The following is a 70,895-nucleotide window of genomic DNA, read 5'->3' as shown; positions in this document are numbered from 1 at the left end:
GCACATGCTGTAATGTCACAGCAGAAGCCTCATTGTAACATTTACTCAGATTAAATGCTTTACTCTAAATTTAAATTTTTCTGAGAATTCTTGAAGATATAGTATAAATCTGTTTCTGTCCCACAGCTGAGTTCAGTGCATTAATTTAAACAAAAAACTCTGCTTAAGAAAAGCGATGGAAACAAAGAGGGTACAGACGTCTGTGTTCATGCAAAACAAGAATAGTGTGAAACCCCCTTACCATCAGACAGCTGAGGAGACCATTGTTCTCTTGGACTGGTAAAGCAATTATTCCTTCTCTCCTGCATAACTAGTCTAAGTATACCCACTTTCTTGTGTCTAAATGCCAAGTATACTGTCCCACAGCAACATTCTCAGCAACAGCAGAGAAACACAGGTCAGATTCTGACTTAGTGTCATAAACAAATTTGCCAAACAGCTCCTTGGGTGCTCATGTTTGCCCTATCTATTATAAATCACAGTCACTCACAGTCGCTCAAAGGCTGTCTGATAAGAATATAATTTTACTTGGAACATTTTCTCTAAAGACAAAACAAAAATGCAATATAACACAGGATTTTTATTTTCAGATATTATTTCTAATATTTTAATTGACAACTGTTTGATCTGAGAACACACAGCTTCGGTAATTTACCAGTGTTCCGTGAATGAGTGAAAACTGTGAAATTAAATTTGTACGTTCTTAAAATTATTTATGAATACCAAATGTAAAGGGAAGGGGTATGGTGGTGCAATGGGTTGGACCGGGTCTTGCTCTCCAGTGGGTCTGGGGTTCGAGTCCTGCTTGGGGTGCCTTGTGACAGACTGGCGTTCCGTCCTGGGTGTGTCCCCTTTGCCCTGTGTTGCTGGGTTAGGCTCGAGTTCCCCATGACCCTGTATAGGATGAGTGGTTTCAGATGGTGTGTGTGACAGTAAAGGCACAATGCTCAGAGGTTCCAGTACTGCTCTGAGATGAAATTACAAGGTTATAGCCTTTATAACATTGCTTAAATCAAGGGTAGATGCTAATTAGAGTGTATATAAACTCTTAATTACCTGACTTAGAATTCTCAACAGTAAACTTCCAGAAGCAGACATTAATTATCGTCCGTAAGATGTAAATAAATTGTGCAAGTCATACAATTTATGAAAAACTAATAATGCAATTTACCTGTCCAACTGAATAGAATTAGTTTGGTTTATCCATCTTTTATGTCAAGCAGCAGTGTGACGTCTCACTTATGTCTTTTGGGCTCATTCAAGAAAACAAAAGGAATTATATGAGAAGCCAGACCACCACTAATATTTAAAAGACAAACAGGCAACTATGAATTTTAACTTTTGGATTATCACCTTTTAATGAATATGTACCTAATGTTTCGTATTAAAGTACTGCCTCCCTTTTCACTGGATCAGGTGTTGAGCATAGCAGTGTTCAAGTAATTAACATCATAGTTGATAATCACATGAACAAGCTCAGTAGTTCAAAAAGGTACCTATTCCTGTAAATGCATTCAGTGAGACAGGAAATGAGTACCCCTTGTAAGAGTTTGTGACTGTGGTTTGGATGAGCAGGGTGTGGTGATGGGGGTTGGGGGTTACACTCTTCTTCGTGTCACACATGGAGTTACGCATGCTGTCCCTCTCAGCAGGTGGATGAGTACATCATGACTTTTTTAATGACTGTTGGCAGTTTGACAGAGGGTTTTTTTTTACCATATTTGAATTTATTAATTTAGCTGACATTTTTCTCCTAAGCAACTTGAAATGTTAAGCTACTGACATTACTCACCCATTTACACAATCAGGCAATTTTGAGTAAATACCTTGCATAAGGGTACTACAACTAGAGGTGGGATTTGAACCTATGACCTTGACATGGTGACAGACCGTCTAGACTACTGCAACTTTTTCCTGTCTGGCCTTCCAGCTACTGTCATCAAGCCTCTACAGCTGATACAGAGCGCTGTTGCCCAAGTTGTGTTTGACTTGCCAAAGCGTTCCCATGTGTCTCTCCTCCACGTCTCCCTGCACTGGCTTCCTATAGCTGCCCAGATCAAACTTAAGACCCTTTATGGCCTACAAATGCACCAATAGAACTGCTCCCAGCTATCTGCAAGACTTGATCAACCGCTACACCCCAACCACACCGCTACGCTCTTCCACATCTGTCTGCTTGGTGGTCCCACGCACGAAAGGTAAAGCACAGAGATTCTCGGTGCTGGCTCCGTTGTGGTGGAACGAACACCCTCCCTACTCAGAACTGCTGAAACTCTGTCCACATTTAAAAAGAGTCTGAAAACTCACCTCTTCCAGATTTACTTCGCCCATGATCTCTTAATGTCATGTAAAGTGTAAATGTTCATGCACCATAACTTTATGATCATGCCCGGATAAAGCTTTACACAGCCACTCCTGTAATATATGTAAATGTTTATGCAGTACTGTGCAAAAGTCTTAGACACTTAGATGTTTCACAAAAATATTTGTTTTAGACAGTCATTTAATTTCTTCTGCGTTTGTGTCAATGGGAAAGAGCATATTTTAGATTTCCAAGCATTCCTTTTGCAAAAAGTTACAGTATTACAGTAAGGGGTTTTGTACGTCGTTAAAGGAAGAAAATACACACACAGACACATACTGTCTGAGACTGCTTGTCCTCAGCGGGGTCGCAGCGAACTGGAGTCTAACCCAGCAACACAGGGTGCAAGGCTGGAGAGGGAGGGGACACCCCCAGGATGAAACGCCAGTCCATCGCAAGGCACCCCAAGCAGGACTTAACCCCCAGACCCACCAGAGAGCTGGACCCAGCCAAACCCACCATGACCCCGCTTGGGACAAGCGGTTGTTGACGATGCATGGTTACTAAGCTTTGTAGAAAGTTCATTAATTAAGAGCATTATTTTTGGAAGCATTCTCACTTCACAGCTTTTTTCCTCAATCAAGTGCCTGAAAGTTTTGCACAGTACTGTGTGTATAAAAAAAAAAAGGAAGGTGATCAGAAATTGCTGATACACTGAAAGTTTCATGCAGCTACTCTTGTGATGAACATTGGTACATATGGTAGAAACTAACTGTACTTAAGAATCGCACATCTGCAACTATGTCTCTCTTTTTCCTAATGTAACGCACAAATTGTATTTTCTATGAGATGTATGTTGCTTTGGAGAAAAGCATCTGCTCAATAAAAAAAGTAATGTAAACTTACAATTATTTACCCATTTATACAACTGGGCACTTTTAAGATAAGCACTTTGCTTATGCGTACTACAGCCAGAGGTGGTGATTGAACCTGTGATCTTTGGAGCTAAAGGCAGTAGTGCTAACCACTGCAATACCAACTGTCTCATTTCAGGGAAGTTCTTTAATGTCAAGCTCTCCAAGACAGGAGAGTAGAATCTGGTGGTAGTATCGAATGCTGCAGACAGGTCAAGGAGAATGAGGACCAAAGAGAGGGAGGCTGCTGTATCCGACTGGAGAGCATCTGACACTGCCAGGAGAGCTGTGTTGGTGGAATGTAGAGCTTTGAATCCAGACTGATAGCTGTTGAAGAGATCATTCTGGGTAAGGATAGCAGATAGTTGATCAAAGGTTGCCCATTCCAGAGTTTTTGACAGAAAAAGGAGGAGAGAAACTGGCCTGTAGTTCTAGACTGAGTCAGGATCCAGAGAGGGTTCTTTAACAGAGGTGAAATGAGGGCAGTTTTGATGGCAGATAGGAAGCAACCAGAGGAGAGCAAGGAGTAGATGACCTTGGAGATGAAGGAGGTGAGTTGTGGGGAGATATCCTATAGCAGTGGTGAAGGGATCGGATTGAGGTAGGAGATGGTGGCTCTGTCTGAGAGCAGGATGTTGGAGATTTCAATTTCTGACAGGGGCTTAAATTCAGAGAGCGTGACTTCACAGAGAGGTCCAGCATGATCGGAGTAGGCAGATGCCGAGAACTTGCCCATGATTCAGTTCACTTGTGTTGTGTATGTATAAACATGCTGCAGCGCCTATCCGTCAGCACATGTGCATTGCACTTGTGTGTGCTAAGTGTGTAGAAATAAAGTTGACGCGTTCTGTTCTATTGAACCTCGTGCGGACCCGGTTGCTTGACGGATTGCGGACATAACACTTTGTCTCCGAAAAACAGAGCAAAATCATCAGAAGTGAGAGAGGAGAGAGGAGGAGGAGGGCAGAGTAGGGATGAGAAGGTGGTGAAGAGTCTGTGCGGTTTGTTGATTGCAGACTGCAGTTTGTTGTGGAAGAAAGTGGTTTTAGCTGAAGAGACAGCAGAATGGAAGGTTGCTAGGAGATTCTTGTAAACAACCAGGTCCATGCGAGTCTTTCATTTTCACCATCATCACTCTGCAGCAAGTTTGGTCCTGTTTACAAGTACATTGGACAGCCATGGGGTGGAACTGGGGCGTGCTGGTCTGGATGTTAGAGGACAAAGAGAATCTAGAGAGGAAGATAGGGCAGAGAGAAAAACATTAGTAGCATTGTCTGTGAACAACTCTGAGAATTGTGGAGCACAGGGGAGAGAAGTTAGTGTAGCAGAGGAGAGGGAAGAGGGCGAGAAAGATTTTAAGTTGCTGTGGAAGTTGACGATGGGTGCAGAACCAGGAGAAGGATTAGTAGTGATGTAGAGCTGGAAGGAGATGAAGAAATGATCAGAGTGCAGTGGAGTAACAGAGTGGACAGTACAGACAGTTTAGAGAGAAGACAGTCGATGGGATTGCTGCTTTTTTGAGTAGCAGGGGACTGGGAGATAGAGAGAACGAAGGACTTCAGGAGCGACAGAAGGTTGCTTGCATGAATGTCCTTGACATGCAGATTGAAGTCACCCAGGAGAATCAGATGAATGTTGTACCCTGGGAGAGAGCTCAACAAAATATCAAGGTCATCCAGGAAATGGCTGAGAGGGCCAGGTGGGCGATAGGGAATGACCACAAGGAGTGTGGTTGGGGCAGCGATAGAGACAACGTGGAATCTGAAAGAGGGCAGGTCAGGTGGGTGGAGAGGGTGAACAGAATATTCCCACTGGGGAGAGAAGACCAGGCCTGTGCCTCCACCTCTGCCAGAGGGACAAGGGGTGTGGGAGAATGAGTAGTTTGTGTCAAGGGCTGCAGGTGTGGCTGTTTCTTCCAGGGTAATCCAGGTTTCTTTAAGAGCTAGGAGGTCCAGTGAGAGGTGTGAGGTATAGGCCGGGATGAAGTCAGGCTGTTGCAGGAGACTGGCAGTTCCATCCCATTGAGAGGTTGAAACAGGATGGAGGGCTTGATAGATGAGACTAGTCAAGGTTACTATAACAGCGGGAGAGTCTGGGTCTCTGATGTGGTGATGTCACACAGTTCGATTGCCATAGACAATTTTGATGTCTGACATGTTCCACGGATAATCCTTCACAGAACACCATGCTGATGGCAGAACTTATGTAGTGGCAAAGGCCGCCATTGGTAGACTCCCACAGGAAGACTTCATTTTCTTTGCACCCCAAGTCTTGACACCTTGAGGCTTCTGCTTTGTGTCACCTGCTGTAATTTGAACCTGGCTAAGTCACGTCAGCTGAGAGCCAAAACCGGAACTACTTTGTGATTATAATAAAAAAAGAGGCAGCACGATTAATCTAAACGCCTGAGTGACACCCAGTCTACAGTAAGCGATACAATTTGGATTTCCACACACTGACAAATGGCAATGAATAAATAAATAACCAAAAACCAAACCAAACCAAAAACAATGACATCAGGTCTGCAGTAGCGGAGCACTCACTAGAGACTGGTCACCTAGTAAACTTTGAGAAAACAAGGGTACTGACATCAGTCTCCAACTACAGAAGCAGATTGGTTAGAAAAGCCATAGAGATAGAAAGCGTCCAGGCAACTTCAACAAAGAAGATGGTTTCAAGTTGTCACGAACATGGACTCCACTAATCTCATCCATCTCCACCAGATACACTATGAACCATTCATCAAACCAACCCAAAGCTGAACAGCCAATAGATGAACAGCCCCCGGCTGGTACAGTCCCTCAAGGGAGTCCACACGCTGACAATAGGACCCCTTGCTACCTATGACCCCGCCCTCCGGCAGATACACGGTCCAATCACACCCCCCCGCTGACTACAGCCCCGCCCACAGACTACTATAAATACCCGAACTCCTCAATCAACCTACTAGACTACATCAATGATCTGTGAAGACAACGTCTAACGGTTTACGATGCAGAACCCTGAGGTTGTTTCCAACATAGGAAACTAAACGTTGGGATTAGTTTCTATGACGACACGGTCTACTCCGGAAGACGCTAAATTCCAGTCTAATAAATATATAAATCAACAGCTGCACAAATGCAAAACAACAGATTATTTTTATCTATATGCAGCACTGCACAATGACAATGTAAACCAGAATATTAGCGGTAGCAAACAAACAAACTTACACAAATCATGATGAACTACAGTAGCGATCCTCCAATGTGAATATGATGCACACATTATTTGGCCTCCAGAGATTATTAATACCACTTATCCTTAATCGGTCCATATCTGGCCTGCCACATCTGCTCCGGGTCAGTGACACTCCTTCTGGCACAATAAACTGAGGCCAGATTTGAAAACTACGCCAAGCAGCTGTCTGAGACAGACTGTGAGGTGCACTGCATTGTGGGAAGAGGGGCGCCACACTCTCAGTTGCACTCTCGCACTGTACTGGCTACCTTGAGTACTCTCATATTTGTATCGTCTGTTTTATACCATTCTGCTTTAACTTTGTCATTATTCATTTATCTAAATGTGACATATTATCATCTTATTCAAGTGAGTTCAGACACAATTTGTTTACTTTATGAAACCATTTTTTTGAAGTTATTTCTTTGTTGACAAGATGCAGATTCACGATTTATCCATTTTATAGCTAGGGAAGTTTTACTGCGGTAATTTAGGAAATGTAGGTCCAATTTACTGTAACAGAAGGCAGCATTCCCACTTATAACCTCTTGATTCTAGAGGCGGTAGTTCTTACAACTATGCTATCTACTATCACATTCACAGTCCCAGACTTACAAACATTTGCAAGGCCAGTGTTTATTCAATGCTGCTACTGTTACGGTGTTATGAAAAGCTGTTTGTCCAGCCCAGTGTATCAGAGGTACAACACCTACCACTCCTAACACCTATCACTGTCATTTACTGTCATTCAGACTTATCCCTTCCATAGCACCAAACATCCACAAGCATAAAAACAGAGGGAAGAGCAATATTAGTTAAAAAAAAAAAGGACAGTTTTACAAAATTATTTTTATTTACATTTTAGTTATGTGCAGCGCGGTAAGTACGAGGTAAAAGACATTAAAGTTGCACGTATAAGTAGAGATTTCGTTCACCTTACTTGTTTCTGTGGGAAAATAGGTGGCATGTCCTGTCCATTCATTTTATATAAATATTACCCTTTTTGATCCTTTAGTAATTTTTATTTACCAGGAATCAAGGCTTCCTTTGTTTCTTGTAGGTTTGAAGTACAGAGAGTGTTCCTAAGGGTGAAACAGTTGTTAGATTAAGGTTTGGTGAGATTCCTGTCTGCTCATCCATAGCTTCCATGTGAATCACCCTGGCTGTCTGTGTTGCACGGAAAAACAGAAGCAATTTCTGACATATCCATCAAATTCTTCCATCCTATGTGAAGGAGAAGCTCTTGCTGGTCAGCTGAGTCACTGGCTACCAACGCTAATGTGTTTGTTTGGAAACCCCTTATTTTTTCAAATGTTACCCTACCTTTCTTCAATACCTCCATATTTCTCCTTTGGGGACAGTCAAGGTTAAATGTCTAATCTGGTTCTTATGATTCCTTTACAGAGCCTCGGGGGGTTTTAGTCATTTTAATGTATTTCCTTATGCATTATGCCCTGCAATCTGGTGTCCCTGGTTCAAGAGAATCTTGCTGCTAAACATATCATTTATTGCCTTACTAGGTCCTCACACAATCTGACATGTATTTAAATTGTGGTCTATGTCTCAGAAGATCACACCACAGCTTGGGGGGTTTGTAAGTGGGGCTTCTAACCATGGCTTGTTCTCTGAGATACTCCTTGGAGGACACGATAAACTTTCACAATTGCACAGGAGGCAAAGACAAAGTAAAGCATTCTGTGGCTCACTTTGATGGCAAAACTCCAGTCTGCAAAGTAAAAATTTCAATAGTAATAATAAAGCATCTACAGTTACCTGGGACCTGGTGAGATGGATGTGAGTTCATTTTGGCTCTGAACTCTGATGCAACCCTGAGCCAAGCATACGTCTGCATGCGGTCAGCAGCTAGGTGAGTCAATACAGCCAGTTTTCCTGATTCTCCCATATGCTGCCCTATGACTCACCAGCAATTCCAGAAGATTGTCAAATGTGAATTTTATTAAGAAAAGTAGTCAATATCTGTGCCACTTTTAAATGCAAATAGTAGCAACATTTTATTGTATTTTTTGACTGCTAAGATCAGGTTATACAGACATCTCTTCTTGACATTTCAGAGTCATTTTATGGCTTCAGGCTAATTATTGTCTGAACTGCTTGTCCCACATGGGGTTGCGGGGAGCCGGAGCCTAACCCGGCAACGCAGGCCGTGAGATTTGAGGGGACACACCCGGGGGGATGCCAGTCTGTCGCAAGGCACCCCAAGCGGGACTTGAACCCCAGACCCACCGGAGAGCAGGACTGTGGTCCAACCCGCTGCGCCACCGCACTCCCCCCACTTTTATTCAATGATTTACAATTTATCCATTTATTTAGCTAAGTATTTTAGTGAATCGATTAATCTTATATCACTCTGAGATACAACAGCAGAGTCCCTGTATCCTTAACCATGACACTACCTGCTGGTTTCACATTAACCTTCTATTTTTACAGGGATGGAACTGCGTATATAAGACGAGTGTTATTATTAGTTAAGAACATCAAGGTCTTCTCACTTGCACATCAGTAAATTTTGATGGGCCATTATAAAGGGACATGGATTTGAATCTCTGCTGTATGCAGCACATCTATTTTGAAGGGTGATGGGGTTCTCTTTATTTATTTATTCAAAACAAGACATACAGTTGGTTGAATGCCTGGAGTGCATTTGGTAAACTGGGCAAACAGTACTCTTCTCCAGATTTATAACATCACCTAATGAAGCCTGCAGCCTTTAGAGTTCCAGTGTTATATTTGTTTTCTTATCTGCTACATTGAAACATCACTACATAAGATGAGAAAATGTTAATGTAAATAAATTCATGATGAATTATTTCTACATATTTCAAAGACAATTCACAGTGTCATTAAACCAGCATCTATGACAGCATTGAATGATCAGTATTGGGACTCTAATTTCCAGTAATTTCTCTAAAATGTTATGGCCTTTTACAATTCAGTCTGGTAAACAGAATGACTCGGCGATAGCTTTAATGGCAATGTGAAATGTTGTGCTCAGAGTAAAGATCTAAAACAAAAAGCGGTGGGAATGAAGCAAAAACCTAAGTGCCCTTGCATTTGTGGCTTTGAGAACAGTTTCGTCTTATACTATCCACTGTGATTAGGATAACAGGTGCAGAAGAGTAATTAAAATACCCCACTAATGGTGAGCTGTGCATTCTAGGGACCCCCAGAGAAATCAGGCAATTAGAAGCACTGAAGCAGGACCTTGGTCTCTCACTGCATCAACATACAGAGAGAGAGTGGCTCCTGTTCTCCATTATGGCTTGGCTCTGACATTCATCCACAGGGTCAATCATTGTGAGAGAGCCTTTGGCTTTGAAGCTGTGGTTTTGAGAAGGAGCTTTGGGTTAACACTAAATGTTAATTAGCACACACAAAATCTTCTCACATCTTACATCTCCAACTTTCCCACATGGGTCTGAGTCTCATGACAGTTTCATAGATTCCTAAGTTGAGCAAAAATGAGTAGAAACCCTGACAATATTTTGTTAGTTTAATAACCTTTATACTTTTACTACTGTATTTAATAATCAGTAAGTATTTTCATGGTTCATTGCAGCAAAACGTTGCTAATCACAAAGGTAATTTAAAATCCTGTTAAAACTACTGAAATTAACTGAGTTTGGCATCTCTGTATTGTACTGCCCAAGCTTTTACAGAGCTTCACATGAACTAACAGGTCAATGGTGGTTTTCTGGGAAGTATGTGTCACTCTCACCAGTCCCTATGTTGTGACCCTTCTCCCAGCCACTGTGGATGCTGCTATAGAGGAAGATGTCCATCCATCCATTGCCAACAACTGCTTGTCCTGAGCAGGGTCATAGCAAGCTGGAGCCAAACCCAGCAACACAGGGCATGAGGCCAAGGGGGAAGGGGACACACCCAGGACACTCCATCACAAGGCACCCCAAGCAGGACTCGAACCCCAGACCCACCACACAGGGGGCACCCACTGAACCCACCATGCCCCGTAGAGGAAGATGTGAAATGCCTAATTTTTTCAAAATGTTGATGCTGTTAATTAGTGTTACATATTGTGCATGAGACAAGAGCAAAACTCCATTACTAGTGTTCTCACAGTGGCATCAGACAAGTTATTTGCATTAACCTTTTTGCATTAACATACTTCCTCAGTCCATCCATCCATCTAGTTTCAATAGCCCTGTACCCATTTCATGGCTGTGATGGTCTGGAACCTATTCAGGAATCATAACATCAGGCAAGGTAAACTCTGGATGGGACACTTGTTTATTGCTGGGCAAAAACACACGCACTCATTCACTCACACACGCACACTAAGGGCTGCTTAGATTAACCAATTCATCTAAAAAATACTTCTGGACTGTGGGAGGAATCCGAGCATGTGGACAAAACCGACACAAACACAACGAGAACATGCAAGTTCTACACAGAACTAGATTCAAAACAACATCAGAACTACCCAGGGACTGTAAGAAAACATTTGTTTTTTATGCATTTTTCCAGATTCTGATTAAAGTGCAGTGAAATAAAAAATAATACATATGTATGCCAGATCAGCACAGTAGTGCTGCTGCCTCAAACCACCTGGGCTGTTTGGGCGTTGGTTCGAATCTAGCTCAGTATGTGTGTGTTTGCACGTTTCCTCCTACACTCCATGTGTTTTAGGTGAATTGGGGAATTACAGCATGCATTCGTGACTGACTGCGTGTGGATACCGTGAGACGGACTGTTGTCCTGTCCAGGGTGTACCCGAACCACTCAAGACTGCTATCACCCAGGCTTAGACAAGTGGTTAACAAAAGTGAGAGCATACGTATGCCAATATGTGCATAAATCTCATTTAAATTATTGTAAGGTATACTGTGAATGTGTGCTAGTTATAAAGATTAATTTTGCATGCCTTTCCCCCACAATAATATTAGTTTTTCTGAGGATGAAAAACTTTTCATTTGATTGCATTACTCATTCAATACTAATCTGCTGCATTTTACATAAAAAAAATTGAATTTAAATCATTGCTATAAGTAAGGCTTGCTCTGCAGATGTTAGTGACTGTATCACTTTGGATGGAGGACAGCTCATTTTCAGCAATGACCTACCAGTGAAAACTTTGCATTATTACTCACTCGCTACACTTTCATCTGAAACATTAAAGGGGGGCACATTTGCCATTTTAGCTGGCTTCAGCGGTATAGTATTTCATGATAACAGAAACCTCTCTTATGCATAGCATTAGTTTTAATTGATTTTGCAATAACTGTCACTTAGGTATCCAGGGAGATTTGATATACCGTGCTACTATGAACGTTTGGTTTTAGAGGGCAAACTACTCTGTGTACTTTAGGAATAGAAACTTTGTATTAACCACAGTACAAAACATCAGTCATGGAAAATTACACAGGTTTTGATGCCAAAATGTGTGACATTTGAGTAGGAGCAGAATATGCAGCAGCCTCAATGGCACAATCTTACCAAAGTCAGGTGTTTTGTTAACTCGGTTGAGTTGAGAAATACTCTGTTGTAAATTAGACACCAGAACCAAAAATAACACCCATGATTCTTCTTCACTTTCCCATTCTTAATAATATTAAAAAAAAAAACCTCCAAATTTCAAATACTCAACCTGCAACACACCTTACTCTTTTTCAAGTACATAGCATAATACTCTGGTACATGTTGTGCTATGATATAGGCATTTGTGTGTGTGTGTGCGCTTTTAAAAGGTTTACATCAGTATTAGAATGCTAAATATGATGACTTGAGATATTCAATTATTGTCATTATGACAAAAATGAAAATTACTAATTAATGTATGAAAGTCAGTGTAGTTAGAGATTCATAAACAAATTTGCCTGTACAGCCTTCTGTCTGACAGTTTAAAAAGTACAAATCTTAAAAGATTTAGTCATCGGTAATAGAAAGTCATTTCAGAGCTATAATTTTTTATTTTTGATTTATTTTTAATTTCATAAGGCAGGGTTACTGGCCATAGTAAGTCAGGACCTGTTTCATAAATAATGCTATGAAATAAAATTGAAGTATAAAATAAAACATAATAAAGAAGATATGTGACATTAGGCCTGAGGGATAAAACACATTCCAGTCAAATTTTGCTATCAGATCACCGTTTCATAGGAAATGAACACCGGCACCAACTTCTGGACTATGTCTGTAGCACAAAAAATCACAGTGGAGCACAATCAGTAGCCGTTAAAGTGCTCTCAGGTTGTCATAAAGAAATATGATCTTCTGCGTTGTCCCTCTGTCACTGTATGCCTGCTCCTTGTCTTCTGCCAGCAGGGGCCCTTTGGACTGCAGGTCCCAGGAGGTCCAGTCTCGCCCAGAGCAGCTGTCTCAGGGTCACATGTTATGCTTGAGGCCAAACCAGTCTGTCAAGAAGCAATGTGTTGCCAGCCCTTAACACATCTTTTTACAGTTTTTTTTCAGTCACAGAATGTTTTCACTTTTTACTCTCTTTTGTCCTCTGTATATCATGTGATGAATATATAGGTTGGACTAAAAGGGACACCTTTATCTCACATAACACTCCACACACTGAAATATACCAAAATAGTATCTATCTGCTCATGAAATTCCAAAAAGATTGATTCTGTTGTGTGTTTCTATATGGCACATGCAAGCTATATTATTATTTCTGATTTTGCAGATTTATGCAAGACAGGTATCACAAGCTCTATTCAGCTCTTCTTTCTTCATCAGTTTTTCACTTTCAGTTCTGTCAGAATTCAGCCTTTTCTGATATTTATTCCTATGTTTTTTTCTGTTGTTCCTTTCATTTCCAAAATGCCTATATGCCTATAAAAAGGTATGCGTTTGTATGGACTCAGGAACTTCCTAATTATCGTTTATAGTTTGCCCAAGATTTTGCTGCCAACATTTTCATGTATGTAACACAGTAAATTAAGTGTCAGTGTATCAGAATATTTACAACTACAATATCTCAGAAACAGGATAAGTTATTATTTGTCAAACAGATATAAAATGGAAAATGGCATGGGTCCAAGTGACAAAGTACCACTCCGGCTGCCAACTACTTATTTCGGAGAAGTGCTTCAATACATTAAAATTTAGAAAGAATCCAATCGTTGGCATTGTGCATTAACATGTTTTCAAAATCATAGAGATAAAACCTGTCTGTTTTGTTTGGTTGATTCACTACTAAGATATATTTTCTATCAGATGATAAAGTACAGGAATATTGTTTTTAAAAGCTCTGCAAACAGAAACAGGGCTCCGGCATGTACAATCTAAACTGGATTTCCTGCTGAGGTCCTATAAAGATAAATGGTCACACATTACAGGGCTGAGACCCATAAAGTAGTGGATCTTCCAGTTACAGCCCACACTTTGTCAAACAGACCAGTCTCCAAGCGTCAAAGAGTGCCATTGTCTCTGCTTATCTTTCTATCTGAACATGACGGGGGTGGGTTGACTGGATCATGTTATAATGCCGGGAGCCTCCCGGCTTTTAACTTGTAATTTACATCTACCTCACAGCTTTGTATTGCGCAAAGGATGTCAGAAAAGAATGCTTTTAAAAATTAGCCTGAAGTTTCAGGAGCGCTTTCCATGTTCTGAGGGTGTGTTCTCAGCCATGCACCCTTGCCATCAGCTGTGAAAAATCACATGCCTGTTTGCTCATGTATGCCAACTTGGTTAGATTTTAATTTTCCTTTGTCAGTTCTGGCAAAGTCCATATTGCTGTTTGTTGTCCTTGCTGCCAAGTTCTTAAGGGATACTGATTTACATTAGTATCACCTGCAAAATAAAAGTGAGGCGGGGGGGGACACACAATAGCCAGCATTCACACGGAAATGTGAATAGAGGAGGCCCAGTTCTGCTACTAGAATAAAGCTGATTTGTCCTCGACTTGAGTATTTTCTCAGAACGGTCCTCCCAAAAGCAAAAGAACATTTTTATGTATAAAGAGGAAACAAAGCACCATTATTGGTTATCATTCTGTAAATCTTTCTAAAGGGTGAACCAAAAGAGTGATTAGGTCTGAAAAAGAGAGCCAGTCCTTTAACATGCACCAGGGGAGTTAATTTCATGAAACGATGTTTTCTTCCACTTTGCCAACACTTAGATTGCACATTTTGATGACATCAGTAGTCCAAGATTTTGGTATGAATTGTTCAGCGTAACATTCAAAAAGCCTAATGAGATTGCTGCCAAATGGAGCCCCTGAGTCTGTCAAATAGCAAGGAAAAGGAACACTGTGTATAGTCTAATTACAGTGCAACCACACCCAGGGAGTTACCACGAGTTGATTTTGGAACGACGGTTTCATGGGAATTCAAACTTTTCAGCTGAACAGTTTACTACCAGCTCAAAATCCCTGGGCAATCAAAGTTTTACAACAAAGGACATTGCTGTCTAAAACCTTCGTGCGACACACTTCCGAGACTCAGTAAAAAGAATTTTTCAAACTTCATTTGCAAGTATCACTGCTTTCATCAGATGTCTTCACATTAAAAGGACATATTCAGCTCCTTCAGTGTTTGCCCCCAGTTTGGGAGTCTCTTAATCAAGCAAGGATTCTAGGTGCAGTCAGATTTACACTGGGTATGGCTGGGTGCACAAAAATCTAAACTTACTGTAGAGGGGAAAAAGTTTTGATGTCATCCTATTAACAGGCTGAGCTCCTGCACAAATCAGATGAAGCTGAACCCTATTTCTAATCCAGTTTAAAGTAAGTCAGCAGGTAAACAGAGGGTTGTGGAGAAGGGGATTTGGGCCCGTGGCACTGGGAAATCCCTGTTGAATCTCCCAGCCTCCTATTTTTAGGGCCTGATCCCTAACGAGTGGTCACACGACTCCTGAGGAATTCCCCCCCAGCCCCCTTCCAGACCCGGGTGACCGGTACCGCTGTGTGCCGTGAGAGCCGGTTCATCACAGCAACAGGCTCATACTACCAATCTGACACTCAGATAGCTCACCCCCACTTCACCCCATTCCATGTTCTCTTTCAGGCACTCTTAAGTGAAGCATAATGTTTACTTAAGTGACTGACATTCACTGGGTGCCCATGCAGTGACCACCTCCCTTTAAAGTACCTTCACCTGCACTGTGTGGACACAAAGCTCCCTGGTCCTTTTTACTCTATTTTATGCTCAGACGCTACGCTGGCGAAATTCCAGTAAAGCTGGTCCCCTGTGCATGATAAGTAGGCACTTTTTTTTAATCCAGTGAAATCCAGGCCTGACAGACAGTCCAGAGTGGCTCAAGAACCCAAGATTCCCTTTATAAAACAAACAAAGCATGTTTAGGTCAGCGCCTGAAGTGGAGATAGTCTTGTTTTTAGAGAGACAATGAACTGCTGAACAACTCCACTAAAGTCTGCAGAGTACTCCAGATTGAGTACCTTACTAGCTAATCAGGAGAAATGCTACATATTTGTTTGTGAGTGTCTGGGTGTGTGTAGTATACGTGCGCTGTTTGCGAACACATCTGTTTATTATTCTGCCTCACCCCAGCTGGCTCCCACTGAAGGCTCTTGGTCCCTGGATCTCTCCAAAACTATGCTGATTTACTGTCACGCTTGACCAACTTCCTCTTCCGTAGACACATAAGCAGTTGCAGATTTAGTTTTCCATAACTCGCCTTTTAAAATACACACCAAGGCTGTTACAGACAGGCTTTTAATTGCACTAGAGTCTGTGGGAGAAATTAAGCTTGCAAACACTTGCGACAGAGAACAACAGTGTGGCCTAGGTGGCAGGGTTTGGAATGAAACTGTCCAAAGAGGAAAGGTAGAGGGTGAAATGAAGCGTTCGGGGTCACGGCCAAAACCGTGACCTTTCATTAAGCAGAAATAGCTTCTGAGGCCAGCCAGGGGCTGACTCCAACTGATGGGCATTATGGGGGAGATGACCATCAAGAGCGAAGCAGAGCAGCTCCGTGTAATCAGAGCCAAGCAAACGTCCAACTCTGCCTCGGCCTGGCAATGTCGAGAAATGACCGAGGCAGCCAGGGTGCAGCTGGGCCTGCATTCGTGAGTAGCCCAGCGACCCGGTGCTGTGTGCACCTAGGGCTCAAGGGTAGTAAATCCTAGCTTGATGTCTGGCTATGGGCGTATCTGCTGGCAGAGCCACATAGTCTACCAGGGGTTTGGTGGTGGGGCCATTCTTAGGCCTCCTGTCGTGACCCGACCCAGGGTGAGTTTCCCCCAGACATGGCAGTGGGAGGAGTGGGTGGAGGGAAGTTCAGATGCCTGGAATTGTCAGAAACCTGGCCCTCAGCTGAGTCAGGGCTGCGGAGACAGAACTCTGCTGCAGTTAATTTGCCCACTTCCCACAACTGTACACCATTCATTTACAACCAATAAATCAATCTTTATTTGACAAGAGAATTTTCCCGGAAGGCTGAAGAGCATTCGTGGGATGTTTACGATTTTGAAAAGTTCGGAGCTGAGTATGTCCTTTAGGTCCTCTGAGAAAGAAACAAGATGTTATAAACGAATAATAACTGCGAAAAGGGCAAGACTTAACTGGGGCTTGCATGAAGTATTGTGCTGCCTCATTCAGTTTTTTTTTTTAATATAAAAATGCGAGGCATACAAACGTATAACAAGTTAAACATTTGAAAAAGGTCATGTTTGAAAATGTTTGAGCTGGGGTTTGAGCTGAAGGCTAAATAAAGCTTGTTTCTTTTGCAGAGGCGGAAGAGCATAATTTCAGAAATTGTCATATATAGACAGAGCTGAGACAGACAAGAATACAGGAAGCAAGAGCATAAAGAGAGCTACAAAAGCGTAAAGGAACCAGTAGAAGGAACAAGAGATCTAAATTTACAGAGAGTAAACAAAGTGAAGATGTACACACATAACACAACACGCAAAGCGGAAGCAGAGGTAGAGAACATCTCATTAACCAGTGCGAAGGGGCACTGGGAGTGGCCAGTAACCAAATGAAAGTAATTTCTTGAAACGGCAATTTGAGAACTGCCTTTCTCTGAGGTCTCAATGACACACGGTTGAGGAAAACAGGCCGCGCTAGCTCCAGTCACCACCTCTCGCTGGGCCGCCGTCAACTATAAGAGCATGTGTGTGAAAGACGGAGGCGCACGTGAGCCCAGCTCGCGAGGGACAACCCCTCATTATTGCCTGGCCTGGGAAACATTAAAATTCAACTGAAACACAGAGGCAAGCATATACACAGTTATTACAACATCTTGAATCCTCTTCTCTTGCTGCAGCTCCCAGCAGCTGCGTGACACCGAAGTCGAGCTGGAGCCAACAGCAGGGCTTTCCGTCAATACTTCAGCAGGATCAAGGCCTGTTTTCCCGGCGCCATTTAATCTGTGCCCTCCATTCTACGTCACAGCGAGAGAGCAACTAGTCACAGGACGTCCAAAGGCACCTTATGTTCTGAGCCCAAAGAAATAAGGAGATTTTGTCTTAGCGTAATCTTTCCATATTTCTTCCCTTGTGTTGTTGATTGTGCCCAAGGGATCCATTTCACTGAAGCATTAAAGCTGTGATTATGTGAAAATCATAAGCAAATTTATTGTATGCATAACCACTATCATATGGCCTGCAAACCTTTTGTTAATTTTTTTCTGTTTACAGAACGTACTTGATACATGGATATTTCTCTTCTGTTTTCCTCAACATAATTTTTGGATTTCCAGGTTAATCCATAAGTACGCTTGCATTTTTGAGCTATTTTCCTTTGGAATAATTCTTTATACCAGTTATTTGTGTGTCAGTTTTGCATTATAAATAGTTCAGCTGATTTCCTCTCTCCATGAATGCTGCATAGTGGCTTATTCTCAAAAAATACATACTGATTGTTTCAAAGTCTTCATGTTCTGATCCCAGTTTTAATTGATTGGTCCCCATGAGCCTGCAATTTGGGGGATGCTGTAGCACAGCGGGTTTGGCCAGGTCCTGCACTCTGGTGGGTCTGGGGCTTGAGTCCTGCTTGGGGTGCCTTGCGATGGACTGGCGTCCTGTCCTGGGTGTGTCCCCTCCCTCTCCAGCCTTGTTCCCTGTCTTGTTGGGTTAGGCTCCTGTTTGCTGCGACCCCACTTACGGCAAGTGGTTCCAGATAGTGTGTGTGTGTGTGTGTGTGTGAGAGAGTCTACAATTCAACTATTATCATAAAAACTGCCTTTCTGTACTTAGCACAGAGTCAGCGCGGGGTTCCACAGGCAGCTTCATAGCGAGAATCCGGAAGACCCATGCGGTACTCATTATTTCCCTTTGTTTCTGCTGTCCACATTGCCTCGACATGGGCAGGAATCCACCCCCAGGAACCAAATCTTCTAGCAACCCATTTCTTCTATCCTCGCCACCCTCACCCCTCATTTTGCACGCTTTGAAAAGTGGTGTCATTGTTTTTACCCTCCTATATTACATTCGCAAGTTGTTACACAACATATGGATTGATGAGTGCAGAGGGCATCTTGAGGATTCTTTCAACTGCAATGCTGCTTTGATAAGAGAGTAATGTTGCTCAATGTTTCTCAGTACCCCATGAAACACGGAAAAAAGAAAATGAGGGGAAACAAAACAAGCATTACAACATCATCTTTTGCGGCTGGGGATTCACCCCTTGTCTTTATACTAAACCCAGTGTGACCTCTTCATAATGTGGTATATACTATAAATTCATATCAACTGCATTCTCCAGTGACCTAGTTCCAGACCTACAATTATTATTTTGTTGCCTAGCTGATGCTTTTGTTCAGAATGAAGTTTGAATTAATTAGCTAATTGAACTATTAATCACAGAGGGAAATTTACTTAGGCTGCTGCAGCATACAGTATAATGTACAACATACTGTACATGGATGGATGGAAGTGCCATCAAGTCAAGGCCAACTTATAGCAAAAACTTGCATGGTTTCCATGGCAAGGAAGGAACAAAAGTGGTTTGCCACTACCTTCCCTGCTTGTCTTGAGGGTAGAAGCAAAGGGACAAACATACAAAGTCTACACACCCTAAGCTGGGCTCAGATGCACCCATCAAGCAGATCAAGTTCTGTGAAGCACTGGCTTTACCTGCTGTGACACCATCTCCCACAACGTATATGCATACTGTACATACACACATGACATATACGTACATGCATATACATGTTATGTATCCAAACATAAAGATAAGTAGAAAAATAAGTTGGGAATGAATTTGCAAATATATTTAGAGACAGAAGTGAGATGATGCATGACTTAAAGTGGTGCAGGGTATGATGAAACAGAGCAATTTATGATAGTCAGTCATTAAGAGGTCACCCCCTCACCCTGCCCTACACATTTACACCATATGTAGTATGACAACAATCTATTTTCCCAAAAACATTCAAGTAAAGGTTTGTATTTATGTTGACACTAAAGGCATGCTTTGCAGTGATGCACACTGTAGCTGTATATTTGAGTACATATCTCTGTTCGTAGTTCAAAGCACTTTTCCTTACAACAAATAATTCTGAAGAATGTGCTATTTGAAAGTGAAAATATATAATGCTTGTAATAAAGGCTTTTACTGCTTTTGCAGCCAAATGTTAAATTGCTTTCCTCAGTAGATGGCCTTTTGGGTCCTCCACATTATTGGTTTTTTTCCTTTACATTTGCATTCAGTAGCAATGACCTTTTTCACCATTTTGAAGCACACTAATTTGCATTCATCACATTGACAGTCTGTCATTTCTGTTCAAGGTTCGAGTCTAAGGTTCAAGTCTAAAGGACTGTGTTTATTACTGATATGGATCATCTTGTGCAACTGAAAAGGATGGAATCTATCTGAAACAGCTGACCCATCACACTTTGAATCATACTTGTGTTTTTACTTTACTTTTTTATGTCTTCACCAAAGCATGAAATCTTTATCCATTTAATCATTTCAATAGTATAGTTCTTAAAGAGTTTTTTTTTTTTTTTTATTTTGGAAGCATCACAATACAGAGTTATATAATGCCACTGTTTTGGGATAAATGAAATTGGTATCACCAAAAGATTCTATAACAACTTTAGCACTTATTTAAAAGCAGAAAATCATCAGCAATATCTATTGTTCAGACAGGCCTTTGTTGTAGGATTCTGAAGGAGGAGCAGACAAATTGTGAAAATTCAGCAACGATATCAAATAACGGGGTAAATGATCGAGTTAAAAGAGTGAATATACAGAGATAACTATAAAATGTGTTCAGTCATCCATGATTTAACACTGAAAAATGTTTTGGTGCTAAACCATTTATTTTTCATTGAAGAGTACAAAAGAACAATTAATTTTTAATTTCAGGGGTTTCATACAGTCAGGTTCTGAATTCATAAACAAGAGGGATCATAATGCAGTCAACAACCGACTAGCTCGGTTGGGGCTGAAATTGCAAATTTTTTCTGATTTACTCCTTCAATATTAGAGTTTGTAGAAAACAACCTATAAAGCCTATAAAGGTTATAGTGTTGACTGCGTGTGCAGGAGAACCCAGTGTTATCACTACTGCCCTACTTGATGGACCAAAATGGCCAAATTTCTTTATCAGACAAAGACATAAAGACAGCCACTGTTTCCTGTCATAGTCAAAAACACAACACAGTAAAGGACAAAGTATATCTGTTTGTCAAAGTGAGCAATTCTAGTGTGTGATTAGAGTTACATCCATAAGGAAAGTTCCTTCCTTCCAGCTTCTTGAACTTCGCTGTATTTATACAGGAGACACCGTACACAGAGAGGATATGACATAAGCTCCATACTTTTTGAGTGAGAGTCAGAGTATCTTGTTTGTTCAGTCGTGCGGAGATTGTGGAGTTCAGTGCAACATTTTTGTGCAATGAGTTCAGATGTTTCATTCAAGCTCAGATGTGAGTACCCCTACACAAACGAGTAATTACGTACAGTAGAGAGTTACTGTTGGGAGAATTGTTGCATGTTTTACATTTCTGTGTTTCCCTCTTTATGTGCATGTAGAATGAATTATTCATCAGAGCACTGCTTCATGATTTTGCCCACAATGTTCTCATAGCTGCCAAGAAACGGAGAATAAAACGCGTTGAGAAAAAAACTGCAGACATTTTTATTTGAAGAAGTAAGAGCAATACTGAGCAGTTCTCTAAAATGTCAGCTTGCATTAAAACAACTATTTGACTGTCCAGACAGACAGTGGATTTCAGGGCAAGGAAGGCCTGATCATATGCAAAGGCAAGGAGGAGGTACCACGGACCCCGGGACTGCAGTCGATTAAATCAAAACAGGCCTGTTTTCAGTCTCGTCTGTTTCCCACATTCCAGCGGAGCAGATATGGGTGGTAAAGGAGGGGCATCAACCTAGCCTCGGCCAGAAATCTGTCCTGTGTCTCATGAAGATCTCCATTAACGAGCCATTCATGTGGCTAAACGTTCAGCCAAAATCTGGAGTTCACGGTGCCGTTATCTAAACATCAGGAGGATAGGATTCGCGTTCGAGCTCTGGAATTCCCCTCAGATGCTATCTATCAGTGATGAAACAGGCCATTGGTCATGTGGCTAGAAAATCCCTCATGGCAGAACCAAACCATTCAGACTGCTGATGCAGTGAGACAAGTGTGTTTCGTGTGTCTGGGTGAAGAAAATGGTAAACAGCAGGGACTCCAGAAGTATTCGAAGACATTGCGGAACACTGCTCAGCAGTAACTGTAACGATACGATCGAACGTGTCTTTACCGTTTATGGTTAAGAAATGATCCATTTGAGTAAGGTATGAGCGCTGAGAATATTCGGTACGTCACCATGAGGGGCAACTTACGAATGCAGACTTAGAATTGTCAAAAGCCACGGAGCGTTAAATGGAGTTTGGAGGAAGTGGATAAGGAAAGGGTAGCTGCAGACAAAAAAAGGATAAGAGAAAAAAGGGTTGGTGTCAGGATAAGATGAAAGAGCGGTTTGAAAAGCCGGTTTGTTAACTTGCAGGTCAGGACAGCCTCAGGTGATCTGTGAATACCTGGCACAGAGCAAGGGAACTGCTCACTCCTAGGAGGTGCAAACAGACGATACGTTACTTATTATTGCGGGGAATTTCTCACCGACTTTCGCTTTAAGTGATTCCTAGGCCAGCCACAGCCGTACTTGTAAACAAATGAAAGTTGCGCTCTCAGCACCGCTTGGTTCATAACAAACTGTTCCGTTGCATTTTTAGCTTTAAGAAAAAAAACTGACTAACTTTTGGAAAACTTTTCGAACATCGTGTTTCACGAAGACGTCCCCACAAGAACTGTTTGTTCTGGGTTTACTTTTGTAATGGAGAAATTTTCTTCTAAACACAGACACACAGATGTACAAAGCTTTGGATCCGGTGAACACCAGCTTGGAGGTTTTGACCCTTAAGGTGCCTTGTTTCTGTATTATAAAGCCACTTACATTATGACAGTGTCACAAACCTTAACGTTTCTCCTATCCAGACATCGTGACTCGCACTTGTCCCAGGTTGGTCCATGGTCCTGGCTGTGTTGAACAATCCGGCAGCGCTATTTTCACCAACAAGTTGCAGAAACACACTCGACATGGAACACACACATACAGGTCTTCAGAAACCCCTTTGCAGCTGCCCACTGCACTGGGATTTTTACTTACCAAAATTACAGCTCCCAAACCATTTATCCCATGACGAAAACCCCGATTTACAAAGTTTGCAAAAAAATTAGAACTACAGAAACATGGAATAAAAGTTTTTTATCTAGGCCTTCATGTGCAAGTCAGGAGTTGGTGGAAGAATCTTTCGCAATGTTATTTAACATGTTTGTAGGCCTAGGATTTGATTATACATATACATCTTAAGTTATACAGTTTGTTACAGTGACCATCAGACATTTCTTATCTGAATTTGTTCAGACGTCAATGTTCAAGTTTTGTTTCTCATGTAAATTTTACATATGGTAAGTAGGAAAAAATGAAAATGCTTAGATGTTTTCTCCCAAAATGTAACCAGATCTAACCAGTGAGATGCATGAAGCAGTAAACCAGTTCGCTGTGCTACAATACATGTGCAAGAGATGGTGAATGGTTTTACTATAACAACAAAATGGAAAATAGTGACATTCAGTTTCTTGGCTACTTGAAACTATGAAGGTAATTCATTTTTAATGGCAGAAGTAACCAAAACTGAGACAAACTTGTAGTACGATTCTTTTTCCTACAGAACAAGCAAGGTGAGAATGTCCTAGAATGCCCTTTGGATGGAGCCAATGGATGGCCCATCATGTGAAGATTTAAACCTGCAACGAGGTCAGGGACACACAAAAGCAAGGGTGTTGACTGACACCTGACACCAGCTAACATCTGCTACCCCGTCCTCACAACATGCTCTCCACCCGCATTTCTGCAGGCTGTCAGCCCTTGCACTCACACAAGCACATGAGCATGCACACCATACATTCAGTCACTTCTACTGAAAATTCACACAAGTCTGTTGAGAAGACATGATTCAAATCCTTCACTCAATTACAATTACATGTATAAATGAGAGCACTTAGGACCAGCAGGGTACTAGCAGTCTCAGCACCCTAAGGGCCTGGAAAATGCTGGTCTTCATCACTTGCCTGACAGCAATTTTTACTTCTTCTTCTCAAGGTGTTCACAACTGGTAATTTGTGATTACTGAAGTTAGCATTGCCAGCAGCCACGACCAACATCATTTAAAAACCTACATCCGAAATTTCCGGATGTGATTAATTCTTATCTCATGCCAGCCTTGAATGGAGAAGATGAATCCTTTTCCTCCTTCAGGTTACAGCTCCATTGTTGTAACACACTGAGTGGCGTATAGGGCGCACTGTTAGCTAGAGCAGTGTTAACAACTTAAGTCTTCAATTATTTGTGCCCATTCAATCCGAAACAAACATCGCATTAAACGCAAACCATTGCAGTGCATTCCCACTCTTGAAGATGCTCAGCACATCTGTTTTCGACAGCCTCAATAACTTAATCAATGGTAATTCAGCTTTGTAAAATTTGGGATGGTAAATTAAACACAAGATGGTGTCTATTAACTTTTTGGTCACAGAGGATTAAAATATTCATGTCAGTACTGATACTGACTCATTGAGCAGTTTTCATGCTTTTTTTGCAGACTCACACAGTTTCCTCCAAAACAAAACTATGCACACTCATAACTGTAATGACACTGCAGACTTTCTATTGCTGTCTAGCCTTACTATAAGGAATACATTTATCAGCCCTTAAAATACATTCCTCCATCATCAGTGGCCAGTTATATTTCAAATGGAATTTTTTTTGCCAGAATTTCAGACTTGAACAATAAGTTTAACTGACTGTTATTTATAGTTATGTCATTTTTACAGCTGCAATGTACTTTTTCTAACCCTGTCTTCGTGACTTCCTGGATAGAGGCAGGCGGTCCCTATTACCGCTCAAAAAACTCCCAGCATGAGCACCGTAAGCATCGCTGTCCTACAGCTCATATCAGAAATGATACAAGTGCTTGTCATTAAGTTTTTCCTTCTGTTCAGCAAACTGGAGTCAACGTCGCCTACAGACATTTGAAAAGGCACCTAAACGTACATTAGAGCTTCTGCAGCCTGAGTGTGTCTGCAGAAGGGGATCCCTTGCGGACAGAGTAGGCAGAGGAGTTATATGCAGCATTTCGGATGCTTTGCATGTCCACACTCTGACCATGGCAGTCTGGTATGTGTGCAATGTCTTTGATCCTTGGAGGTGGTGGCCATGGTGGTACTTGCTGGACGGTGGGGGACAGAGAAAAAATAGTCACTCTATTGCACTGAAAGATTTCGGTGCCTGGGGGAGGGTGGCAGTTCTGGGCAGAGCTCCCTCAGAAGTTTGCAGCTCTCATAGTACTGCTACCCCCCTCAATGGGGTTTTCCATCCAATGTGAAAGTGATCACACATTTGCAGGGCATATTTGACAATGTATGAAACGCTCAATGCTAAGGACATGTTATATTAAAAAAAAAAAAAAAAAAAAAAAAAAAAAGGTCTGTCAGCATTTGTTTCTATTTATTTGGAAGTATTACTCATTATTTTCAGTTCCAAGGCAAGAGCTTGGAGAGAGTATGGACTGTCCCCCTGCCCGTAAAAAAGAAAAAGAAAAAAAAAAAAAAAACCAGATTGAACGGTTGATTGCCCTGTTATACTTCAGTTAGGATACATTCCATCATGTCTGCCTTGGATCATCATTAAAAGCCCTTCCTTTCCAATATGTTATTAATTACAGCAACTTCTCCGAAGTGCCTCCCAACAGCTGCACTCAGTTCAAAGTCTATACAGTCCAGGGTGGCCACACTAGCTCTCGATGTCACTGCAGTCACAACCCTAATTCCCTAATTCACACACGTACACACAAGGAGCCTCACATCTGCACTTTTAATAAGTCTAAGGTATTCTTGCAGCTATTTCAAGCATTCATAAATACTCAATCATTTATTTACCCGACTTTTCGCGTAAGCAACTTGGAGTGTTAAGCTACTTACGATCATTTACCCCTCAGGTAACTTTATCATACAAATTCAGGGAAATACCTTGATCAAGGGTACTACTGCAGGACGTAGGATTCCAGTTTGAGTATCAAGTGCAAGGCAGCAGATATTTACTGTGCTACCTGCTGCACCTAACACATTTAAAACCTGAAATAACACCTGCAGCACAACCCAATGTATGTTTAGGTAAATTCTGATTTCAGGGTGTGGAAGCATATCACTGGGTTGGCAATTATGCTTCTCTCAACATTATCTGTTAATTGTGGGGGTTGTGTCATTGTTAGCTTAGTGTCCTGCCACTAGGTGACATACTGCCATCTACCGGAGAACTAGATCACACAGGGCAAAGTTCCCTGCTTCTGAAATCAGGGAAAAGTCATCCTTTCCAACCATACAAGACATCCTGTGGGGAGGGAGGGTTCTTGGGACATAGCAGTACTCACGTGAGGTCATGGACAAGAAGTAGAGGAGGGCATCAAAGTTCTTTGCATACTGCTGACCACAAGGACTTGCAAAGATCTCATTTGATACTTTTCAATACATAAAATAATTGAAAATTGTTCCCACTGTTAAACATCTACTACAGGTATTACAAATTTAAGAATCTTCAGTGGTAACCCTTTTGAGAAGGGTAGTACTATGCTTACTGACAAAAATATGAGACAGAAAAGGAAGGTTTCAAGGATAGGTGTTGTACAGTGTTACCTTACATCCATTTATAGAAAAACTGAAGTGTGATGCTGTGAAATGCTTACACAAAATATATGCATCATACAGACAAGTCAAAGCATTATCAAATGTTGATGTCAAGTAACCACCAGGACCCACACATAAAACTATTATCTAGCAGTGTAAGTCACCTTGGTGAATAAGGTGTGTGGGCTGATAACACCACAGAGCTCATTGGAAGTCGCTTTGGAGAAAAGCATCTGATAAATACAGTAAACGTAAATAAAACTTTATGAAGTTTAATCCTGAAAGTTACATTTTTATTAATGTTTATTATAATTAACAGACCTTTAGTACATGCAGTTATTTTAAGGCACCAGCTAAGAAAAGCCAAGAATTTTTGGATATTTATAGAAAGTTTATTTCCCCCCCCCACATACACACATTATCCTTTGCAGGGGGTGCATCCTGTGGTGCCACCTCATGGCTGTGGTGTATAGCGCATGTACTTCTTCCCAGAAGGCAGTTCTTTGGTGCTAACGCCAGAGGGGAAGAGAGCTGCAGCCTCTGTCTCCGAGATGTTGGGAAGAACCATGACGCGGTCCCCTAGCTGAAGGTGTTAATGACAGCAAAGAGAGCACAAAAGACTAAACACCGCTGAGCATGTGGATGTCATAGTCATAGTTGTCTTTTGCACATGATGATCAAACATCTTCAAAGTCGTACATCAAAAACCAAGTGACAAATTCAAAACACTTTCGACATAATACTTTAGCAACTTTGTAGAGTTCAAATGCTAACACATATATATAATTTGTTGTAACTGCTGACTGAAAAGCATTACTATGGCTACAGACTGGGTGTGTCTCGTAAAATTACTGAGATCCAGGACGTGTGATAAGTGTACCTTCCAGTCCACTGGAGTCGCCACTCTTTTCTGTGCCGTCAGCTGCAGGGAATCAATGACCCGCAGCAGCTCATCAAAGTTGCGCCCCGTTGTTGCAGGATACAGGATGGACAACTTCAGCTTCTTGTCTGGACCAATTATAAACACCTACGACGTTAAAGAACACAACTGTCTCAAGTAGCAAACACCACGCCAGAAAGGAGGGGAAAAAAAAAAGTCTGCATTCAGAAAAAAGGTGTAGATTTAACACTGGGATCAGTTACACTAAGTCACTTTAGAACTGTAGTTAGACTTACGTTCATAACTTAACATTAAATTATGAAATTATAACATTAACAACAATTAACATTAAAATTAACCAAAAATCTCTGTCAACTTTGAGCTACTCAATCTAACCTATTTTTGCCATTTCTCAGCCACGGAATACATGAAACACAGGTCAACGTTTAATAATTATCCAAAAAGGAGGTCAAAGTGCAAATTACTACAGCAATAAACTGGGCCAGTAGCATGAGCACCATAAAGACTGAAAATGAAGAGTAGGATTAGTAGATCTGTCATATAGCACAAAATTGTTGGTGGTTGTATTCATGGTGAACTCACTCTACAATGTCTAGAAAGACCATTACACTCGGATTATGAGTGACATTAATTATGCCAAGTCACGATCATTACTGTTAACGATTTTCATTCTCAGATCTAATTTTTACTCAGTTCATCTCTCAGCTTGAATACAGTTTGTCTTCTCTTTTTTTAATGGTGTAAATTTTATTTTTTGTAAACAACTTAACATTTTTCAGTATTTATTAAACTGTCATTTTAAATTTTCTAAATTTTCATAGTCTTTGCTGACTTCAAATTGTCCAGTCCCATAGCTACCAAACAATAAGTTCTTCAAGCACAGAATTACCTACATTGATCACGTGTACTTTGTGAGAAACTGCAAAACACACGTTAAGAGGTCCTGCGCTGCTCTAGCAGGGGTGGGGGAAGAGACTCACACAACGGGCAGTAAGAGGCATGCCGTCCTTGTCTCTCTCATCTGGGTCCAGCATTCCCAGCATCACAGCCAGCTCCCTCTTGTCATCCGCGATGATGGGGAAAGGCATGGTGCAGCTGGGCGCCTCATTGTTGTACGCTATAATATCCTTCACACAGAAACGGTAATGAGAATTTTCATAAGGATTAGCAGGGCAATACTGTGATTAGGACAGCTACCTTAAAATGGGAAGGTTCTAGGTTCAAATACTCTTTCTGCTTTAATACCCTTTGACATGCAACTTAGCCTGAACCACTCTAGTAAAACTTGCACAAATACAAATCAGCAAATACCTGCAAGTAGCTTCATACATAAACCTAGCCTTTCGACTAAAGCATCAGCTATATGAATAAATAATATAAATATCATGGGGAAAACTGGTTTCTTCTGTTAAACCCTTTTCACATTCTTCTAATTGCAGAAAAGTAGTAAGAACAGTGGAATGTGAGTAGGCTATAGGAACCAAAGGCAGACTTTTTGTATTAATGAAATTGAGAACACAGCACAATGTTGTATCATTAACCAGCTAGGAATTATTTGTGAAATGTTTTCCCTTTACCTTTTGCCAACACCATATAAAAGTAGTAGTTCTGCATCCTGGCAACCTGAAATTGCTGTGCAATAACCCATAGCCAAAGGCCAGAAGATAGCACTCAGACAAGTAGGTTCAGGAGCCCAATGTGTGAACTTGGACAAGCGTTGCTTAGCAGTTTAATTCTGTGTGATCACCAAAGACTCACCTGATTCCAGGATTTACCACCATGTGCCTGACTGAACTCTTCATTGCTTGCAATCGTGAAACACCAAATGCATCCACAAATAATGTGTACATGTACATTTATTCCCAGTGCCGCTATTTCAGATGGGATTACACAGCTGTCAGAACACTGTGTTAAGCAAAGTTGTGGGGAAGAGGAGATTAACATGGCAGCTCAAGTTTAAAAACTGACCTTGCTCCAACCAAGGTGGTCTTCCACAGAGTCAATAGACAAGGCAATCATTTTCACATTGCGCTTGGTAAACTCGGGGCTCAGTCTGGCTGCCCGGCCCAGTTCGGTGGTGCACACAGGTGTGTAGTCGCGGGGATGGGAGAACAAGATGCCCCAGCTGCGGAGGTAGAGAGTCAAAGACGTCAGACTTTGTACTTTAACATTGTTTCTTAAAAGAAACCTTTATTTCACCTCTATGCATCACTAAAAGATTTCAGGGTATAAGGAAAATTATCTGGACTTAGAGGCAAAAGAAGAACTTAAATGTTTGCATACCCTTTTAAAAAAAAAAAAAAAATTGCAGGAAGGTGATCAGGATTAGTCTATCCTGAGTTTGGTGCACCTACTCGTGTGATGAACATCAGTGCATAAAGTGGAAAGAAAAACTAGGTTCACTTTAGGATCATATGTCCGCAACTATGTCTTTCTCCTAATGTAATGCACAAATTGTATTTTTTTCTGAGATGTACATCACTTTGGAGAAATGCAAGTGCTAAATGAAAAAGTACAGTTAATCTTTATTAATTTAGAAAATCCTTAGTGACAGTTGTCAAGGTAGAATGAAAAGCTAATCAAAGTAGTTCTGAAACAAGTTTAACTGTTCAGTAAGTATATGCATCCTGTAAGTTCTTTACACTCAGCAACAGAATACAGCAAGAAAGCATTAACGGCCAAAGGCCACAGCATTAAAACTTAGCTTTTTATTACAGTCATATAACCTTACCTTGGAATTTATAACCTTAGATCTTCTCCAAATGACAACGCAAAGGACATGCAGGAAGATTTTTTGAATACCACATTTCTTAGGCCTCAGCCATACAAGTTTAAGTTAATGATTATCAGCATATGGTTAAGGACTTGCTAAATCTCAGCCCTTCTTTTTGGGTGAGTACTTGGTGCTATAGTATGACCCACATAGGTATGTGAAAGACTCAGTCACAGCAACTGAAAGTGTGCTGTGATTAATTCCTACAATTAGCAGGAAGCTTTTGTCCATTATGCTTGATTTGCACTGTGTTCAACACATTTCAGATAAATCTGTAAACTTGAATTAAGGTTTAACAGAAAATATTCAAGTTTTATACTTCAACCTTCAATTTTCATAATCTTTAATATTTTTCCTTGACTATGGTATGATTGCAAATGTAACCATTTGCATTTTAGACACTTCCTGCTCATGACACCAATTTATTATAGTAAGTTATTAGGCTTAACTTTTAGTGAGTGCAGCTATGCTTACAACAGGGATTAAAACTGTTCGTTCAGACATGATTATAAGGCTGACACCGGGGATCAGCATCCTCGTACCTAGAAACACTCCAACACAGGGTCTCCTTACTTTCAGCTGAAATTTGTTTTAACGTTTTTTTTTTTTGCATTTTTGTCATGTCCTGCTGTCATGAACAAACAGGAAACACCATATGCCTGGAAAAATCTAATGAGCTTCAGATGGTGAAACTGATACAGCTGCATTGTGCTGTCTGCCAAAAAAAAAAAATTCGAGAAAAACAAAATTGCTGAACATTTAGATTCATGGCCACTTACAATTTCATGCATTCCACACTACTGGATATTTCACAGAAACAAAGTATGTAATTTAATGCAGAGTACATCAGACCTGCCACCAAAACCTGAACCAACAACCTGCAGGTTACAAACTGTAAACAAATCTAATTTATAACAGTTACGGCAGAAAAGTCAGTTCAGCCAAGTCTTGTGAAAACAGACATCACGTAATAATTTTGCGGCCGAGATGCAACGAATCACAAGATGACCATTACAAATTACTTTGTAAGTGACACTGTCTACATTTAGACGTATTCATTTAGCAGACTCGCTTCATTTTCAGAGATGTAGATCTCACAGAAAATACAATGCGTACATCACATTAGCAGACAGAGTCTTGGATGCGGAAGCATGATTCTTAAGCAGTTTGTTTCTTTCCACCATGTGAAAGAACGCTCTTCACATGAGATTACATTTATTCACTTAGCAGATGCTTTTTTTTTTCTCCAAAGCGACTTACAATGGATACTATTAGCATCTTAGATGCCAAGAGCTGACAGCAGGCAGAGCTTTAGCAGGAAGGAAGAACTTAAGTCTTAAAGTTTTACACAAATTTACACGAAGGGTAAAAATTTCTTAGATTTTAACCATTGCCAAAAGTGCACTGACAAGGTTATACCTGCAGAGTACCATAGAGCTCCAGTCACTCACAGTCTTGTTTTTAAGAACAGTTTTGCTATAAGGTTAAGGTTATATAATCAATGTTGGGGACAGTTTTAAAATTATTTGTGTACAAAAGAATTCCCCTTAGTTCTTGTCTAAATAAATATTCCAGGAGGCAAAGTACATGCTGTTACTTAGGACAGAACCAAAGGGGTCTCACAGGTTGCCAGCTTATAGTGTACTGTATTACATTATTATATTATAATGTTATATTCAGAGTAACTTGTACCACACTTGACAGCGAGCGACTAAAAAGGGCGGGAAACTGAAATATGAGCCAATCTGCACGTATTTGGGTCCATTTTGGCAGGAGATCAAGAACTGCACCGTACCCACTGCTCAGAAACAGACATTTTTAGTTAAACTAAGGCTCCAAGGTCCACTGAAATTAAGGGAGCCTTAAAAACAAACCCGCAAGGCAAGCAGTTGCTGGCAAACTGCGACACAAAAGCTCTTATGAGTTGTGTAAACTCAAACTGGTAAACACGCAAATATTTATCTGAGAATCATTCAATCAATCATCATGTCGATTTAGCGGGTACTCACTGATCGCAAATAACACTGTCAGTTGCACGACATTTGACAGAAAACGCTGCGGAGAACTTCAGAAAGTGATAAAAATGTCTGATTTAACACTCACAAGACTCGGGGTCGGGGAAATTACATCACCCTTGTCTTCATGCTGCAGCGCATAAGCGTAGGCTAAGCGATCACTACATATTTAAGGCTAGCTACTTATTAAGTAGTTATTAGTAGAGCCAGCTATATTTCATTCATTTTCACTGACTACAGGCCAAATCAAAGGGATTCGTGCAACTTTGATTGGCCTGTAGTCTTCGTTAGTTCGTAGTACTTCCGTTTTCTTGAGTAAGGTGTGTCCTCCGCGGTTTAAAAAGTGCGCGATCATTCCAAAACATCTATATGATTTTAAGTCAAGTAAATGCGGCATTGACTTAATTCATAGCGTTCGGACACACACGTAGCGAGACACAAAACTTCGCGTGACAGCAGAGACCCCACGTGGCTTATGGCAGTTGCCTCATTGCAGAGGACCGTCTCCGTACGTCACACCTGCACGAAACAGTCCGCCGCTGAGAAGGAACTCTCTAGTGTTGAAAATAAAGCTAAATGCAAAACGGGAAAAAAAAAAAAAAAAAAAAGTGTACAGAATAATCGCCTAAAAATTAAGAGTCGAACTTACGAGTCTCCTAAAAACTCGTGGAATTTTATCTTGCCAATGGTTGTGTCGGCTTCAAAATTGGGGAAAACGTCTCCCAGCAGGAGTCCAGGCATGACTGCAGCGATATCAACCTCAGCTGCGAACTGAAACTTAGCAGCACCACTGCTGCGTATACACACGTTTTTAACACCGCCGTGACGTCAACGCGTTACGCAAATACGCACGTCCCTAATCACCACAATACACAGCACTAAACTGTTTAGTAAACACTGTTGCGTTTAAAACAGTATTTGAGTATGAGCATAATTTACCGTACTGCAGTTAAATGTTTACACGGGAATAGTTACATTATTCCTTTCAGCTAGTTTCTGTAATTATTTGTACAAAACCAAGAAGAAAATGAAGCCCTAGACTCTAGACTAGTACTGTCTGCAACAGCAAAGGTTGTGTTCCTGAACAGTTATTAGTTAGCCGAGGGTCAAGCAAAGTAATTAATTAATTAATTAATTGATGAATGAATGAATGAATGAATAAATGAATACTGTGACCCCAGGTGAAACGCGTCGTGACTTTTATTTTGATAGCTAGACCCACCGCCGAATAGATCAGTGAAGTTGGGACAGCACCTCAAATCATTTCTGAATTGGAAACCTCTGTATTTTTGGGGAAAAAAAAGTTTGCATGGTATGAGTCCCTTTTTTATTTTTTTTTTTTAAAAAAAGCTCTAATTTATCTTCGATAATCTTGTCCGAGACTAAAGCGGCGCATGCGTTTGACGTCATAACAAAAAATATTTTTATGTAGGATAGAAGATCAATGAAATAGACTGTAAGCGGTGGCCAAAAGCACTTAAGGGAATACATAAACACGTGAAACAGAGATATCAGCTTAATATCTTAAGCAGAGCTAATGAAACTGGACTTTCCGGCGCGAACTGGAGGCAGAGACCTCTTTTTCTGTACTCGTTGTAGTACCGCCGCTGTCCGCGCGGACTCCTGTTGCTTCCCTGCGCTGCGTGCGGTTCCGGCTTCGAACGCGTCCTGCTTTGCCGCTGAAGCTGCGCTTTGCTGCGAAACCCAGCTGCTCCGTGACACCTGTCAAGCATGGCGCAGCTCCGCTGAGGCAGACGTGGGGAGAAGCGCTGTCTCTGCAGAGGGATGAACAACAAGGACCCGAAGGTGAATTAGCCTGCGTCCTCAAATCCAGTCGGCGCGTCCGCGAAGCCCGCAGCCACCGATAACCGACCGGACACACACACACACACACACACACACACGTCGCCGGTAAAAAAAAAAATGCCGTCTCCGAAAGCCAAAAACAACGGGGGGCGAAGCAGCAGCAGTAGTCCCAGCAGCGTGGGCAGCAACAACGGGCGGTACGAGTTCATGTCCCTGAGCCGGACTCCCCCGCCGCACCTTCTGCAGAGACAGGGCTCCGATCCGACGTGCGCGCGCCTCCGCGCCTCCGAGAGCCCGACGCGCCGCCGCGGCTCGGCCTCCTCCTCCGGCGGGCCCTCGTCCTCGGGCGCCGGAGCAGCGCAGCAGATGCCGGAGGAGGACTGCATGCGCCTGAACCCGTCCTTGGTGGGCATTGCGCTCAGCTCCCTGCTCGCCGTCGACCTGTGGCTCTCCAAGCGCCTCGGGGTGTGCGCCTGCGAGGACTCGTCCTGGGGCAGCGTGCGGCCGCTCATGAAGCTCGTGGAGATCTCGGGCCACGGCATCCCCTGGCTGGCCGGCGTCCTCTACTGCCTCTACAAGAGTGACAGCGCAGCCGGCCAGGAGGTCATGCTCAACCTCCTCATGGGTAACGCGGCTCCTGCCAGTGCTTGGCGCGCGTCCTCCCATCATGCTTCCTGGGTCCTCTATACCTGTCATCCCATCCCATCTTGTCACTTTCCGCTGAGCTCCTCCAAAAGTGTCACTCCCCAGTGTCCACCCTCTGCCTGATTTTCCTCTCTAACTATGGGTGGCACGGCGGCACAGCTGTCTCACAGCGCCTGGGTGGTAGGAGAGGACTTGGGTTCGATCCCCACTCACTCAGTCTGTGTGGAGTTTGCATGTTCTCCCCGTGTCTCTGTGGGTTTCTTCCGGGTGCTCTGGTTTCCTCCCACGGTCCAAAGACATGCTGTTCAGATTCACCCATAGTGTGTGAGCGTCACAGAGAGAGTGGGTCTCACTGATGCATGGATGAGTGACCCATTGTGAGTAGCGTATCTAGCAGTGTAAGTCACCTTGGTAAATAAGGTGTGTGGGCTGGTAACACTACATAGAGTTCACTGGAAGTCGCTTTGGAGAGAAGCATCTGCTAAATGAAGTAACGTAACCCTGGACACATCTGTGAAGATGGCTGTTTTCAGGAGATCACGTCATGTGGCCGATTGCCATGGTTTTTATTTAAAGCGGTGTTGTGTTCAATATCTGGCTTTGTACTTCGCAGTAGTACCTCTGTCACAAGTTAACTGTTTATCACAATGCTTTTACACCTGTAAACTGCTACTGGTCCAAGTATAACAGGAGCAGTGACTAGCAAGGACTCTTTAGGTAAAGTCTGCGATTTTCCATGAGGCATACACGGTGCTTCAGAAAATCGTGTCAGCGTGCCAGCAAATTAGTGCGATAAAGCGGAAGACAATGACAGATGAAGAGTGATGTGTCTGATCATGTGTTATGGTGGCATTTATTCATCTAGCTGATGCTTTTCTCCAAAGCAACTTCCAATGTTAAAGTTACAATTATTACCATCTTACAAATTATTTACCCATTTATACAGCTGGGTTATGCTATCGGAGCAATTTAGGGTAAGTGCCTTGTTCAAGGGTGCTGCAGTTGGAGATCGAACCTGCAACCTTTGGATCCAAAGGCAGTAGCTCTAACCAGTACGCTCCCAGCTGTCCCTGTGTTTCTTTGTAGACCTTGAAATGTACCACTTTCCCTTTCCCTGGCACAATCTGCACAGTGGGCTTCAGACTGTTTTGAACCGAAAAGATTTAATTCCTGCTGTGTATTATAGCTAACCCCATGTTTCTGCTCTCTCCAGCCCTCATCCTTGACCTTGTGCTGGTTGGGGTGGTGAAGGCCATCGTGCGCCGCCGCCGTCCCTCCCACAATCGCATGGACATGTTCGCCACCTTCTCCGTGGACCGCTACTCCTTCCCATCAGGCCATGCCACACGAGCTGCCCTCTGTGCCCGCTTCCTGCTCGCTCACTTGGTACTGGCCGCCCCACTCCGAGTGCTGGTGCTGCTGTGGGCCGTGCTGGTGGGCCTCTCGCGCGTGCTGTTAGGTCGCCACAACGTAACAGACGTGGCCTTTGGCTTCGGCATGGGCTACTGCCAGTACAACCTAGTGGAAGCGCTCTGGGTATCACCAGTGGGACTGCAAGGCATGCTGGGACTTTGGAACTAAGGAAAATGCGTGATTTGAGGGATTTAATGAGGAGCAATAAGTGATAGGGATACAGTCGGCTATTCGCATCACTGTGCATTTTAGTCCTGTCTGCTAAACACAACTGATAAAAACACTGCATAAAAAATGGCTGCACTGTCGTGTTATATATAAATACTGTAATTATTGATGTTATGAAGAATTTTTTGTGTACGTGTCTATCTGTTTGCGTGGGTTATTACCATTATAATTACGTAAAGCACTGGGTCCGTAAAGCTTTTCACGGGTTCAATATTACACCAGAGTTGGAAATGATGAGCTCATGGGCGCTGCTTTGTTATACTTCAGCTTTCTGATTGGAAAGCTATGTTGAGTCAGTGTGCTGCATTTTAATAACACTTTAATTCTAATAATATTGAATGTGACCATTTGAATTAAGGTAATCATGGGACTGATGACTAATGAAGGGGCCACTTTAGAATGCAGTCCTGCTTACTTTGCTGAATTTTGTGTGCTGTAGTTCTAGTTAGTTTGAAGCAGACTGCCTTTCCTTTTTTTTCGTAGGTTATTATATTTTCTATGATGTTGAATTATTTTTAGTATTTCTGTTCTCTGGTGAAGTATGTTATTGTGAGTTTTTACTGGGGGGGGGGGGAATTGAAGAAATTATTTAGCATATTTATACTGAATAATTCTGTTTAAGGTTGTTTTTACTTTGAATGAGCCAAAGTAAAATGCACATTGTCACAAAGTTAATGTTTAATGGGTTGAATGAATGCTTGTTTGATGTTGTCTTGGTTTTGAAATTTGTTGGAGGTTTATTTTTCAGCTTTGTTCGTTGAAACAATATGATTCTAGCATTTTATATACACAGGTTACAAAAATAAGATGATAGTATGCCCACGCTAGACAGGGTTATCAGGATTAGTTAGGCTAAAGCAGTAAATGCACAGATCTGAAATATTACATTAACTATTGAGGTGTGTTTACAGTAGAACAAGGACTTGGCTTTGGACCCAGTAATATCAGTGTACTGGATGTATGTATGTGTGTGTGTGTGTGTATTAGATAACTACTCAGTGTTCCAGGCTTCTGAGTTCCACCAGATTCTTTTATGTGGGAGTGCATGATGGCATTACTGAAAGTACAAAAAGCTGGAAGTTTAATTGTAACATTTTCCCATTTAAATCAGTTTTAAGTATGCAGTGTGAGCAGGATGTGAGTCCCAGTAAGTTCAGGCTGCCAGCTGTGAATTCCAAGTCAGTGGAAATAATGTGTAAAATCAGGATGCTGTAAATATTATTTACATACAGTCTGCTGGTATTTGGGATGTTTGTCGCCTTCTGGAAGAAAAGAATCAAATTTTGCAAATTGTTACAAATGGTAAAAAGAGTATAATACATTATATTTATGGAAAATTATATTTAATGTTATACATACACTATATGTCTATATATAGTCATTTTTGCTTGATCAAATTCTGTGACCACCAAGCCATTTTACATGTTCCTTTGAGTAATTGAAGATCTACTCCCTTCAGTCATACAAGAGCACAGCGGTCCTGTCTAGGAGGGAGAGATGTACTCTGTCAGTAATGCTTTGGACCAACAAATGCTCTCTTTTGGTGAAATACTAGCTCTGAGATGATGGTGAAGACCAGTGGTAGTTGTTTTCTTTCTACATAATCTCATTAGTGTTTTATGGGTGTAACACTTGGGCTGGATGAAGTTTATCTGCATAGGTAAAGCACCTTCAGCAATATAAAATATCTAAAATTAGACATTTTACGTTTCTATTCTTTGTATTGTTTTCGAGGGAGTATCCCGGCACATAGAAGTGTTCTAAATTGTGCAACATTTTAATTCATACAAATCTACTGAAATCAGTACGTTAATAGGAGGATTCAATGACTGTTTTGTTGACTCACATTGCAATAGGTCCTAAATGACAAAACTTTATGCAATTAAATATATACTCGTCTGTAAACGCAAGGCGAACGATTTCAAACAAGAACTGTTTGAAGCCGAATCAGTTGCGGTGGCGTTGAAATTAAAAATGGGAGATTGCACTTTATTTTTTTTTTTGCATGTTTTTTAATAGAAGTTTAAGTGCCTAGCAATATGGGCTTTTTATACATGCTCATAACACATGACCAGCTATGTAAACAGTTGCATTATTCAGTGACTGTTGTAATTATAATGTTCTTAAATTGTGATGTAATTTAAACACAAATAGAAGTGTATGTAGAGTTTTTGTGGTAGGAAAAAAATACATATCTCTGAGATGTACCCAGAGGAGACAATATTATGTGTATTATGCATTTTTAAAATAAACAGAAAAATTAAAGCTGTCTTTTGTCTATTTAGGGAAATGTTCTGTATGTGGGGGTGCGGTGGCGCAGTGGGTTGGACCGCAGTCCTACTCTCCGGTGGGTCTGGGGTTCGAGTCCCGCTTGGGGTGCCTTGTGACGGACTGGCGTCCCGTCCTGGGTGTGTCCCCTTCCCTCTCCGGCCTTACGCCCTGTGTTGCCGGGTAGGCTCCGGTTCCCCGTGACCCCGTAAGGGACAAGCGGTTCTGAAAATGTGTGTGTGTGTGTGTGTGTGTGTGTTCTGTATGTGTAACTCAATGATAGGAAATACAGTATTCTTTATTGTAACTTTCTTATGTTTTAGGTCTTGAACACTCTTTTAGTTCTTAGGGTAAAAAGAAGCATTAGATTAAAAAGACTTTAAACATCATACTCTTGGTTTATAATTTGCACTTTTTTGCGTGTGTGGTAGAAATAGAGGCTAATTTAAAATGGTACTTCAATGACATGAAACTTCAAAACCTAGACACACAGTTCTGATGAGTTAAACTGTTGAGATGTCCTTTAGATCTTCTGTATGTATAAATATGTGAACAGTAAATTTAAAAATAACCAGGTTAGTAAAAAAAAAAAGTCAGAATTCTGTTTCCTAATTGCAGAATCTGTTTTTTGGCATTATGACTGCATACCAGTTCTTACAGAAATATACTGTAACCCTTGTATATTCTCCATTAGTTTAAAAATTGCATTTATGTTTTATAACAGACAACTACTGCAGTCTATCACTGCACTTCCTTTCGTGTGGACCAGATGGTGGTATTGCCAAATGATGGCTGTATTCCACATCTCAATAGCTATAAAACGTTTCTCCGGCTGTCGGGTGGAGGCAGCCACATACAAGGGACAAAGGCGCAAGGCTTGTAGGGTTCTAGAACAAAAAGGTTTTATTAAATCGAATCAACAGGGATGTTACCACTCTGGGGAAGAAGAAACGACTCAGTAAAACAGGCACAAACAAAGGAAGCGGGATAAGTAAGAAAAAAAGCCTGCCAAAACTTGGGCACTTCATGAAGAGTGCTCTTCTCCGTTTGTACTCCCAACTGTCGTTCCTCAGACCAGCTGTCTTCAATGTCCTTGTTGATTACTCATCAGATGATCGCTGTCAGTCATCTTTGTACCATTGAGACAAAACAGGGATAGGCAGCAGGGAACTGTCTGTGAGTTCGAGTCCATCGCCTGTTATGGCTGTACTGCCCACCAGCACACACAGTACTGAAAACTACAGCCTTGTACATATACACACACACACACACACACACACACACACACACACACACACACACACGACTGAAGCCGCTTGTCCGCCTTGTATATAGAACCTACTTATTTTTTTTTTTAACAATGCTTCTATTTTGTTTCTAAGTGCAATAATACATGAATGAATGATTAATTAAACATTATCAATCCCAGAGAGAAATTCGCTTTGGTTGCAGCAGCAGATAATGGACATACACCTATATATACAATATTAATTTAAAAACCCATTTTCAAAACATAAGGAAAATAAACTATAAGAACAAAAAATGTCAGGTGACCTGAAATTCTTAGTAATCACATGAATGTTGGACCCCTGGTGTGTTTTTTCCTATAAGTCTGAAATATTGTTTTTGCTTCACACCTTCTCCAAATACACACACACACACACACATTTTCTGAACCGCTTGTCCCGTATGGGGCCGCGGGGAACCGGAGCCTACCTGGTAACACAGGGCGTAAGGCTGGAGGGGGAGGGGACACACCCAGGACATGACACCAGTCCGCCACAAGGCACCCCAAGCGGGACTCGAACCCCAGACCCACCAGAGAGCAGGACCTGGTCCAACCCACTGCGCCACCGCACCCCTCACCTTCTCCAAATAAGAGGTGTTAAAAAAAAAAAAAGTTTCATTCTTTAAATCTGTGTTCTGTTCTGAGGGCTTTAACTTTTTTGGGAATAACAGTTCACCTTGGCAGTTATTCTTTTTTTCACAGCTGAACTTTTTCTGGAGTTTTGAAAAAAATATTTATGGAATTGTAGAACAGAAGTTTCCAGGGAAGCTCATGGAGCAAAGTTCAGTGGTAAGTTTAAACATTGAACCTTGGCGAGATATGCATTTTCTCTCAACGATCCATTTCTGCGAACACACAAGACGCTCATTGTCCCCAGGTTGGTCCCACTTACTGTCTACTATCTTTATGAAAACTGTATCAGAGTTGAGTTTTTGAAATTGTGGGAAATATATAGGTTATGTAAAATGCATATTCTGATAACAGTGCAAAGTAACACTCGTCTCTACAAAGACAGGGCAACAGTGGCATGAAGGAGGATGTCAGTGTTCAGATCTTACCGAGTGAAAAACATGCTTTAACTGACCTCTCAAAAGGGCCTCTAGTAACTCTGAAAATAGGTTACCTATGACCAGGGTCAGTTCACTGGAGACAATGGTTCAGTGTCACCTGAATCAGTGCATTACTAACTGACAGTAAGCAGATGTGTGGCAAACACTGGAGCTGAATTCCACAGGTGTAATGAGGGAGAGACATGTCCCCAGTATGTGTGTGTGTCTCTCTCACACACACACACACACATTTTCAGAACCGCTTGTCCCATACGGGGTCACGGGGAACCGAAGCCTAACTCGGCGTAAGGCTGGAGGGGGAGGGGACACACCCAGGATGGGGTACCAGCCTGTCGCAAGGCACCCCAAAGCAGGACTCGAACCCCAGACCCACTGGAGAGCAGGACCTGGTCCAACCCACTGCACCACCATGCCCCCCATGTGTGGGTGTCACTCCATTGTAAATTGTTGATAATACTTTCCAGTCTCCAAATACCCTACATGTTCTTATGCCTCAATGTATTCCAGTTGTGAAACAACAGAAGTTTATTACACCGTCAGATATGAACAATATATCAGTATCAATAGCCAGTATAAAAATACAAAATAATGGGGAAAGGAAAAAGTTTTAATTATAAAATAGCTTTTAACTACAAAAGCACTTAGTTATGTTATATACAATCAAAAATGTAGCATGTACTGCTGTGATTCAACTGAATAGTAAAACACAACCCCAAATCTTTGAATAAGAACCATTTTTTTGTATTTATACAAAAGACAAAAAGATATTTGATCTAGTATAAAAGAAACATAATAACAGACATGTAGAAATAGAAATTGTACAAAAGTGAACAGTGAAGGGGCGTGCAGTGGCGCAGTGGGTTGGACGGGGTCCTGCTCTCCGGTGGGTCTGGGGTTCAAGTCCTGCTTGGGGTGCCTTGCAACGGACTGACATCCCGTCCTGGGTGTGTGCCCTCCCTCTCCAGCCCTACGCCCTGAGTTGCCGGGTTAGGCTCCGGCTCCCCGCGACCCCGTATGGGACAAGCGGTTCAGACTGGGTGGGTGTGTGTGTGTGTGAACAGTGAAGAAAATGTACTTAGAAAAATAAATTAGAAAATTTTCAATTCTTGAAAATCCATGACTCGGATGGTAACATAGGGTGTACTAAAATTTAGTACATTGATTTTCTAGTCTGACAAAGTTTGCTTTAAATGGTCTCTAGATTTCAGAGGGTACTATGAGCTTTTATCAACAAAAAGCTCATTTCTACAAAAAAAATGTTTATATTCCAACAAAGACGGCAGCATGGCCCGCCGTGTTGCAGTTATCGGTGCTGGCAGTTCCGGGCTGACCTGCATCAAGTGCTGCCTCGAGGAGGGACTGGAGCCAGTGTGCTTTGAGAGCAGCGATGACATCGGAGGCTTGTGGAGGTTCAAGGTAAACTGAGCCATTAAAAGTTATGCAAAAGTAGTCAAACTACATATAAGTTCATTTTCTCTGGAATATGTAAATATGACCTGAAGTTCATTTGTTACAATTTTCAAATATAATTTAGATGATTAACGTACACTGAATACTTACCGTTGCGTCTTACATTATTGCACCAAGCTTATTGTACCACCTCCAGGAGATTCCAGAACCGGAGCGCTCCAGCACATACCGATCACTTGTGACCAACACCTCCAAGGAGATGATGTGTTTCAGCGACTTGCCCATGCCGGCCCACTTCCCTAATTTCATGCACAACTCCCAGCTACTGCAGTACCTCCAGCTCTACGCTGCTCATTTTAACCTTCTGCAGCACATTCACTTCCAGGTGAGGTCCTGAATGCATATGGACACCATAGTCTCTACTCATCAGCACATTCAGAGTCACTTGCCTCCTGCTTTGCTGTGATTTAATGAAGCCCAAGGACTTGAGATACAGACTTAAAATCCAGAAACAGAAAGTATATGTGATCTAAGTTTCTTTTGTCTTGTTTGGTTTCTCAGACCACAGTCCTCACTGTGAAACAGAGGCCTGACTTTGCCTGCTCTGGGCAGTGGGAAGTGCTCACTGAGGACAGAGATGGGCTCAAAAAGATCCATATTTTCGATGCTGTCCTGGTGTGTACAGGTCACTACACAAAGCCTGTCATGCCACTGAAGGATTTTCCAGGTATAAGATGATCTGTTTATTCATAAGATAATCAGCTCTCTCATATTTTTTCAGCTTCTATCAGTCCATTTTCAGGATGAACAGATGTAATTTTTTGAACAAGCAGTGCATGGTTTATTAGCACTGAACAGCGTAGTAGTATATGTTTTGCAAGGTCCTTTCACAAAGCACTGTGTTGAAGAGCATGTTCATGGTTTCAGATGTCCTCTTTTTTCAGGCTTTGAGACCTTCAAGGGGGAGTACTGTCACAGCAGCGAATACAAAGATCCAGAGCCTTACAAGGGAAAGAAGGTTATGGTTGTGGGTATTGGGAACTCTGGGGGCGACATTGCTGTTGAGCTCAGCAGAGTTGCTAAGAAGGTATGGTTCTAGTGTTGCACAGAAAGCAGTTATACAGCATGTGTCCTTGCACTGCACAGAATGGTTCAGATCTGCAGCTATGCATCTACCATAGATCCTTAACATCAAAGCAAAAGTTCACCCAGGCGAAGGCAGATATATAACCCTAATACTAAGGGCTCAACTTGCACAGCATTAAAATTTTCACAAGATAACAGATGTCTTTATTGTAGTATCCCAGGCTCTACAGTTGCCATGTTGTAGATTAGTAAGTGATTGTGGAAGAAAGGTTGCCACTTTTCAAAGGTTTTCACAATGTCATCTTGCAATATAACTTTGAGCGTGTCTGCAAACAGCATTTCACTGATGAACTGCTGCCAAGGTGCTCTGGTATTTATGAGGAGACGTTTAAAAGGTCTTCAATATTACAATACATTTTAATTAATATTGAACTGTAAAACTTGGATTACATGGATTACTTGACTGTAGCGGTGTGAGGCACCATCTCAGTTCATTTATTCAATGTCTTTCCTCAGACATTTCTCAGTACTCGGCAGGGGGCCTGGGTCTTAAGTCGCATTTCCCTTAAAGGACGCCCCATAGACATGATTGGCGTCACTCGTCTTCTAGGCCTGGTAACCCTACTCTTGCCCAGGCGTCTGGTCAACTGGGCCTGTGAGAGAGAGTTGAATCAGAAATATGATCACCGATTGTACGGCCTCATGCCTAAAAACAGGTAAGACTGTCGGCTAAAGTTATTGAGACTTTCCCTGTTGATGGCGCACGTTCTGATGCATGTTTTCAGACCTTCTCCTGTCATTGCTGCAGGTTCTTGGACCAGAGGCCTCTAGTCAATGATGACCTTCCTGGCTGCATCCTTCTTGGTGGCTTGGTCATAAAGCCAAATATTCAGGAGTTCCAAGGCTCCAATGTGGTATTTGAGGATGAAACAGTAGAGGAACAAATTGATACTGTGATCTTCTGCACAGGCTACACCCACAATTTCCCCTTCCTATCAACTTCTCTCTTTACTGGCCCAAGCTTTAATTTAACCTTGTATAAGCATGTGCTCCCACCTATGCTTGAACACCCAACTCTAGCTATAATCGGCCTGATTGAAGCCTGGGGACCCATCATGCCTGTGGTGGAAATGCAAGCTCGCTGGGCCACTCGAGTCATTTCAGGTAACCTTTTTTTGCCCTATTATGTTGTTTTTAATCAGATGAAGAACCACTTTGAGTAAGACCTAAAGTATACACCACTGATAGTATAAACATACTGCACCTACATAACAAATAGACAGATACTTGGATAAATCAGAATTTTATTAACCCCAAAGGAAATTTCACAAAGCTACAGCAGCATACTAATGGAACACTAGAATCAAACTACAATAAATAAACGTCACATTTAGGCAAATATAGGCCTATAGGAATAAATGAAAAATAAAAGTACTATAGAGAAATCTCTACCACTCGGACAAACAGGGAGAGGACTCATTATAGAGTACTCATTATTGGGCCTAATGCAGAAAACACCTCAGGAAATATTCCTTGGTCAGAGTGCAGCTGAACCAGCCTTTTGTTGAATGTACTCATCAGTGTAGCCAGAGGAGTGCAAAGTGGGGGAGAGTCATTGATGATTCACTATGTCAGTGACAATGACAATGAGTTATACAGTACCACAGACATGTGCATCAAGCGGGTCATTTTGATTTCAAACTGTCCTAGGTGGTAACTGTGACACATTGAAGTTGTAGGAGTTTGTTCAATATAAGTCTTATTTCATCTGTTCCAAACAACAATTCAGTGTTAGGTGCTTCCATATTTATAGGCCATTTATCATATGTTTCAGGCCAACTGTCACAGAAGCATGTTGTCAAAGAACAAAATGTGATCTCTTGTACTATAAGCACATTAGCAAAGTTCAAAAGAAACTCAAAATACTGAATAAAAATCAAAAGTCTTAAGTTAGCCACAGAAGTGGAGATAAACTTATGCAAATCCAAAAATGTGGTTATTGCAGAATTAACTGGACAAACATCTTAAATGGGAAAGCATGATTTTCATACGAGTGTGAATAACATGGTATTCCTAATGTAATGGACAAATTGTATTTTGTCTGAGATGTACATCGCATTGGAGAAAAGTGTCTGTTAAATGAATAAATGTAAATGTATTGAAAACATATATAAAATTTAAATAATATATTTTAGGATATAAAAGGGAAAGATATCTGGAATCTGAAAGTGGTGTGTGCAATGATACAGAGCTATACAACCCAACAAGTTCCCCATCACCTATTCCACGCATCTCAGGCTGGCAAGAAACACTTCATGAAGTTCATTAGATCATGAAGAGAATTACATTGGTATTGCATGGTCATGGGAATGGATACAATTATGTCCTGCAGCAATAAAAAACCTAACCATTATCATGTAATAGCAGTGTTTGTAGATCCAACATTGTATGATTTGAACATCATATGTCCATATGTCTCTACTGAACAATTGGGTGGTCTGTGTCTCTATTACTCATTTTGTGCTTGTCTACCATCACCTAATATAGCCCTTTTGTTCCACTTAAATATTCAGCGTAAAGAGAGGAATGTTTGCTATTGTTAATTTGTGGCACTTGGATCTTGCAGGTGTCATCCGTCTCCCACCAAAGGAAATCATGCTGAAAGACGTTGAGAGGGAGAGAAAAAGAAATATGAAACGGTAATCCATGTGGAGAAGTTCTTGGATTACAAAATATTGCATGGTTTGTCACAACTACAAATAAAATAATTTCCATTAATTAACATAGTATAACAAGTAGTGTCATTTTCCCTAGATACCCTTGTCCCAAACATGCAGATCTGCAACTGGAATACATCCCCTATATGGACGAACTGGCAAATGAGTTGGGAGTGCGGCCAAACATCCTGAGGCTGCTGCTGACAGACCCTCGCCTGGGGTTCAGCGTGCTGTTTGGACCCTGCACCCCTTATCAGTTCCGACTGCGTGGGCCAGGAAAGTGGGCAGGTGCCCGGAATGCCATCCTGACGGTGTGGGACAGGGTGAGCAAACCAATGATGACACGAGTTGTACCAGAGCCCCGTCCTTCCAGACTACCAAAGTTGCTTGTTCTGAGTACCCTGCTTGTAGCAGCCATTTATGCTGGAAAAAGGCATTCTAAACTGCTGGAAAGCCCCATGGCTGCCCTGAACAACTGGAGGATGTACGTCCCAGCGGCGGTCCTTCGCGTGCTCAAAATCTGAACCTAACAAGAGTTTGAACCTTACTTCTGCAGAAACCCTTACCTGTCAGTAACCTAATTTTGCCTGACTGCCTCATTTATATACATATGGCAAAATGTATTACAGAATTCTCAAAAGTAAATTTGATAATAAAATACAAAAATAATACCAGACCAATAAATATGTCATAACACCATGTCATATGCTGACCACAGACAGTGGCATTCCTGGCAGTGACAGAATTGTAACCTTATTGGGAATTTCTTTTTAAGCAAACAGATTAATAAAAAGTGATTTGTAATTTTATACATTCTGCTGCCCCTGAATCCTTAACCGCTGTATGCTGAGCTAATCTTCTATAGCAATCTGAAAAGTAAATACTTAGACAAGAATAGGGTAATTAAAATAATAATAATTGCTTTACTTATTAATTGCAAAAGCGTTGTAATTTTTTGCAGTTTAATAATTAACAATAAAAAAAATCACTGAAAGCAGACATTAAATGTGGACATGCTCTTGCTGGTTAGACTAGGGATAACTGGTGTTTTAATGTTCTTATAAAAAGTTTTTAGATTCTTGTGAAATGCTGTCAATTTATTTGAAATGAAGTCGCTCTAATGCCGTCATGTAATGTAACGCTATAGCTGTTATGAGATCAGTTTCACAATTTACTGTTTCCCATATATTGTACTCTTGTAACATTTACTGTAACAATAAAATTGTACATCTCCTTGGAAAAGCTTTAGCTACTTTAATAATAATGAATGAAAGATGATCATTTTGAAGTTTTTTGAATATGAAAAGTAGAGAATAATTATAACCTGTTCACCTACGATTTTCTGTTGATTTTTACAGAAATCTGTTATAGCGGTACTTTTGAAACTAAATAAAAAAATATGAACCCCTTCATCGTTATACTGGAAGTATAAAACAAGCCAAAGCTGTACGAGATCCCTGCCTTTCCAGACTACCTATGTGGCTTTCTCTGTTTGGCATAACCCTTCTGATCACAGCTCTCTATGCTAGAGACCGATACTGTGCTTTATTCCCTCAAGGAATCTTGAAAATCCAATAAGTTTGTTTTAAATTTAAGTTTAAGTTTCAAGTTCATTGTCATAGGCACAAGTACCGTGTACAAGTATCATGAAATTCTTCATGAATGCTTCTCCACAGACTATGAACAAAAACAATAGAAATACTGCACAGAACAAAACAATGACAATGACAATGAGTAATGCAAATAACAATAACAATAAATAATGGTAACAATAAGAACAACTATGACTATGATCGTTCATGATGCGCATCGTCATCATCTTTCTTCATCGTCTTTCGTTTTAATACATTACTTGGGATAACAGTCCTTGTAGCCACTGTTGGTAATTCGCAGAGAAGATCAGGAGACTTGGAAGTATCTTCAGCAGGATTCTTTATTGCAGATGAGAGCATCAGTCTACAACATCAGAACGTGCTGTTTCACACTGTAGTCATCAAGTTTAACTAAGGGAGACATACATTGTGGTTTTATAGGCATTCAGTGGGCAGTCCTTAAAGGTGTGGCCTTACAGAAAGCTTTAGAGGTGATACCTTCAAACAAAGCATCAAAGGCAAGGAAGCCTTCACAGGAATCAACCCCCGACTGCCAGCTACCTCAAACTTCCTTATCACCAAATGGTTTGACCACCATCCACTAACAAGAACTGGGACATGTCAACATTCTCACAATTATATTAACAGGCAGACCCATTCAACTGTAAATTTGATCTAATCATCCAACAGATATTGTTTTGAATGCCCACAAGCAATGTGTATTACCCTGATGTTTTCATATGATAATATGGGATAGACAGACGGTCAATTGGTCCTAAAGTGACCCTGAATTGTGGATTCCTACAACGCTGACTGCAGATTAAAAATGTATAATTTTTTATTTTTTTTCCAGTTAATTCAGCATGGAGTACAAATTCAATGAACAGCAAACTATTCACAATTCTTGCACTGTGAGAGGGTCTAGAAATGACCACCAAACAGAGGAAGGTTTCCTGATAAAGCAGACCTCACCTGATAGTGTAATAGAGAAATTTGTCAAGTGATCCCTCAGGATCTGGAGAACAAATAACCACTTGTCAATGGTCTTTCTGTGCCTTTTTCGCACACTACATACACATGCAATTCACATTGCAGCTGTATCTGGTATCCATTCTGCAAATAATTGTCAGTTATTTTATTATTTACATGAGTCACCAATCAATGAAATTACGCCTATCCTACTTTGGCCATACAATTAGAAGAGAACGATCATTAGAGAAGGACTTCATGACCGGAGAGACTGAAGGAACAAGGAAAAGAGGAAGACCCGCAATGAGACGGATCGATATGTTGACAACAGCAATGGGGACAACACTAGATGAGCTCACCGAACTAGCACAAAACCGATTTCTTTTTAGATCTTTAATTCAAGTCACATAACTCGAACCCGAGTTGATGGCACTTATCTAACTAATTTATATGAGTCACACTGTGATAGACTAAAGCCTGGGTGACACTGCAAGCTCTCTGAATTATAATCACACCTGCTAAAGGACTCCAGACACAGCTTTGAGAATTAACCAAAATTACAAATGCTTTAAGACTGGAGTTTAGCTGTTCTGTGAGAAGGAGAATAAAACCATAAAGCCTGTATTGTCCCACCCACCACACACAGCTTTCGAAAAGCATTTCTGATTTCCTTTTAATCTCATAGTCCTTTTTCTTGTGTTTTTGGTTTAATATGACAAAATAAAAACAATTCAAAAAACCTTTGCCCCAGAGTGTTGTGCATACTCAGGAGGACCTGAGTAGACCACTCACCTCTGCACATCCATGGAATAGCTGTGGAGAGTTTCTTGGTGTGCACATGACAGAGGACCTCTCCTGGACCCTGAACACCACCTGCCTAGCCAAGAAAGCCCAGCAGGATCTCGGTTTCCTATGGAGGCTGAAGAGAGCCAAAGTCCACCCTCCCATCCTCACTACTTTCTACAGGGGGGACAATAGAGAGCGTCTTGACTAGCTGTCTCACCACACGGTAGAGGAACTGCACAGTCTCCAACCACAAGACCCTACAGCGAGTGGTAAGAACAGCTGAAAAGATCATTGGAGTTCCTCTTCCTTCTTCTTCCACATACAAAAATCGCTGAATCCGCAAGGCCACCAGCATTGTGGACAACCCCCTCACCCCTCTCATAGACTCTTCGCCCTGTTGCCATCTAGCAGGAGGTACAGGAGCATCCATGCTTCCACCAGCAAGCTCCGCAACAGTTTCTTCCCTGAGGCAGTCAGACTACTCAACACACAGCTGCTTCCCAGTGCTCACCTGGCTCCGTTGAACAATTAACTCAGCACTACACTACTCCACAACTGCCTACAGCTTGCATCCATACCCGCGTCCACATCCTGTCCTGTGTATTTACTTATTGTCTTGTGCTATGTTCTGCATTGCACCATGGTTTCCGAAGGAACAGTATTTTGTTCCACTGTACACAAGCTGTATAGAGGAATAACAATAAAAACAACTTGAACTTGAACTAAGTTTTTTCAGCTCTGTCTGTTTGGAAAATGTATAAATTATTAATAGGCATAAATCCATCCTTTATCTTCAGCTATAGAACCTTTTTGGGGATGTTGCCACACTTCTCCTGAACTGTATTTAAAGACAAATTACACCATCTAGCCATCATCCATTATTAATAAATGCTTGTCCGGTGCTGCTTCAGGGCCTGTAAATAAAATATGTCATGTTGCCTCATATGTATACTGTACAATACATACTATTGTATAGATAGTGTGTACATCATAATTTTATGTATAAAAATGTATTTTATTTTGGTGTGATTTTATTATTTTTATGAGTTTATTGTAAACTGGTGTAACTATAATTTAGTAAAGCTTGTGATAAAAGAAAACAGTGACCTTCTTAGCTTCCCAGGAACTATTGCTATGTCATCAGCTTAGCTGCGGTTTAAAATGAGTTAAACCGCTAAACCCATCACTTCATTGCCGTGTCAAACTGTGCCCAAACTAAAGGTACTATAAAGTCACGCAAGTTCTGCTGGACATGAGGTAACACCACATAACAAAGACATATTTTAGTTATAGGCGACTTTAGTGCACTTTCTAGTCTCGCAAATATAGTATGTACAATTAATTGTATTCTTATTAATCTAAACACCAAAAGCATGGGCCATCTTTGCTAGAATCCAGCACTGGCTATTGCTTGGTTGCTGGTTGCTGCAGAGGTCTATTCAGTCTCACAGAACATGGCACTTGGGGATTTAAAAAAAAACGGAAATCAATGACACAACAATATAACATTTACAATTTTTATTCATTCAGCTGATGCCTTTATCCAAAGTGATTTACAGTGTTAAGATACATAAAACTATCTATCCATTTATACATCTGGGTGAGTGGAGCGATTTTAGGGTCAGTACCTTGGATACTACAGCAGTAGGTGAGGTTCAAACCTACCATCCCTGGGTCAAAGACATCACCTCTAACCACTAATAAAGCAGCTTCTAGTGCCTTAAATGTTACCTGTATTTCACTACACAATATAGCTTTTGGTTGAAAATCATGTCAGAATTGTCTACACAGCACCATACATGCTGGAAAATTTTAGACAAGCTTTAAATATTAAAAGATATCTAAGCTGAAGACATGTTTAAATTGAGGCTGCCTCTCCTTAAACCTCAGCTAAACCAGTGCAAAAATAAGACACACTTCAGAAAAGGAGGTCTCCAGCGGCGATTTCTACGATATACATCAAGTGGGTTTAGTTTCAACTGCAGGTTCAAAGGACACAGCAATGGGTTAAGAAGCACGTGACTGGCTGCGGATTAAACTCCTCTTAAACTCTGAAGCGCAGCTAAACTAATGACAGAGCAACAGTGGCTCAAAACCCTTAGGGAGCCAGTTCTCCAAGTTCTTGCAGGTGAGGTTCGGGTCATAATGTTGGGCTACGCAAACATGTTACATTCTATACCTGTCATAAGTGAACTGTATGATTGTGACTCAAAAAGCACCTCTGTTCGAAAGGTCGACAGCTGTGTTATTGAGGTGAATTAAATCATAATCTCAATTGACGATATGTTTATGTTCTGCAATTCTTACTGCTCCTTTATGCATGTTTATTGACTTCTTTTTATTGATATACTGGTTAAGATATCATGTTGTGTGAAAAAAACTATTTGTGGAACTCTTGAAAACGAAAGCTGTGAAGCACTTAAATATGTGCTAAAGTTTAAAATCCCAGGGTTCCAGTCCTTGCAACATTGTGTAAGTTGTCTTTTCAAATTGTAAAGGTGTCAGAAACTGTCGCGGCGTCGGCCTGATATCCCACAGAAGTTTCCAAGGTGTCAAGCTGATCGTCTGATGACTTGTTCAGATTTACACCTTTTTTATGCTGTTTTCATCATATTATCACGACACCTTAAATTAACAATATTTTTTTAAAAACGCTATATAATATTAATACTGTCCGTAGCATGGTTGTGGACGCTGCATGAGCATTGTACAGCGTTTATTAGACCGCAGCGACAGTAAGAGGCGATAACCAGGGAGGATATATAGAAATTCTAGTTAGATTAGTCTTAAAATTGCATTACATTATTATATTCTTGCAATTGTGTACTGGTTTTATGGCCCGAGGACCTGCGTTCCTCCAACAACATAAACGCGAGCAAAAGCACCCGTCTCACAGACTCCCCGGGACTGGAGAGGAAACTGCGCAACTACGTTCTAAGAGTTCATTACCAGCTCCAAACGCTAGGGGAGCCCTCGAGTAGCAGACGCTACAGCAACACACACACACACACACACACACACACACACACACACACACACACACACACACACAGTATTCATAAATATATTCACAGTGTCATGTCCGGTTCTGGAAGGAAGCGGCGAACCCAAGTGCAGAGCGGTATTCGGGGAAATCCGAGAGAGGAGGTCAGAGAACAGGCGATTGGTCTTCGAGGTGCGAAAGTCGTTACAGGGAGAATCCAAAAAGGCGAGGTCGGTACAGGCAAGAGATCAATGATCATAAAGGGATTCGGGATTCGGGATTCCGTCGCAAACAAGAAGGCCGAACAAGGTTCCGCATCAGCTGCTGGTCTGACGCAGCCTTTTATGCCCCAGTCTGCGCTGCGTCCCAGGTGTTCCGTGTCGGCTCGGAGGTGTGGGCGTGGCACATAGTACATGTGAATGAACGGTAAATGCTACTAAATGCGCCATGCTGTGTCATAGGTAAAGACTAACTGAACTTTCTGGATCGTAGAATTAAATGGTTTCCATCATTGATAATGTTCCTTGTTAAATATAAACGTTTGAAATTTCTGAAGCTGCTACATTTTTATGCAACTTTTTTTTGGGAACATTACTCAAGAATGTTTGGAGATTGAGAATTAGAAGGGCACTATAAATTGAAGTAAATAAATATCCTTTCCAGGGAAACATAAGTATACTAGCTTTGCTTTCCAATCCAGTTGTTCAACGGGTAAATTAATGCATTAAGAACCTTTAACTCAAAGTGCAAATGTTGACTCCGAAAACATTTTCACCTATCACCTACCCTATAATGTTTAATGACATGTAACTGTATCGTGCAGTTTTTCGTTTTCTAAAATGCATTATCCCCCCCATATCCACAGTATGGCCCGCCGTGTTGCAGTGATCGGTGCTGGCAGTTCCGGGCTGACCTGCATCAAGTGCTGCCTCGAGGAGGGACTGGAGCCAGTGTGCTTTGAGAGCAGCGATGACATCGGAGGCTTGTGGAGGTTCAAGGTAAACTGAGCCATTAAAAGTTATGCAAAAGTAGTCGAACTACATATAAGTTCATTTTCTCTGCAGTATGTAAATGTGACCTGAAGTTCATTTGTTCCAATTTTCAAATATAATTTAGATGATTAACGTACACTGAATACTTAGCGTTGCGTCTTACATTATTGCACCAAGCTTATTGTACCACCTCCAGGAGATTCCAGAACCGGAGCGCTCCAGCACATACCGATCACTTGTGACCAACACCTCCAAAGAGATGATGTGTTTCAGCGACTTGCCCATGCCGGCCCACTTCCCTAATTTCATGCACAACTCCCAGCTACTGCAGTACCTCCAGCTCTACGCTGCTCATTTTAACCTTCTGCAGCACATTCACTTCCAGGTGAGGTCCTGAATGTATATGGACACCATAGTCTCTACTCATCAGCACATTCAGAGTCACTTGCCTCCTGCTTTGCTGTGATTTAATGAAGCCCAAGGACTTGAGATACAGACTTAAAATCCAGAAACAGAAAGTATATGTGATCTAAGTTTCTTTTGTCTTGTTTGGTTTCTCAGACCACAGTCCTCAGTGTGAAACAGAGTCCTGACTTTGCCTGCTCTGGGCAGTGGGAAGTGCTCACTGAGGACAGAGATGGGCTCAAAAAGATCCATATTTTCGATGCTGTCCTGGTGTGTACAGGTCACTACACAAAGCCTGTCATGCCACTGAAGGACTTTCCAGGTATAAGATTTTTTGTTCAGAAGACTAAAGTCTCCCTCATTATAACATGTTGCAGCCTCTATTTATCCGTGTTCTACAACGAATAAATTGATGAGTAAATTATGTATCAGTATGGCAGCAGTTTCTAAAAATGCATTTGTTATCAGCACTGTACAGTTTAATACCGCTGTTCCTTTCATAAAGCAATGTGTTAAGGATCTTGCAGGACATGTTCAAGGTTTCAGATGTCCTCTTTTTTCAGGCTTTGAGACCTTCAAGGGGGAGTACTGTCACAGCAGCGAATACAAAGATCCAGAGCCTTACAAGGGAAAGAAAGTTGTGGTTGTAGGGATTGGGAACTCTGGTGCAGACATTGCCGTTGAGCTCAGCAGAGTTGCAAAGAAGGTATGATTTTCATATTGCATTCATCTTTGTGCGCAAAAGAATGGCCCAGACGTGTAGCTTAGGATCTGCATCCCTTACATAAAAGCAGAAGTTCACCCAGGAAAAAATGAATATACAAGGGTCCCATATTCACAACTATAAGACTCTTATGTTATTGGTAGTTGCACAAAATATCTGACATGTCAGTCTTACATTTACCAGACACTTTTCTCCAGAGCGACATAAATCTCCAGAGGACATTACCTCAGTGCATTCACACCAACAGAAGGAGATATCTGGATGCAGACACATGATTCTTGAGTACAGTCAATTTGTCACATATCGCTGTATAAACCAGTATTCTTTACACAAGTAGCAGTTTGTAGTTTTTTTTTTAAACTGATAACAAAGTACAAATTTGTTGAGCACATAATGAGACTGCAAGATGCTGCCGTACCCTTAGAGGAAAATGCCACAGTGAATGGTCATCATAGCTATTCCCAAATACATGCCATACACCTGCACCGCATTAAAAACACTGTTTAAAAGCAAGAGACCTCCTCACAATCAGAGAATCTCTGAAAGAAACCTCACCTCCCTTCGCGTTCAGTTTTGCTCCTCTTTTTTCCCTTTTGGATCTCAACTCTCGCTCTTCAAACCACGACCACGACTCTTCAGATTACAACCTTTGCATTAAAGCCACGATCCTCTGGATCTCGACCCTCGCTCTTTGAACCATGACCCTTCCAGTTATGACCTTCGCATTAAAGCCATGACCTTCTAGATCTCAACCCTCGCTCTTCAAACCATCCCCGGGAGACTTCGGATCATGCCTTGAACTCAGAAAAGCCCCTCGGACCCTGAACCCATGCTTACATCCTGAGTGCCATTCTTGGATTAGTCCTCCCAGATCCTGTCTCCCTTCCTTCTCCATTCCCTTTCCGGTTCCCATCAACCCCGCACCGTTCAGGAAACATGACAAATGTTTTTACTGAGAGATGTTTTGAGTTAAAAATACTGGCACTGAGTGTGATGTGTTTGAGTACAGCACTGGCACCACTTACAGAAGAATAAGTGTCAAAAACGTGGCCGGTTGCAGGTAGTACTATAATTGACACATTTGCAAATTTCCCAAATGTAGAGGATTATTGATCATATTTCACAAAGGAGGTCATCCTAGTTTGATGTCTTGTACTTATAGGGGAAAATTTTTCTGAGAAGTGGAACACTAGAGAATCATTGTCACGCCCTCCACCTCGGTGCAACGAGGAACATCTGCTGCAGATCAGCAGACGAGTGTATAAAAGGAAAGCGCAGAGTGCAGACAATCACGGAACCTTGTTCAGCCTTGTTACTCACTCGCGGTTCTTGCCTTAGCTCTCCTGACTTCCCTGATTCCTTGTCCTCACCCTCGCCCTCTTCCTTGTTTCCCTGTGCCCGCTCCTGTATCTACACGACTTCCTGGCTTACCACGACTTCTCGCCTGTTTACCAGATTACGACTCTCGGACTCTCCCTTCGGATTTCGTTCGCACATCGGTGACCATTTCCCTGTTTATTCGACCATATCTTTTGGACTACCCCTTGAGAAACCTTCCTGTGCTCTGCACTCAGGTCTGGCGCTTCCGCTCCGGGGGGACACCGTGACAACCATGAGGATATCTTACACTGTTTAATATAATTTGGTCTTGAAATCAATGAATGTTGCAGTGTTTTTTACTTAGAAATAATACATAGTGTGTAGTACAACACCTTATTGTGGAGTCATTTACCATTTTTTATTCCAAAACTAGAGTCCATAATTTTAAATTTATTTTCATGGTCTTTTATATATACCTTTTATTCATGTCTTTTTATTGTATTATTTCTTTCTCTAAGACAGTGACTAGCTCTAGTAACACTGGGCACCCCCAAGTTTTCTGACTTATGTTGTATTCCTTTCTTTAGACCTTCGTCAGTACTCGGCAGGGGGCTTGGGTCATAAGGCGCACTTCCCACAAGGGGTGCCCTTTTGACATAACTGCGTTCACTCGTCTTCTAGATCTACAGGGCTTATTACTTCCCAGGCGTCTCATCAACTGGGTCAGCGAGAGGGAGCTAAATCAGAAATATGATCACCGGTTATACGGCCTCATGCCTAAACACAGGTAAGACACTAGACTGCAGTCATTGAAACTCTCCTTAAATTGAGTCATTCATTCAGTTTATTGCAGGTTTTTGGATCTTCTCCTGTTTATACTGCAGGTTGTTCGACCAGATACCTGTAATCAATGATGACCTTCCTGCCTGCATCCTTCTTGGGGTTGTGGTCATGAAGCCACATATTCAGGAGTTTCAAGGCTCTACTGTGGCCTTTGTGAATGGGACCAAAGAGGAACAAATTGATGCCGTAGTCTTCTGCACAGGCTACAACTGCAGCTTTCCGTTCCTCACCGCTTCTGTCTTTACTGGCCCTGGTCATAATTTGAACCTGTACAAGCATATCTTCCCACCTTCACTTGAGCACCCCACACTAGCCATAATAGGCCTGATCGAACCCTGGGGCCCCATCATGCCTATGGCGGAGATGCAAGCTCGCTGGGCCACACAAGTAATTACAGGTAACTTTTCTTTTTCCTTTCTGTGTTTCTTTTAATCAGGTGGAGAATAAAATGAGGTATAAAATATCACCTACTGATAAAACAGAGGTGTGACTCATTCATTTTATACATATATATATTAATAGTAGAAGGATGCTGGAATCCCTCCAACACAAGTCAACTAATCCAGATTGGAATAAAATGGTGAGAGCCTATTTATCCAGTTTATCGTGTTTGTTTAAAAATTCCTGTCATGTAGTATGGTTGGTGGTAGAGAAAATAAGTTTGATAAGGGGAAAATGTTGAGCTACAAAGGCATGTCTGTGTTGCCACCCTCATTGTCATGCCTTCCATCTCGGCAATGAGGAACACCTGTGGCTGATCAGGGTCCAGACGCATAAAAGGACAGCCTGGAGCTCAGAACGCTGCAGAACCACGTTCAGCCTTACTGCTCACCACCGCCTCTCGCATCGCCCTGTTTACCTTTCCTGACTTCCCTGTCCTAGCTCCCGTTCCTCGACCCTCTTCCTCCTGACTCTCCTCGTCCTCCTCGTTTCCTTCAACCCATTGTCTGATCTTCAATTCAAGGTTTTCGGGTTCTCCTCATAATGAGGTCTGCTCCTCGGTGACCCTCGCTTGTTTCCTGACTACGACCTGCGGATCCTCCCATCACCTTGTGCGCCTCTACGCTGCACTTGGGTCTGATGACCCACTTTCTGGACAGAAACATGACACTCATGCAAAGCCTGTCCCAGACCTAACTGTCCAAAAGCCATATGGGGAGGCCTCATATCCTGTTCCTGAAACATGTTGTGAAACTGCAAAAATTTGTAACATACAAAACCACTGGCCTCAGTTGTTTTGTAAGTGGTTACCAGTTTTTAGTAGGAGCAAACTCTAAGTACACCTGCAAAGGTTTTCAAAAAATAAAAATGTTTTAAAAAGTTAGACAGAAAAGTGGAAATAGAAAGTACTTTAAAGTATCGCTTTGCAGAATAATGTTGCTAGAGAATTACAACTATTTCCAGGTGAACCATTCACTAGCAGGTTGCCCTTTAACTCTTCTCATTACACCTCTGGGTAATAAAAAGCTCCTAGTTGACTGTTTTCTCTAAAGCAACTTGCTGTCTCACAGGGCAGACCAGAGACCTGGGTGTGGACCCAATTGCGAGATCGTTTATTATAAAGATACTTGGGGCCAGGCAATGCTCTGAGTCGGGGGCAAGCGTAGTTCAATCCGAGGTGCAAACATGGTCCGACAGGAGAATCCGAAGACCTGGTCAAGGACATGAAAAGAGGTTCGATACCGTGGAAGACAGGAACAGGGATGAGGAGACGGGCTAGGGAACAGGGAGTGAAGAACTTGGAGGAGGACAGGTAAGGCGCTGAGGAGAAGTCATGTACACTGGAGGAACAGTTGTCTTCTAAGAGATTCTGCAACAGAGAAGGATCCGGGGTCAGTTTTTATAGATAAATGCTCTGATTGCTGACAGGTGCTTAATCAGAGGCAGGTGCTGCTGGGTACGGTGCATGCTTGGTAGTGACACTTGCACTGTACTACCCATTTTGTACTGGAGCAGTTTATAGTAAATACCTTGAGTACCTTGCTCAAGTGCACTACATCTGAAGGTGGAAATTGAACCTAGATTCTTGGAGGGCAGGGTAGCAACTGTAACTACTACAGTACCTGCTGCCCCTGTTATCCTGTGTTCATTTATTGTACTTCTTCCTTGTAGGTGTCATCCGTCTCCCATCCAAGGAAACCGAGACAGAGATGAAAGGAAACATGAAACGGTAATCCATATTAGAATGTGTTTTGTTACCACTTTGCTTATATGCTTATGAAGGTTCCAGATTCCTACAAATAAGAAAAATGCCATAAATTAGCATATTATGACAAGCAGTGCTACCTTCTTTTTGTCCCAGTTTTCCTAGTCCCAAACATGGAAATCTGCTGGTGGAATACATCCCCTACATGGACGAACTAGCAAATGAGTTGGGAGTGCGGCCAAACATTCTGAGGCTGCTGCTGACAGACCCTCGCCTGGGGTTCTGGGTGCTGTTTGGACCCTTCACCCCTTGTCAGTACCGACTGCGTGGGCCAGGAAAGTGGGCAGGTGCCCGGAATGCCATCCTGACTGTGTGGGACAGGGTGAGCCAACCAATGATGACACGAGTTGTACCAGAGCCCCGTCCTTCCAGACTACCAAAGTTGCTTGTTCTGAGTATCCTGCTTGTAGCAGCCATTTATGCTGAAAAAAGGCATTCTAAACTGCTGGAAAGCCCCATGGCTGCCCTGAACAACTGGAGGATGTACGTCCCAGCGGCGGTCCTTCGCGTGCTCAAAACCTGAACCTAAGCTCCAAAGAATGCACATTAGGTTTGGATAACAGCCTGTTCTGAAGCTGTACACCTTCTGAAGACCACATTCACCTCACCGCACTTACTACCTATCTTGAAACACTTTTGCCCCCACCTTCATCTTCATCACTTGCGATGCCTCCAACACAGCACTTCGGGCAACGCTGTCCCAGCTCTACTCTGGAGTGGAGTGGCTCATTGGTTTTGCCTCCTGGGCCCTCAGTCCTACAGAGCAATCGCACTCATTGGGTCAGCAAGAGGCCTTGGTCTCCATCTGGACAAGCAAAAGATGTACACGTCCCTCTATGGATGTGCATTTTCGCTATAGACAGACCACTAGGCAATCGGAGCACTGCTGGCCACATCAGGTATGAGGTACCTCTCATTTAGGCTCCACTGCTAATCTAAGAGGTCTTACTAGTACAATTTTATGCTACAATTCACTCCAGGGTGCTACAACGCAGAGGTGAATTTGTTGTTCTGCACCATTTCCAGCTAACCCTCATGACCCTGACCTTGTTCAGAGGCTCCACACATCACTCTCTACATGACCACGAACAAGCCTCTTGACATGGTGCAGTACTCTCAGCTCCAGAACTGACACCTGCCTATTCAGTGGGAAAACTGGGAGCCCAAGGCCAGACTGAAATTCATTTTGCTTTGCGGCGATTCTGACGCTGTCGGGAAACAGCATCTTCTGGTGTTTGCAATGCTGTTGTGTTTGTGTGATGTCGGTTATGGCGCCGAAGTGCCTTTGCAACATTTCAGCCATTTTCAGTTCATTGAGTGAGATGCACCCTAAATGTCCAATGCATGCCGAACTCATCTGCAAAGCTTGACGCAACAGAACATTAAAACTGTACACAGATTGAGCTGGATTTGAGCCCATGTACAAGTGCACGGTCCAGGTGCTCTGAGGCATCAGCAATAGGCCTACTTGCTGCAGCACCGTTCATTAGTCTTTTTAAAGTTCATGGCATTTTTTAGCACTTTGTCCAACTCCTGTGGCACTGCTTTTACCAAATTCATTTGGGACAAAGTTCATGTAACGTTCATTTGCTAAAAAGCTTAGTTACACAGGCAACGCCAACGGTCCACTCCGCTGCCTCACGGCAGTTTTACAGCAGTTCCACATTCAGAATACCTGTCCATCATTAACATAACGTAGTGAACCGTGGAGTTTATGCTCCACCGTTTCACACAGGTGTTCCGGACCAGCGTATCGATCGGTCTGTTCAGGATTTGTGTCAGTGCGGTTTCTCAGGAATTCTGAAGTGTCAAACGTGGCTGAAACAATTCACCGAAAACTTCTTCAAAGACCGGCCCCGTATTTCAGGCAACACATAACGTGAACACAAACAGCTGCGCTGAATTTTTACGTTATCGAACATTTAACTATTTCAAATGGAAGCGCAACAAGTGGGTTTCAGTATGTTTTCGGGAAAACGCAAGAAATTCCTCTTTCCTTTTTATTGCCTCAGTGCTTTTTTTTCTAATATTATACTGTGTTTTCACTGGCATGTAAGCTCACTGGCCAGTAAATGACTTTAAACGTTGTTTTATTGGGGCACCTTTTGCACATTGTTGCATTTATAAAGGAGAATTAAATTCGACATGTTTTGAGAGCAACGCCATTGAATTGTACTGAAACGAGACCTCATGAGCCGTGCTATAAATCATGCTTACAACACCATTTAGTTATCTGGAATTAATCTCTTTATAAGTTACAGACTCGCTGGCTGCCACCTATGCTTATCATCGTTATGTAAAGTGTAGTGGGGTTTTTTTTTTTTTTTTTTTTTATTTCCTTCGTATCTGGCAACTGTGTAGTCGGAGGCCACTTCTTCTTCACTTACCAGGCAACAGCGTCCGGCAGCGATTCAAAGTCCGCGCTGAATGTTTACGGACCGAGTTGGAGTCCGCGCCCATTCTGTCTTTTCACCCAGACTTGGCTCGTCGGGGCTCCATTGTCACTTCCAAAACTAAAGCTGCGAGTCTGAAGTCCTCGGAGGTGTGCAGGTACGATTTACATTATGACGAAACAACACGCTGTTCTTATTCCCACTGATTACTGCAGCAAACTGAATAACTGCCGTAAAGCTATTGCAACGTAACGCAAGTATTTGTGAAACGTCGTGTATGACGCGAGTAAGTGAACTTTTTTGTTTTATTTGCTTCTTCTTTGCAGCTCTCAGTGGTTTTTCTCTGCATGATGTTGCTTATCCACCCGCTTTGTCGCCCGAAATTCTCGAGCACACTTTGAATCTGAGAAATGTGTTAAGATGTCACGCAAGATCATGCCATGATGATTTCTGTGAACTGACCCCTCAGCATAATTAACATGATGTAAAACAAGTCGTTCTTCAAGCCGTCTTTGCGAATATCATAAACGCAAGGCTTTAAGCGCCATTCTGATGACGAAACGTGTGGATAGAAAACGGATCTCTTGTTCCTCTTATGTGGATGAGTGACCCAGTGTATCTAGCAAATAAGAAGGTGTGAGCGCTGATAACACGAGTTCACTGAAAGTCGCTTGGAGAAAAGAGTCTGCTAAGTAAATAACTGTAAATGTAATGTGGTTGATTTCGTTTTATTTTTACTTAAAAAGTTATTTAATTTTTTTAAAAAATTATTTAGAAAAATTATTTATTTTTCGGGGGGTGCGGTGGCGCAGTGGGTTGGACCGCAGTCCTGCTCTCCGGCGGGTCTGGGGTTCGAGTCCCACTTGGGGTGCCTTGCGATGGACTGGCGTCCCGTCCTGGGTGTGTCCCCTCCCCCTCCGGCCGTACGCCCTGTGTTACCGGGTAGGCTCCGGTTCCCCCGCGACCCCGTATGGGACAAGCGGTTCTGAAAATGTGTGTGTGTGTGTGTGTGTGTGTGTGTGTGTGTATTTTTCTGTTTCTATCGGCTTCGCACCCAGTTTCTCTTTCATTCGTGAAGTGGGCGTCGACCAGCGTCCGTCCCACTTACCTGTGTTCAGTACTGAGTAGTGTACATACGGGTACTGTACAGTACAGTACAGTGAGTGACACAACAGGAGGAGCCAAAGTCCGACTTTCCCTTTGTATGTTTACGTTTCGTGGAGCCAGTGTTAATGAAACGTCTTTTACTTAAGTGCCTAGTCTACACCTCTGTATATACGTAGGGAATGTTACAGTGTCAAGCCTGGCGTCAGACGTTATCAGCTTGTTTGCCAAGCAAAGTGTTCCGTCGGGCGTTGTTAATTCCGCCGAGTTGACCCGGTGTGCGCATGCGCTCTCCCGTCTTCGTGCACAGCCAAAGGACCAATGGCGACACGGTATATGCTAATTAGTATCTGATCGGCATCGTCCTGATTTACTTTTTGCAATGCAGTATTTTCTCTTTGTACCTATGGGTTCTGTTCTTGTTGTATGGGATCATAACTGTGCAGAAGCTTTTATTGGTGCTTATATATTGTAATAAATTTTTATGTTGCTGCCTTTGGACCCAAAGGTTGCAGGTTTGATTCCCACTTCCAGCTGTAGTACACCCTTACCCTGAATTACACACACACACACACACACACACACACTCTCTCTTTCTGAACCTCTTGTCCCATACGGGGTCACGGGGAACCAGAGCCTAACCCGGCAACTCAGGGCGTAAGGCTGGAGGGGGAGGGGACACACCCAGGACGGGACGCCAGTCCGTTGCAAGGCACCCCAAGCGGGACTCGAACCCCAGATCCACCGAAGAGCAGGACCCACTGTGCCCCCCCCCCACCCTAAATTACTTGAGTAAAATTACTCAGCTGTATAAATGGGTAAATAGTTGTAAGTACTTTAACACTGTAAGTTTCTTTGGAGGAAAGTGTCAGCCAACTGAATAAATGTAAATTGTTGTTAAGGGTTGTGTTTCAAGGGCTTGTTACTTCTGTTGATCAAATCAAAAACAATGACTGAAAAAGAAAACATCAAATGCAACCAGCGAAACTCAATAACACATCGAAAGGATGCCACTAATAATCCAAATACACTAATACTCAATTTAAAAATGTTAATTTACCAATAAATGACAGAGGGCATTCCTGCACCTTTGAGTTCTCAGTAGTGTTGTTAGTTAAAACACACTGAAGAATCCAAATGCACTGAATAACAATTAAAACCATCAAGTGATAGTGAATACTCTTGAATGAATGAGTTGTTGCCTTGTTGATTGCCTTATGATAGACTGCCTCATTTTCTGTGATTCTCGGATGGCATCTGGACCACCACAGTCCTGCACGGGAAAAGTATTTCATGATGGATGGATGGATGGATGGATGGATGGATCATTTTTCAGTTTCTAAAATGCATCATGCCTCCTGATGTCCACAGTATGGCCCGCCGTGTTGCAGTGATTGGTGGTGGCAGTTCTGGGCTGACTTGTATCAAGTGCTGCCTTGATGAGGGACTAGAGCCAGTGTGCTTTGAGAGCAGTGATGACATCGGGGGCTTGTGGAGGTTCAAGGTGAGGTCATTACCCTTGGAGATATGTTTTTTTAAGCCAGAAAAAAAGCCAAGGTGTTTTTTTAGTCAAAATATTTGTTGTTATATAAAGGTGACTATCGGTGAATGTCCAGTAAATACCTCCTGTTTCTACACCTTGGCCAATCTTTTGACATTTAGTGAAAAGTATTTTTTCACTTTTGTCTATCGTGTTCATAAATATTTACCTGCTGAATATCAATTGTTTATAGTGGATATTCCTGTATTTATAGTGATGCTGCAGAAATGCTTTATGCTGAATTGGTATGGTACAAGGTCATAAATTTAAATAGTTGTCACTCAAATATGGCTGGATTTCCACAGGTTAGAGTTCTTACTGTATGTCCCACCTTTTAGGAGGACCCGGAGAGTGACCGGGCCAGCATTTACCATTCTCTCATCATCAACACTTCGAAAGAGATGATGTGTTTCAGCGACTATCCCATCCCTGCCCATTTCCCCAACTACATGCACAACTCTCTCATCATGGACTATTTCCGGATGTATGCTGAACATTTCCAGCTGACTCGCTATATTCACTTTCAGGTAAGATTCCCTAACTTATAAGTTAAGCATGCCATTCTCCTACTTTGGGAAGTAAGTTTACTTCTGACGGTTTCAAGTCTTGCTCTACCTTTAATGGATGAGTCCATATGTTCATTTTGAATTTTGAGTTCTTCATTTGAAACTGGTTATCAACGCTGTTGTTTACTGTCAGTGTTTTTCTTTTAAATTTAGAAATGCAATCTGAATTTTTACTTTGCGTCAGACCACTGTCTGCAGTGTGAAGCAGCGGCCCGACTTCTCTTACTCCGGACAGTGGGATGTGGTGGTTAAGAACAAAGAAGGCCGGGAGGAGAAATACATCTTTGATGCGGTTATGATTTGCATTGGACACCATGTTTACCCCAACTTACCCTTGAAAGACTTTCCAGGTACTGTCATTTTTTTCAGTAACACACTCAATAACAGAAACAGTCTTTTATAAAACATTATGCATCCATTCATGTATTTTCATAAACCACTTATCTAGTTCACGGTCATGGTGATCAGGAGCCTATCACAGGAAGTGTAGGTTGTAAGGCAGAGGACAACCTGGAAATCCATCACAGGCAATCACAAAGGCCCACTCACTCATTGGCACAGTTATACACTAATAAATAAAAAGTATACTCAATTCACCTGATCTCCTGTTAATTTGTAACGTCAGAGTATTTAGATTTTTAGCTAACTTACATGTGTTCAATTGTCACGCTCACTCACTTTGCAAAGTGAATGTCCTGGTCATGATTGTGGTCCAAAGCCCATGAATTACTGGGTGCAAGGCTGGGGGAGTACACCTTGGACAGGATGCCAGTCCATTGCAGTAGTAAAATTCTGTTTGTGGTATATCATAAGAATTACAAGTTGAAAGAATACTTCCCATTAATGTGAGCAAACAAAGCGGTACTTCTTTAGCGAAAAGTCGTAAAGAACACAATGTGAGGATACAGGGGTGGAAAAAGGCAGCTATAATACAACAACAGAGAAGTATGTATTATATATGTAATGTATAATATGTTGACATTGGACGCACACACATCTTACCACATCGATTTTTGAGTTGCAGACATGTGGGGCCATGCATGTCTTAAAAAGTGTGCAGCCACTAGCGGAAAGTGTCCCATTAATAGCCCCCTTTATTCCAGGGATAGAGACGTTTAAGGGGGATTGGATGCATAGCCGCGACTACAAGATACCAGAGCAGTGGCGAAACAAAAGAGTGGTTGTGATTGGAATTGGGAACTCTGGAGGAGATATCGCTGTAGAGCTGAGCAGAGCGGCCCAACAGGTATGCCCCCCAGTGATCTCAGGACAGTGACTGTTTATGTCCCGTTATGGATTTTGCACTTTCGTACATGTTAACACCTCTCTGTGTTCACTGTTCACACTGAAATGGCTTACTCAGTGGATGTAGTCTGAAATTTTTTTTGGTAACAGTAATGAAGTTGAAAACCAGCTGTAAGATCTGACTCGATCTTTGTCTATCTACCTCTGTCTATCTATGACGATCTATCTATCCGATCTATGACTCGATTTTGTCCACAAGGTGTTCCTCAGCACACGGCGTGGGGCGTGGATCCTGAACCGTGTGGGAAAAAACGGAATCCCTCTGGACCTGTTATTTAACAGAGTCATGTACCTGCTGGGTTATGTCCTGCCATTTGGCTTCCTCTGCAGCCTGTGGGAGTGCGCAGTCAACAAGAGGTTTAACCACACGCTGTATTCTCTAAAGCCCAAGCACAGGTACATCTCCCCTCAGTTACTTCTGCCGCAGCCCCCAAGTTCTTGTAAAACACACGTGGTTTTTCAGATCTATATGTATTTCACACTACCATTTAGGGTGTTTTAATGATGAATTTACTTGCATGTTGTTGTACTGCATTGCGCACTTTGCAGGTAAGAATTAAAGATAACGGTGCCAGGCTATGCAGAAGAAAGTTGAGAAATGTCATTTAAAGTAATTGGTTTGAACCACAAGTATCTGTTTAAGACATTTGGGCACTGCTATTATGGGTGTATAATGGTTGCAACATAGCTGAGTTATCAGCTAGATACTACTTTTCTCAGTTTCAAGGTTTGGAGTTTCGCTTTTGTCCCCTTCCTACAGGGGATCTTAGCTAGAATTGATCAGACAATTTTGTGCTGTTCTGTACAGAAAATTATTATTGTTATGTAAGCAGATGGTACTGTGACCTGGCTTTATGGCCCCAAAGCATTTATAGTGCTGTCCATTATTTCTGTGCCATACCCCATGGCCCACTTGGCATTATTCTTTCCATTCTACCATGATGCTGATGCTGATAATAATAACAATCTTATTTGCAGAATAAAGTTTCCATTGCATTCAATTATTAAGAGAAATATGAAATTTACAGTAGAATCTTGATTTTTGACTTGCATCATGGTGACTACTTTGCCCCCTAGGCTGATGAGCCAGCATCCCACAGTGAGCGATGAACTCCCCAACCGCATCATCTCTGGCACAGTGCTGGTGAAGCCCAACATATGCCGGTTCCAGGACTCTAGTGTGGTGTTTGAGGATGGAACCGTGGAGGATGACATTGACCTTGTTGTCTTTGCCACTGGCTACCGCTTTGCTTTCCCCTTCCTTTCCTCCCCTGTGCTCTCAGTTTCAGAGAACCGGGCCAGCCTTTACAAGCATGTCTTTCCTCCTGATTTGGAGCGTCACACCCTGGCTATCATTGGCCTAGTGCAGCCACTGGGTGCCATAATGCCTATTTCCGAGATGCAGGCACGTTGGGCCACACGTGTCTTCAAAGGTATGCAGCTGCTAGTGGAGAGCATACATGTATTTTCCTGCTCGGTTCGGTGAAGGGCACCCTTACTCTTTTTTACAACAATCTGCTTTCAGAAGCATACAAAATTTGTACCTTAGCTGCTTACCCCATATTTAGGAGAACCGTGTTATGAAAAAATGTAATTGAGACTGAACTTCATGACGCGGAGGAATTCACAAAGACTGCAGGCAACATCAGAGCAATCATGTGACGGTTTTTCTGATGTCTCAGCTATTAATTACCCATGCAACCTTGCATAAGTGTTGCGTAAATTAGAGTTTTATGTCGTGTTTTGTGTTTTTTATCTTTCTGAGGGTACAGCATTTAGTAGCATATATAATGTATGTTCATAATAATTATAAACCTACAGTAACATTATTTTCTCCAGAATAATACTTTGTGAAATAGCGCAAAGATAAATTAGGAGCCTTGAAGAGGTGCTTCAGGAACACTCTCTTGTTATGTTGATTTATGAATTGAACTTTTTAGGATAATTTATATCCTGACTGTAGACAATTTGGGAGCAATTATGAAGTTCAGATAAGTTTTGTAATTGTAAAGGTCTAATTGTTTTCTTTTTGTTTCACACCGACTGTGACATTTTTAGGGTTGAACAAGCTTCCTTCAACAGACCGTATGTGGAAAGATATCAAATCGGTAACAGAAGAAATGTCAAAAAGGTAAATTTTTTTGTCAGCAATTGATGTACTTCACTCTTTAAATGTGTTAAAGAATATTCACTGTAGTTAAGATGTTTAAATATTTTGAGTGCCTTGTACTTCTAAAATATGCTCCTTTTTATTTAAAAATTGTGTGAAATTGTAAATTGCATAAATCAGCATTGGTCTATAAACATTTTAATTCATCAAAGCCTTAGAACAACAGAATCCATACAATGTTTTGTATTCACAGATGATCTTAAATAATGAACGCATTTTGGCAAAAAGAAATACACACACACACACACACATTTTCAGAACCGCTTGTCCCATACGGGGTCACGGGGAACCGGAGCTTACCCGGCAACACAGGGCGTAAGGCTGGAGAGAGGGAGGGGACACACCCAGGACGGGACGCCAGTCCGTCGCAAGGCACCCCAAGCGGGACTTGAACCCCAGACCCACCGGAGAGCAGGACTGCGGTCCAACCCACTGCGCCACCGCGCCCCTCTCAAAAAGAAATATAAAACACATTTTCTTATGTATAGTTGACACAAAACAGAGCAGGTCTTCAAATAATGTTTGCAGTTTAACATTATATAAATCACTTCATTCATTCAAGCAACAGCTGTTCAGGCCTAGCTAATTTCAAGCTCAATCACACACACGCTGTCTGAAGCCGCTTGTCCCAAAGAGGGGTCGTGGCGAACCGGAGCCTAACCCGGCAACACAGGGTGCAAGGCTGGAGGGGGAGGGACACATGCAGGACAGGACACCAGTCCATCACAAGGCACCCCAAGCGGGACTTAAACCTCAGACCAAACAGAGAGGAGGCCCTGGTCTAACTCACTCTGCCGCCGCCGCGCCCCCCAAGCTCAGTCAGAAAAGTCGATATATATTTCAGTAGGATGGGTTTTCAGAAGTGCTGTAGCTAAATCTGAATAGTTTTGTATGTTTCTGCATCTCATGTCTCCATAAGGAAAACAATTCTTCATGTGTGGTATAATGGCGTTTTAGTGTGGGTTCTCAGTTATTTTTTAATTTAATGTTTGTTCAGGTATGTGCCCTCTGCCAGACATACCATTCAGGTAGACTTCACCCCCTACATGGACGAACTGGCAAATCAGTTTGGGGTGCGGCCAAACATCCTAAAGCTGCTGCTGACAGACCCTCGCCTGGGGTTCAGCGTGCTGTTTGGACCCTGCACCCCTTATCAGTTCCGACTGCGTGGGCCAGGAAAGTGGGCAGGTGCCCGGAATGCCATCCTGACGGTGTGGGACAGGGTGAGCAAACCAATGATGACACGAGTTGTACCAGAGCCCCGTCCTTCCAGACTACCAAAGTTGCTTGTTCTGAGTACCCTGCTTGTAGCAGCCATTTATGCTGGAAAAAGGCATTCTAAACTGCTGGAAAGCCCCATGGCTGCCCTGAACAACTGGAGGATGTACGTCCCAGCGGCGGTCCTTCGCGTGCTCAAAATCTGAACCTAACAAGAGTTTGAACCTTACTTCTGCAGAAACCCTTACCTGTCAGTAACCTAATTTTGCCTGACTGCCTCATTTATATACATATGGCAAAATGTATTACAGAATTCTCAAAAGTAAATTTGATAATAAAATACAAAAATAATACCAGACCAATAAATATGTCATAACACCATGTCATATGCTGACCACAGACAGTGGCATTCCTGGCAGTGACAGAATTGTAACCTTATTGGGAATTTCTTTTTAAGCAAACAGATTAATAAAAAGTGATTTGTAATTTTATACATTCTGCTGCCCCTGAATCCTTAACCGCTGTATGCTCATCTAATCTTCTATAGCAATCTGAAAAGTAAATACTTAGACAAGAATAGGGTAATTAAAAGAATAATAATTGCTTTACATATTAATTGCAAAAGCGTTGTAATTTTTTGCAGTTTAATAATTAACAATAAAAAAATCACTGAAAGCAAACAGATAAAATTTGGACATGCTCTTGCTGGTTAGACTGGGGATAATTGGTGTTTTAATGTTCTTATAAAAAGTTTTTAGATTCTTGTGAAATGCTGTCAATTTATTTGAAATGGAGTCGCTCTAATGCTGTCATGTAATGTAACGCTATAGCTGTTATGAGGTCAGTTTAGCAATTTACTGTTTCCCATATATTGTACTCTTGTAACATTTACTGTAACAATAAAATTGTACATCTCCTTGGAAAAGCTTTAGCTACTTTAATAATAATGAATGAAAGATGATCATTTTGAAGTTATTTGAATATGAAAAGTAGAGAATAATTATAACCTGTTCACCTACGATTTTCTGTTGATTTTTACAGAAATCTGTTATAGCTGTGCTTTTGAAACTAAATAAAAAAAAATATAAAAATCTTCCTCGTTATACTTGAAGTGTAAAACGAGTCAAACAAAACAATTTTTATAAACTCTTGAATTCATATACTGGTATCCTGGCTAAAACGCAAGCAAGTCATTACAGGTGTAATAAATGTGTATGTCGGTATGGAGCAGTGGCATGATAATGGATATTCTTTGCACCTACAGACAGTAATCTGTCAGTCATCAGTCAGTGTTTACTGTAGCAGCAGGCTGTGTTGTCTCAGTTCATTATAAAGCTATAGGAGGCGCTATTCCCACTAGCACTTTGCAGGATGCCAGATTGGTGCACATTTTGTCCCCCTATAATGTTCGCTTGTGACAACACTCAAGATTCCCCTAAAGGGGGTGCTAACACATTGTTCAATACACACATACTCAACTTCTGCAGGATTTTGTCAGTTAAAAATTACTCTTAAATTAGAGGCGGGGCCTTTCGAGCCTGCTTTCAGAGCACCTTTTATCCAAATGAAAAAAGAATAG

At 41.9% G+C, this 70,895-nt stretch overlaps 5 protein-coding genes across 10 annotated transcripts; 4 read left to right on the top strand and 1 right to left on the bottom strand.

Annotated features, from left to right (window-relative positions):
* Positions 1-26,950: 26,950 nt before the first annotated feature.
* On the bottom strand, positions 26,951-33,089 carry LOC114911294 (peroxiredoxin-6-like). The gene is made up of 5 exons (XM_029254913.1): positions 32,919-33,089; positions 29,450-29,606; positions 28,462-28,608; positions 27,461-27,607; positions 26,951-27,163 (listed from the first exon to the last, which is right to left on the bottom strand). The coding sequence occupies exons 1-5, from the start codon at positions 33,008-33,010 to the stop codon at positions 27,035-27,037; spliced, it is 672 nt and encodes a 223-aa protein (XP_029110746.1). The 5' UTR covers positions 33,011-33,089; the 3' UTR covers positions 26,951-27,034.
* A 1,070-nt stretch (positions 33,090-34,159) lies between these two features.
* Positions 34,160-36,927, top strand: LOC114911297 (phospholipid phosphatase 6-like). The gene is made up of 2 exons (XM_029254928.1): positions 34,160-34,700; positions 35,934-36,927. Exons 1-2 carry the CDS (start codon positions 34,193-34,195, stop codon positions 36,299-36,301), a joined length of 876 nt encoding a protein of 291 aa, XP_029110761.1. The 5' UTR covers positions 34,160-34,192; the 3' UTR covers positions 36,302-36,927.
* Positions 36,928-42,271: 5,344 nt separating this feature from the next.
* LOC114911298 (dimethylaniline monooxygenase [N-oxide-forming] 5-like) lies at positions 42,272-47,286 on the top strand. The gene is made up of 8 exons (XM_029254929.1): positions 42,272-42,403; positions 42,594-42,782; positions 42,959-43,124; positions 43,342-43,484; positions 44,000-44,199; positions 44,292-44,647; positions 46,110-46,182; positions 46,298-47,286. The coding sequence occupies exons 1-8, from the start codon at positions 42,272-42,274 to the stop codon at positions 46,722-46,724; spliced, it is 1,686 nt and encodes a 561-aa protein (XP_029110762.1). The 3' UTR covers positions 46,725-47,286.
* Positions 47,287-51,629: 4,343 nt separating this feature from the next.
* On the top strand, positions 51,630-58,148 carry LOC114911266 (dimethylaniline monooxygenase [N-oxide-forming] 5-like). Of its 5 annotated transcripts, none has more exons than XM_029254767.1 (7): positions 51,630-51,675; positions 53,396-53,528; positions 53,719-53,907; positions 54,084-54,249; positions 54,491-54,633; positions 56,559-56,758; positions 56,856-58,148. In XM_029254767.1, exons 2-7 carry the CDS (start codon positions 53,397-53,399, stop codon positions 57,244-57,246), a joined length of 1,221 nt encoding a protein of 406 aa, XP_029110600.1. In that variant the 5' UTR covers positions 51,630-51,675; position 53,396; the 3' UTR covers positions 57,247-58,148. The 5 variants fall into 5 exon arrangements, with proteins under 5 accessions (XP_029110600.1, XP_029110599.1, XP_029110598.1 ...); XM_029254766.1 differs by lacking the exon at positions 51,630-51,675 and adding an exon at positions 52,710-52,722; XM_029254765.1 differs by lacking the exon at positions 51,630-51,675 and adding an exon at positions 52,736-52,760.
* Positions 58,149-61,420: 3,272 nt separating this feature from the next.
* On the top strand, positions 61,421-69,907 carry LOC114911264 (dimethylaniline monooxygenase [N-oxide-forming] 5-like). Of its 2 annotated transcripts, none has more exons than XM_029254761.1 (9): positions 61,421-61,570; positions 63,889-64,021; positions 64,396-64,584; positions 64,808-64,973; positions 65,727-65,869; positions 66,128-66,324; positions 67,006-67,361; positions 67,987-68,059; positions 69,096-69,907. In XM_029254761.1, exons 2-9 carry the CDS (start codon positions 63,890-63,892, stop codon positions 69,520-69,522), a joined length of 1,683 nt encoding a protein of 560 aa, XP_029110594.1. In that variant the 5' UTR covers positions 61,421-61,570; position 63,889; the 3' UTR covers positions 69,523-69,907. The 2 variants fall into 2 exon arrangements, with proteins under 2 accessions (XP_029110594.1, XP_029110595.1); XM_029254762.1 differs by having other exon boundaries at positions 61,421-61,699.
* Positions 69,908-70,895: the final 988 nt, after the last annotated feature.

This window comes from Scleropages formosus, chromosome 9, assembly GCF_900964775.1.
Source record: "Scleropages formosus chromosome 9, fSclFor1.1, whole genome shotgun sequence".
Classification (NCBI taxonomy): Eukaryota; Metazoa; Chordata; class Actinopteri; order Osteoglossiformes; family Osteoglossidae; genus Scleropages; species Scleropages formosus.
This window is presented reverse-complemented; position numbering and strand designations above follow the sequence as displayed.

Excerpts from the sequence above, each read along its gene's own strand:
- LOC114911264 (XM_029254761.1), top strand. The coding sequence starts at position 63,890 with ATGGCCCGCCGTGTTGCAGTGATTGGTGGTGGCAGTTCTGGGCTGACT. Across the intron at positions 64,974-65,726 it reads ACCCTTGAAAGACTTTCCAG|GGATAGAGACGTTTAAGGGG; the intron begins GTACTGTCATTT and ends CCTTTATTCCAG. Across the intron at positions 65,870-66,127 it reads TGAGCAGAGCGGCCCAACAG|GTGTTCCTCAGCACACGGCG; the intron begins GTATGCCCCCCA and ends TTTGTCCACAAG.
- LOC114911298 (XM_029254929.1), top strand. The coding sequence starts at position 42,272 with ATGGCCCGCCGTGTTGCAGTTATCGGTGCTGGCAGTTCCGGGCTGACC. Across the intron at positions 43,125-43,341 it reads GCCACTGAAGGATTTTCCAG|GCTTTGAGACCTTCAAGGGG; the intron begins GTATAAGATGAT and ends CTCTTTTTTCAG. Across the intron at positions 44,648-46,109 it reads GGCCACTCGAGTCATTTCAG|GTGTCATCCGTCTCCCACCA; the intron begins GTAACCTTTTTT and ends TGGATCTTGCAG.
- LOC114911297 (XM_029254928.1), top strand. The coding sequence starts at position 34,193 with ATGCCGTCTCCGAAAGCCAAAAACAACGGGGGGCGAAGCAGCAGCAGT. Across the intron at positions 34,701-35,933 it reads CATGCTCAACCTCCTCATGG|CCCTCATCCTTGACCTTGTG; the intron begins GTAACGCGGCTC and ends TGCTCTCTCCAG.
- LOC114911266 (XM_029254767.1), top strand. The coding sequence starts at position 53,397 with ATGGCCCGCCGTGTTGCAGTGATCGGTGCTGGCAGTTCCGGGCTGACC. Across the intron at positions 53,908-54,083 it reads TGCAGCACATTCACTTCCAG|ACCACAGTCCTCAGTGTGAA; the intron begins GTGAGGTCCTGA and ends TTGGTTTCTCAG. Across the intron at positions 56,759-56,855 it reads GGCCTCATGCCTAAACACAG|GTTGTTCGACCAGATACCTG; the intron begins GTAAGACACTAG and ends TTTATACTGCAG.
- LOC114911294 (XM_029254913.1), bottom strand. The coding sequence starts at position 33,010 with ATGCCTGGACTCCTGCTGGGAGACGTTTTCCCCAATTTTGAAGCCGAC. Across the intron at positions 29,607-32,918 it reads CACGAGTTTTTAGGAGACTC|CTGGGGCATCTTGTTCTCCC; the intron begins GTAAGTTCGACT and ends CTACCTCCGCAG. Across the intron at positions 27,608-28,461 it reads TGCCTCTTACTGCCCGTTGT|GTGTTTATAATTGGTCCAGA; the intron begins GTGAGTCTCTTC and ends TTAACGTCGTAG.